Source organism: Chaetodon trifascialis, chromosome 2 (genome assembly GCF_039877785.1).
Source record: "Chaetodon trifascialis isolate fChaTrf1 chromosome 2, fChaTrf1.hap1, whole genome shotgun sequence".
Classification (NCBI taxonomy): domain Eukaryota; kingdom Metazoa; phylum Chordata; class Actinopteri; order Chaetodontiformes; family Chaetodontidae; genus Chaetodon; species Chaetodon trifascialis.
Window position 1 is genome coordinate 20,693,782 of NC_092057.1, and position 72,089 is coordinate 20,765,870.

General features: G+C 41.5%; 2 protein-coding genes across 3 annotated transcripts in view; both read right to left on the minus strand.

The window, feature by feature from the left end:
• Positions 1 to 10,114: 10,114 nt before the first annotated feature.
• Positions 10,115 to 55,782, minus strand: gcgrb (glucagon receptor b). 2 transcript variants are annotated; one of them, XM_070990644.1, is made up of 14 exons: positions 55,466 to 55,782; positions 24,505 to 24,652; positions 24,297 to 24,393; positions 24,075 to 24,182; positions 21,089 to 21,177; positions 20,647 to 20,753; positions 20,073 to 20,229; positions 19,472 to 19,631; positions 18,262 to 18,322; positions 17,965 to 18,034; positions 16,020 to 16,108; positions 15,374 to 15,518; positions 12,601 to 12,642; positions 10,119 to 12,230 (listed from the first exon to the last, which is right to left on the minus strand). In XM_070990644.1, exons 2-14 carry the CDS (start codon positions 24,556 to 24,558, stop codon positions 11,811 to 11,813), a joined length of 1,599 nt encoding a protein of 532 aa, XP_070846745.1. In that variant the 5' UTR covers positions 24,559 to 24,652; positions 55,466 to 55,782; the 3' UTR covers positions 10,119 to 11,810. The 2 variants fall into 2 exon arrangements, with proteins under 2 accessions (XP_070846752.1, XP_070846745.1); XM_070990651.1 differs by lacking the exon at positions 55,466 to 55,782 and having other exon boundaries at positions 10,115 to 12,230; positions 24,505 to 24,754.
• A 9,773-nt stretch (positions 55,783 to 65,555) lies between these two features.
• slc25a10b (solute carrier family 25 member 10b) overlaps positions 65,556 to 72,089 on the minus strand; it is a 14,778-nt gene continuing 8,244 nt past the window's right edge. Inside the window, exons 2-11 of the mRNA XM_070976084.1 lie at positions 71,713 to 71,832; positions 70,425 to 70,539; positions 70,220 to 70,268; positions 70,037 to 70,078; positions 69,906 to 69,949; positions 69,747 to 69,817; positions 68,559 to 68,651; positions 68,383 to 68,460; positions 68,213 to 68,269; positions 65,556 to 67,919 (exon numbers count right to left, since the gene is read on the minus strand). Of these exons, the coding sequence (XP_070832185.1) occupies positions 67,818 to 67,919; positions 68,213 to 68,269; positions 68,383 to 68,460; positions 68,559 to 68,651; positions 69,747 to 69,817; positions 69,906 to 69,949; positions 70,037 to 70,078; positions 70,220 to 70,268; positions 70,425 to 70,539; positions 71,713 to 71,832 (771 nt within the window). The 3' untranslated portion in view covers positions 65,556 to 67,817. The remainder of the gene's footprint in view (positions 67,920 to 68,212; positions 68,270 to 68,382; positions 68,461 to 68,558; positions 68,652 to 69,746; positions 69,818 to 69,905; positions 69,950 to 70,036; positions 70,079 to 70,219; positions 70,269 to 70,424; positions 70,540 to 71,712; positions 71,833 to 72,089) is intronic.

Consider the following 72,089-nt stretch of genomic DNA (forward strand, 5'->3'; position numbering starts at 1 on the left):
AGTTCAAGGGTGTAAGAGAGCTGGCTGTAATGCCACCCTTCAAGTTGTCCCAGTGGCCACTCACCGTATTACATTGAAAAATTCCAAATTGCATTTTCCCCTTCGCCCACTGTTGTAAAGAATCTGTAAAACTTTTGACAGGACACATCAGAATGAAAATCACATCAATTAATACTCCAAACATTGAGAGGATGAGGAAGAAAGACATATTATGATGGATATGCAAATTAGCGTGGTGTAATATGACAACGTTTCCTGACTTTTCAGGCAGGCTTTAGTTATTTTCCATTGAAAATAGTTGGCAACACTGCTGGTCACACCAAATTGCATTTGATTGTATAAATCTATACATATGCCCCTGAGTTCAAGGGGCATTGAAAATATTTTAGCATTTTTACGAGAAAAAAGAGGAAGTTTGATATAAAACACAGGATTAGTCATAACAAACATGTACACCGACAGACAGGCATATATTGTTAATTAGGTGCACAATATGACTGTGGTGTGATCTAAAAAGGTTAAAAGACATTTTTCATTTCATCTTGACTTTAACATTCAGAGCACAATGCCTTAAAACAATTTAGATCCTGTATTGTCGGAGAAAGAAGTTCCTCACTTAAGTTAGTATAGGCGTTTTACAGCAAAGAATAACTGCATCCATCGTAGGTCTTATGCAAATAACTAACAGGAGGTTGTGTACCCTCCCTCTGACACATTTACAGGTCCTCTATTTTCATTTGCTGACCAAACGGGGTAAATGCACTGAGGGCATGTGACCATTGTCAAAGCTCACTGAATGCTGAATTTTCCATCTCCTGCACAGCAAGAAGAAAGATGGAAATAGAGAGAACAAAAGCAGAAATTACGTGATCATTTACGGAGGGAGAGGAGAAAAATTGTGAGCAGGGTATGTATGTAAGCTCAGTGTGGGAAACAGAGGCATGATAAGGAGGTGATGAGAAGATGGATACAGATGGAGTCCAGCTGAACTTGTCCATAGTCTTTGTGATGAGGAGGTGTGACCAGAAACAGCTTCAGGCTCCCTCTGTACCCCTCAGGTATCAATTGCCCTCAGATGCTGAGAAGGTTAAGGAGGATATACACACAAAAATTATAAGAGTGACTGTGGAGTGAGAAAGTAGAGAAGAAGGAGAAAAGCAACAGATGTAAGCATGGGATGGGGGTGGGGGTGTGTGTGGGGGGGGGGGTTTGTCTATACAGCAGCAGCAGCTGTGGATTATAAAACTAATCTATGCAAACTGTTTAGCTCCTTAATTAATTCTTGTTGATTCGTCTCTTTGGCAGTCCCAATTCTCCGCAGACTCTTGTTTGAATCCTTTAACACAGTCGCTGGCCTTGACGCCTCTCTAACACACTGAATGAACATCTAAAGAATAATGGTTGAAAAAAAACCCCTCTCCCTTTTCACAACAAATTTCTGTATGAACTAACAGACTGTACGTACACAGGCGTGAAGTGTTGAAGAGAATATTGATGATTTGAATTAATCAGACATGATGATGAAGAGCTTTCCAACTGGCTGAAAGCAGAGCCAACAGCAGTGCATGAAGCTGCCACACTGGCAGTGAAATGCTGAGGAGAGCCTGAGGGACACGGAAGAGTAACAGGAAGATTATATTAGACACTTTTCTCAGTTTATTACTGTGACCCTGGTTAATTAATGTTTACACATAATGATGAGCCTCTTAATCGTTCCTCCCACATACACATCGAATACATCTCTCACTCCTACATATACAGTATACACACCAAAGACACAATGTTCTTCTTAATATTCAGCAACAATCATGCATTTTCTATTTCTAGTGCATCATAACCATAAAGTCTTTTTAATGAAATCTGTCACTATTATACTTGAGTGCAGGTGTATTTCTGTATTATTATGTGTTATTCATGCTTTCTCATCTATCTGAAATAGACTGAAGCCAGTCTCTCCCTCCTGTAAGCCTTTGTTTGTTTGCCACATTCACTGAACTGCACCTTGCTTGGTCTGCTTGTTTGTTCCATCCCATGTTCCTTCTTGACACATTTATGACACTTCTGTCTGCAAGTCAAAGCTGTCCCTCATTGTGTTTGTCTCAATGAAGCGTTCTGGGTTAAAGAATCATTTGTTGGTATATAAAATCTACATCTGAGTGGCTTGACTCAGCCATGGACTCAAGCCATGATGTTTAAATTATGATGGTCTAGGGCTTAAAGGGTGTCAAAAGCAAAACAGCAATACTACAACCCTGATTCCATAATACTTCAGACACTGTGTAAAACATAAATAAACCTGAATGTGATGGCATATCTATATATTTAATGTTTGAGCTCATAAGCTTCATTGATTTTTGTAAATATCTGCTTATTCTGAATTTGATGCAGCAACATGTTTCAAACAAGTTGGGACATTAGCAACTAAAGACTGGGAAAGTAGTGGAATGCTCCAGAAACACCTGTTTGGAACATTCCACAGGTAAACCGGTTCATTGGTAACAGGTGATAGTTTAATGATTGGGTATGAAAGGGACATCCTGGAAAGACTCGTTCATGAGCAAAGATGGAGAGAGGTTCACCACTTTGTGAACACATGATTGGATAAAGGAGATTACTACATGGACTCAGGAACACTTTGCAAAACTGTTTACAGTAAACACAGTTTGTTGGCAGATGATTGTGTGTGTGTGTGTGTGCGTGTGTGTGTGTGTGTGTGTGTGTGTGTGTGTGTGTGTGTGTGTGTGTGTGTGTGTGTGTGTGTGTGTGTGTGTGTGTGTGTGAAACAGCAGTTGCCTGGCAACTAATGGAGACACTGGGAAGTCAGAAATAATCCAACCCAACACCAAATGATTTTTACACTTTAAAGGTGCTGGTAGGTGGATTTTCTAACCTTTAGATAGCGCTGTTTCCAGTCTTTAAGCTAGGCTAGGACAACCAGCTGTTTCCTGCAGCTTCATGTTCACATGCTTATTTAACAAAGCATCAAACTTTTCCCTCCAGAGACTTCAGAAGTAAAAGAAGGACAATACTTGCTTGCAAATGCAGAAACTCTTCTTTCTGTTGACACCTTGTCTCCTCCAACAGAATCAGATTTTTTTCTTTGGTCCCTGCTCTGTTTCTTCACTGTTCCTAATAAAACTGTGTAAGGTCAGAAGAGCCGGCAGCTCTGATGCCGTCAAAGGGTCCTTGTGGGAATCTGAGCTCAGACTGCTACTCTTTGAAATTCAGATCGCATCCGTACCAAATATGGCTTTGCATGTTAATGAATGGAATTTCCTCTATCCACATATAGAGGGATATGTTGGGATGATAAGATGCAAAAACACTGGAGTGTGAGCCCGAGCCGAACTCCAACCACAACATGTCTCAGCTTCACCCTGACCCTTAACACCCCCCCCCCCACACACACACACACACGACTAAACTGTCATTACCTTGAATAAACTAATGTGTTAAATTTGCCAAAACAGTACATCTAGTTCAATTTGTACATAATCACATAAGATCTGCTCTGAGCTCAGAGGGTTCTGTTTTCACTCTGAATCAGAGGTCTGAATTATCATGGGTGGTTTTTAGATTCGTAGATGTGTTTGTCCTACACACAAGGCATCTCAGCAAACATGGGCACGCTCTTAAAAGAGAAGGCCAGAGACAGAATGAGAGCTAAATGGTCAAAATCATTGTGTGGTTTGAAAAATGAATGGCATATGTGTTGCATAAACTTCAAATTCATCCAAACCTCATCTATATTTGAAATATTTGTGTATTTTTAGACCAAACTAGACTTTCTGTAGTAAAAAAGAGTATTAAGGTGAGTCTGCAGTCAAGTTAGCGACAATAACTAACTGATAAATAACTATTCAAAGTCCTGTTAGCAATGTCCAATTTCAAAATAAAGCTTGTTAAAGCTGTAGCATGTAAGATCGAGAACAGAGCACACTTAGCCTGAATATTTGAACCAACACAAGTTCCACGTCACTCCCACTCCCTCACTGCTGCACTCATGCCCTGCCTCCAAGCCCCTCCTCCCTGCGGCGACTGTTGTGACAACCAGTAACGTTAGCCTTAGCATCGGAAACAAGCTAACTCTGCTTTGTGGGTGGCTGTTGCTCCGCCATAGCTTTCACTAGATGCCACTCACAGAGCTGTTTGACTGAGCAGCAGCATGAGCGGAGGGAGGGGGAGGTTCGCAGCGTGTGTGAGTAATGATTGACAGATGTCAGACACTCCTCCAGATGCTCCTCTGGCTCTGATTGGTTGTTTTGTGTCGGGCGCAGTGGATTCTTGCAAATCGCAGTAGGAGCAGTAGGTGGGACCAATGGAGCCATTTTTTTCCCCCACAGACTACATGTTTCATATACCGTACTGCTGTCTGGGCATAGGGACAGTTTTAGCAAATATGACAAAAAAAAAAAAAAAACTTTTATACAAGTTACCTACTGCAGCTTTAAGGACAATATCATACACCATTTACTGTTAGGTTTGGTTAGGTTTTAGGCACTAAAAATACTTGGCTAGGTTTAGGAAAAGATCATGGTTAGGTTTAAATAAGTATATTAGTTATGTACATTACATACTGTAAGTTAAGTACATTACGGTGCTTCTCTTACAAAAGAAATCAACATTCACTTTTGGTTTCACTTGAGACACAAACCCCAGTCTCCTGTAAAGGTCCTGTGCTTTACCTGTCCAACTTCCTCCAAATGTGGACTTTTATTGTGTTGCGTTAGGTGGTTGTAGCAAAACAAGGAGTGAACCCAAACGTGCAGACTGACAAAAGAAGATGTTGAGCAAAGGCAGTCCAAGAGGTGTATTAAACAATAGTTAAGGCCAACAAAATCCACTCTGGGCAGAATCTCAAAAAACACAAAAGGTAAGGCCCCCCCCCCCCCCCCCAAAAAAAAAAAAAAAAAAAATCCACAAACAAAACCAGTAAAACAAGGATTAGACCAGAATACTCACAGTTGAACGGGAAACAAGATAACCAAACGCAATGGGATGATCCCACAAAGACAAAAGAAACACAGAGACTTAAATAGAAGGGAAACTAAACAGACACAGGTGGACACAATCACACAAGAGGGAAACATACAGGAAGTAAATTAAACAAGACACACAAGGGAAAGCTACCAAAATAAAACAGGAACAAGACTACCAAAATAAAACAAGATCATAACATATTGCTCTTTATACTACATCATTTGACATGTTGAGAGTGGGAATAGGCTATCTATAGAAATCTATCCTGCGCATTAAAAAAGTACATTGAAAGAGTACTGAGTGCCCTAAAAAGTGATGCCAAGGGGTCCTGACCAAGCATCCATATGTGACGAGTTGGGAGTTGTCAGTAATGGGTAGCTAGGCAGTGGTGGACTCAGGTGGTCTGAGGGGCTGGGGTGAATCAAAAATAGAATAGCACCAGCTGTATGCTGTAGGGTACCAGCGCACTGAAAATTTGGATGCATTTCTGGTAAAACTGTTGCTGTATCGGCCAGGCTATATGACACTGAATCGTATTTCACAGGGACAGAAGCTGCAGCAACAGGATGTTTATTATAAGAGCCTAAAGCCTGAAGTGAGCGGATTCTGTTTCATTAACTTGCTCGGCATGCTCATCCCTTCACCACATGCTGTCATTTGGGTAATCAGCAGCCATATCAATCAATGTTCAAAATCAAATCGAATATGTCATGTGGATCTCTTCACTCTTGCTAATTGAAATTCAGTCTCTGTATATGTGGGGAAAAAAGAAGTGCAGTTCATCTAGTCATGCAAGGGTGTTAAAGACACAGAGACTGTTAGTTTGATCGAAGGATGTGGTGCAGCACCAAGGAGAAATCCTTTTAGTGCAGAGAGGTGCAGCAGCGGCACTTTTCTGGCAGATGAGCTGACAAGTCGTCAGTGGTTATGGAAGTCGGAGCCAAGTGTGGAAGAAATCAACATCTATCTCTGTCTGCTGCTATTGTTGTTACATATGGCTTAATGAGCCATCAGTCATCTGCGTTCTATATCAGTCGCTTGGCCTGCAGGACCAGTGTTGTTGAAGTATGATATGGTTGGCTCTTTAGGGATCTCCAGACTCTGGAAAACACAGATGATGGCAAAAGCTTAGCCAGAGCAGCCAAAACACAGCCCAAGTGTTACAAACGAACAAAAAAAACAACTGTAATTTGAGTCCACAGTTCAAACTGCTTCACCTAGCACTCAGATGGCTGAAAAAAGCAGATTTCTTCATCTCTCAGAGGCTTTGTGCTTGTTCAAAACCTGCTGGGGCACAGGAAAAATGTAAAAACACCATATATTTACATATACCTACACACCTACATATATTTTACTATAAATAGGTACGACAAGTTGCAAGAATGTAAAAATACACATTGCTGGCCTTTAAAGAAAGCAATGTGCCAACTGACCAAGCTGGCCTACGACAAAAAGGAGTGAGTTCTGACAAGTTTTTGCTGTGATTCAGTACAATTTTGAGAACATTCTGTTAATTTGTTTCTTTAGCGGTAGCATGCAGGAAAATCAGTGTTAAGAGAACATTCTGTTTAACTTTATACCTGTTGTCTATACTGTAAAATCCTCCATTTTTTGCATTTTTTATTAACATTAACTCAATGTAAATTGATAAATTTAACAGTTTTAAATCAATCTAAGCTTGCAGCACAGCTCAAGGGAGTGTTAATCTACTGGTCCACCACCTTGGTGCAGACTGAAATACCTCAGCAACCATTATGTGGATAGCCAGGGAATGAGATATAAAAATTTCTGGTCCTCAGAGGATGAATCACAAGAACAGCCAACTGTACCACTAAGCAACAGAAACAGCCTGGCAATGAGTCCTCTGCAGTCCACAGTCTTTATGCTGTGCTTGATTGTGATGAGTCCCAGCTGTGTTGGAGCCAGCTCCCACTTGTAGATGGTGACTCCATTGTTAACAGAGGCAGGTGCTAACCACCTTTATGATACCAGCTATTCTAGATCACCAGTGTTTTACTCAAAGAGAGTCAGAGACATCAACAGCTGGCGATGCCTTGAAATTTTTAGAGAGTACAGAGATGTTAAAGCTAAACAAACTTGTCAGTTTGCATCCATGGACACCTTTGCTTCTCGGTTGACGCTCGTTTATTTAAAATGAACTTTGATGACACTGTTGTATACTATAACTCACCCATGCTTCCTCTTTAGCTGTAGCTTTCTTTTCGGTTGTGCTATAAGTAACTATAAATATTGCAATAGAAACATTTGATTCATATTGCAGACCAAAGTTCGCTGTGCTCATGAAGTGATTTCTATGCAACACCCCACCAACACACACACATGCGTGCGCACACACACACACACACACACACACACACACACACACACACACACACACACACACACACACACACACACACACACACACACACACACACACACACACACTGTCAAACACTGTTTACCCAGATGTGTTTTTCCTCTTCCCTCACTTTTGTTGGATGGTAAGCCTCACACAGCCTGTTTTTGGACTCAAGTGTTTTCCACAATAGGCCTGTCACAGCTGATTGATTTCTACACCATGCTGCTCCTGTGTCATTTCTGTCATTGTTCTGATGTGTTTTTGTCTTGATCCAAAAATAACTTGCCTTGGCTTCATGTGGCGCATGTATACGACTTCCTATCCAGGTTTAACTCACAGGCGGTTGGGAATTAGTGACCCAGAGAGAAAGAAACAGGGATTTAGACAGAAACCCTGGAGCAAATGCAACACCCAAACACACGCGCGCGCAGGTGACGATGAAGCCGGTGATTCCAAACCAAATTCCAGCCACCAAAGGACAGGAAACACTCACACTGGATTTTGCTTCTAAATATAAAATGCTGTATATTTAATAATTCATCCAGTATTATAGTGGATTTTGCTGTGAAGATGGCGCCTAGTGATGATGATCTCTTTTTTCTCTTTTCAATTACAGCTTCCCTCTCTGCTTTCATACTCTTCATGAGATTGGAATGAATATTTGCTGGACTCAACATGATCTACACGTAGTCTCAGAAGGGAAACTGAGAGGCCAGAGAGAAACAAGGCCGGAACGTAGATGGACTGAAAGGAGCTCAAACAGACCAGAATTCAAGCTGCATTTTCTTTTCGGTATTGTGTCTCATGACGTAGAGATTTAATGAAGACCTGCATTTTAGATGTTTTCATTCCCTTTGGCATTGGGTTGAAAGTCACATCATTGCTGCAAACAAATTCCCCAGTTAGTTGAATCAGCTACTCACAGATGACTTTTGGCAAAGTAATCCAGAGGGGGACTTTTACAAAGGATGTATGGAAGATTTTCAACCACTGTAATGTGTTTTCAGTGACCTTCTGCATGCATAATGTACTTTCCATAATCCTCCCTGTAGACTTGGAACATCACGAATGCCCATCAGGAGCATTAGCTCGTCCCTGAAGTTAGAATACCATGACAGTCCAAAATAGATGTTTCCTGCACAGTCAGCACAAAATCAGCAATCTGTTTTTGTAATATCTTCTTTTGGTCGTTGTAATTGTGAGTCTTTTTTGTCTCCATGTCAGGGAATTAGCCTTGAGTTGCTTATTAAACAATCGGTTGCTTCATTAAGAATCTAAACACAGCTTCTCTGCCCTTTAAGTTACCAGGACTGCTGAAAGCAAAGAGGAAATTTGAGCACTGATTGTCAAACGATGAAATGAACTAGACACACGGCAAGTCTAAATCTGCATTTTGAAGTCAGCCCTAACAGTTGCTTCTCAGTGCAGCCTGGAGTCTCTCACAGTGCTCATGTCAAGCCCATATTACATAACAATTGCACTGTAAATACAAGATAGTACGACGATTGTAATATAACATTTGTGATGTTGATCGCACGTTGATGTTTTTAAAAAGAGGCTCAAGACCCACCTTTTTAATCAGGCTTTCAATTGATTTGTTTGATTTATCACATTCCTTTAATCAGGCTTCTTATCATATCATGTTTAATCTTTATTTGTATCTTATTTTAGTTGCATGTTTTAACGACATGTTTATTTACTTTTTATTTCATTTACATATTTTTTATCTCATTCAGTGTTTACGTCTTAGTCCCTTGGTTTTTAGCTCCAGTGTTTCCTCATGGGGGCCCCCCACACTGGGAGTTGCTCTTGGTCTACTGATGGGGGCGCTGCCGAGGGGACGGTTCTAGCCTGGATAACTGGGGGCCTCTGACCCTCGGTGTGGGGCCTCCTGTCTGCCTGGGTCGGGGTGGTCTCGGGTAGCGCTCCCTAGTCATGGGCCAGGGGCCCTCTCAGTGTGGATGGACCCCTAAGGTGGCTTATTCCCTGCCTTGTCCATATGGGTGCGCGGGTGTGTGTGCGTATGTGTGTGTCTGTGAGTCTCTATATGTCTATGTATTTATGGGGGCGGGAGGGCTGGGTTTTCTTTTTCTTTTTTGCTGTTTTTAGCCTCTGTGAGGCTAATGTATTATTCTGCAGTTTGAACTTTAGATCCAGTGAGAGTCAAGCTGTTCCCGAGAGACGCCGTGAGCCGCCTTTTACTAATAATCTCTGCTGGCTTTCTCCTGCCATGCAGAGAGCTGCCACCAGTGGTTTCTCTTCTTTGTTATATGTAAATATATTTATAGAGAGGGAGGTGTTTTCAGAGAGATTTCTAGATCAATAACACAAACAAACATGCATACACACACATTATTGTGTGTGTGACCAATGCATAATTCATCCACTGACAACTTATCTTCTGTGGAACAACACACAGATGAGTCACTCTAATTTCTAATTTCAGATTGTAGTCATCTCCAATGGAAACATGCGTGGTGAGTGATACTGATGGGCTTTGCAGTCAAACACTGATGTGAAATAACTGCACGATGATATGCATGCACATACACACACTCAGAGGAATGTATTTGTCACATTGTTTAGATGATATTGAAAGATGTTGTTCTCGTCAGGAACACTTCTGCAGTGAAGGCGACCACGAAATGTCACTTATATTTTTGTTTTAATGTCACAAACGTGTCAAAAGTGCTTGTGTAATTGCAGAGGAATGACAGTTATCTCTAACACTAGCGTCTCATATGTTGAATTGATACAATATATGCTGACACTTGCTTGCTGACAGAATTTAGTTTAATTGCATCCACAGAAACATATGAGACACAATAATTTGGCTTTTCATATAAAACTTTTTGCTCTCTCTCATATCATTGTTTGCTTTGTGACTCTCCTTGGAACATTTTAAATAAAACAACATGTACAGCCTTGTTTAGTGAAACAAGAGTCTTTTCTCAAGGTACTTAGTCATGAACTGCACACTAAAACACAGAACAGAAATACATCCCTCCAACCACCCTCTTTATAGTATTCACTTTATCAGTATTTACAGCTTACAGTGCTCTTTGAGGAAAATGTTCTCGAGGAATCCCTTTGTGAAAAAGCTGTGTTGGCTCCAATCGGACTGAAATTGCTTGAAAATATCAGCAATTAAATCCTGTTTAAAAACACCAGTTGTTGATTTCATTTGCTAAATGTCTCAATGCAAAATGATGAAAGTGATTCTGTGTGGCACATTTTGCTTTCTGCGTCATGAGCCCTGACCCGATGTACAGAGGAAGAATATTAAATAAAAATACTAATAACTAAAACGAGTAAATACTAATCCTCCATTGTTAATGAGGTGCCATATGAAAGGATGTTTCTACTCTGAACATATTGTATATTGTTTTTAGAAAAATGACTTTATCTTCTGTGTTTGCCTCTAATGAATTCTGTAAAACTGAAAAAAACAAAACAAAACATAAAGCTGTGTGGCCAATGACTGGACCAGTAAAATGATTGTGATCTTGAGGTATTTCAGTTTATGTAAAACACCAAAAATCACATTTGCCAAATTGCTTTTGATCCAATTAACATGTAAGAGGTTTTAGTCTGAGTTTGCATGAGCACAAAGAATTTAAGTTAAGTCTCCACACTGTGGACATAGAATGTATTTTTGTTCATATATATATACACTTAAATGTTGTTTCACCCATAGTTCTCCTTGTTCATTTACATTCAGTCAGAAAATCTGGATGGAGTTAGCATGGACAAAAAAGGAGGACAGGAATGTGCATGAAAGAATGGATTGAGGGTCTGATTTTCCCAGTAGATGTAAAATGCATCATGGTATATTATTATTTTCTTGTTTTGCTTTGGTCATTTAAAATCTAGAATAACTTATACATTACAGTCAAAGCATCCATCCTCTGCTTCAGCAGGACAGACGCTGTGTGATCTCCATGACGACATCTCGAGCCATACATGCTGAAGTCCACATTCAGTTTCATAAAGCCACAAAAGAAACAAAAAACAAATTCAACTTTGACACTGAAAGGTTCTTATAGGAGAGTACCACAAATGAGCGACCATCGCTGCAAACAGACACAACACAAGCATGACTCACAGTGGCAACAGCAGCACAGAAGTGAGCAGGGTCGGTGTCAAAATGGCAGTCCTCCATATGCATATGTACACACACACACACACGCACACACACACACACACACACACACACACACACAAACACATACGTACAACCACATATCTACACGCTGGACACCACAAGACTTTCACTTTCATTTATTTAATCATTCCTGATGTCTGAAGTCAAGAGGTGCTTTTTTGCTCAAGGTCCGATAAAACAATAAATATTTGCAGCTGGTCGGTTTAAAACTGTGTCCACGGCATCATTCAGCGGCGGTGACCATCCTGATCTGCGTTGTTGGCGAGCGATCAGTGATCAGTTTTTGCTTGGAGCAGGCTGTCCTCAGACATTGGTCTCCTCTCCTTCCAGAGGGTACGTATGGCATCGCACCTTCTCCCCCATACACATGTCCTCTGTGGCAGTGCTGATATGACTGGTGGCGCCTCTCTGTGGCAGGAACGAGAACTGCAGGGTGTGTCTGCTTTTGGCGGGCTTGCCTTTCCCCGTCCCGTTGCTGTAGGAGACGACCAATCGCCGGTTCTCCTCAGGTGCGGCGGAGCACGAGGGCCCTCTGTCAGCTTTGTTGAGGCGAGGTGAGTCACCGCTGGGGTCGCTGGCATTGTTGTCATGGAGATAGGGCAGATTGCCAGTGGCTATGCTGCCTTTGATGTGTGGCGTTTGGCTGTGGGTGTGGCGGTACTCCTCATCAATATCCTTACCCAGCTTCCACCTCTTCCACTTTTTCAGCATCTCTGACTGCACCTGAAGGATGATGGGATGCCAGAGAGCGAGCAGCAGGAGGAGAGAGACATGAAGGTTTGAGATGAAGATTAGATAAGACACCGAGCACTTCATCAGATGGATGTCTCTTGCCAAAGACTACATTTAAAAGTTTAGAGATTAGCAGATGGACGATGTTATGTCCGTCCCACTCTGTAGACAAAAGAATCAAGCGGAACGAGAACAAAGATGGAGCTTTTAGAGATATAATGGACTGATAAAGGCTGGCGATAGAAACACTGATGATGAGAAATGTCTCATTTATCTTCTCTATAAAGAGAGAGGAAGGAACTGCAGTATCGGCAGAGATTAAATTAAGGTGGTGCTCCACATGAAAGCACATCTGTCTCACCTCTTTGTTGACAAAGCAGTACAGGATGGCAACCAGCAGGCCCTGAAACAGAAGGTTCAACATTGCAGTCATGTCGGATACTTGAAAAGAAACTTACGTTGGTCAATTCTTACTGTGCATTAAAGGATGCAGCTTTAATGTTTCAATCATTATCAACAAGTATCTCACCACTCATGTCTCTGTGCAGTGCTGGAGAACTCCATTGTTGTCCAAAAGGCAAACAATTACAAAAACATGAAAGAGCCATACAATTGCATTGGGTGTCATATTCCCATAATGCAATGGACGACTCAACTGTGAAGCTGCTCTAGAATAAATTACATGGACCATTTTGATGACAATAAATACACTCCTGATCAGTCGAAAAATTGCAAGAATTTACATTTTGCACTGTTGGATCTTAAGAAGGTCCTAAGTAGAGCTTCAAAATGCAAAAAGAAGAAATGGGAGTGAGACAAAAAAAAAAATTTTGAGTAAGCAATTTATTACAAAAAAACTGAAATAGGCTGTTCATCAGCTGATCAAAAGTTTAAGACCATATCTCAGAACAAAAACCCCAAACCCCCTCAAATAGAAATAAAATTTTCAAAAAGGACCCAGTAATGAGTAGCTGCGCCATTGTTGTTAATCACCTCAAAAATTTGTTTTGGCATGCTTGATGCTAGTGTTTCCAGGAGTCTAGCAGGAATGTTCCTCCAAGTGGTGAAGATGGCTTCACGGAGGGCGTCCACTGTCTGGAACTGGTGTCCATTTTTGTAAACTTCCCTTGCCATCCAACCCCAAATGTTCTCACTTGGATTTAGATCGGGGGAACACACAGGATGGTCCAAAAGAGTGATGTTATTTCTCTGGAAGAAGTCCTTTGTCAGGCGGGCATTGTGAACTGCAGCGCTGTCCTGTTGAAAAAACCAGTCATTACCACACAGACGATGGTCTTCAGTCATGAGGGATGCCCCCGCAACATCTCCACATAGCCAACTGCCTTTCAATGTCCCATATTTGGTGCTCTCGTGCAAACTCCAAACGATCAATTTTGTGCCGTTGAAGGAGACGAGGACCTTGAAGACGTTTTTTGTTCTTAAAACCCTTCTCTCATAGATGCTGTCTGATGGTTATGGGACTGCAGTTGGCACCAGTGACAAGCTTAATTTGGGCCAAGGATTGTCCTGTGTCTTGACGGACAGCCAATCGGATCCTCCGGCTCAGGGCCGGTGAAATTTTTTTGGGTCTACCACTTGACTTTTTTGTTCCATAATCCTCAGGATCTTTTAAGAAGTTTAAAATGACTGTCTTACTGCATCCAACCTCAGCAGCAATGGCACGCTGCGAGAGGCCTTGCTTATGCAGCTCAACAATCCAACCGTGTTCAAGGAGAAAAAGCTTTTTTTCCTTTGCCATCAGGAGGTCATGACAGTGTGGATACCTGACAGAAAATGACACTGAATCCACATTTTTGTGAAGATTTGGGCTTTTAAATGCTGTCGTCTTAAACTTTTGATCAGCTGATGAACAGTCTATTTCAGTTTAATACTTGTTTGCAATAAATTGCTTACTTAATTTTTTTTGTCTCACTCCCATTTCTTCTTTTTGCATTTTGAAGCTCTACTTAGAACCTTCTTAAGATCCAACAGTGCAAAATGCAAATTCTTGCAATTTTTCGACTGGTCTTAAAATTTTGATCAGGAGTGTATGTCAGCCAATGCATCAGTATGGGTACTTTATCCTGCATGTTTGTAATGGAGTTCTTTGGCACACACACATAGGCTATATCAGCCTACACAGTTGATAGCAGTACTTGGTTGGGTACATCCAATGCAAGTGTGGGTCTTTTCGAGTATAGTTTAGAGGTGCCACATGGAGTTCTTGAGCACTCGTAGTGCTGTTTAGTACGTTATCATGCACAGGCATGAAAACAGTGGTGAGAGTCATATTCCTGCCAATGATAATGCACCAAGATATGTGGCAATGCACCAACAATGGCAGAAGAAGACTGCTGGCAGGGAAACATGGATGTATACAATGCATGATTGAATGTGGAAATGTGGAACAAATCATCTTTGCAAATCTTTTATATGGAAGGATCAACACCCAGCATGTTTGTAAGATCTCATAGATACACACTGCAGTAACAATGAATATAAGAAAAACCCAACAATACAACTTTAAATGCTAACACAATTCATCCATTACTCCTCCATTTGTGCAGAGGTTGAACATATGAGCACATCGAGCCACATATCCTTATTATGATCAGATGATTCTGAGAGTGGGCTGCACGGTGGCGCAGCAGGTAGTGCGCGTGCCTCACAGCAAGAAGGTTGCCGGTTCGATCCCCGGGCCAGGCGGGGCCTTTCTGTGTGAAGTTTGCATGTTCTTCCCGTGCATGCGTGGGTTCTCTCCGGGTACTCCGGCTTCCTCCGGGTCTCCTCCCACAGACCAAAAACATGCTCATTAGGTTAATTGATGACTCTAAATTGTCCGTAGGTGTGAGTGTGAGTGTGAATGTTTGTTTGTCCTTGAATGTGGCCCTGCAATCGGCTGGCGACCGGTTCAGGGTGTACCCCGCCTCTCGTCCATTGTAGCTGGGATAGGCTCCAGCCCCCCGCAACCCCGAAAGGGATAGGCGGTATAGATAATGGATGGATGGATGGATTCTGAGAGTAAAAATGCATTCACAGAACAGAGAAAAAGACATGTGGGAGAAAACACAGAGAAACACAATGATGTTCAAAGGGTGGAAGTGTACTAAGAGAGAGTTTCATGGGAAATAGACCTGGAAAGAGTTGAACAGCAGGTCACAGAAGAGGCGGATGAGGCGCAGCATGGAGCCTTTAGGGACGGACTCATCGATGACGAAGGTGAAGAGGATGGCGTGAATCCCCAGCAGGGGGATGAGAGTCAGAGTGGACTTTGCTAATCTGGACCAAAGGAGGAAAATGGAAACAAGAAATAGTTGTAAATATTAGATATTAAATAAACCAGAAAGGACAGCCATTAGTTCTCATCACAAAACAGTAACATTATGTGCAGACATATACAAGAGAAATATATAACGCCTGATTATGGTCTTCAGCACAAGAACTATTTCTGAAATGAAATACAAGGTTGGCACCATTCAAATGTTCATTTCTAAGAGAGTGGCTTCCATAGAATCAGTGCCTCTGTATTAACAATGGATCACATGACTACTTGTATGTGAAAGGGGGTGTTCATAGTGATGAATTTACAGAAAATTATCACCAAGGTCAGCTGTTCCTCTCGGCTCTGTGGAGCCTCATAGCATCTTTCAGCTCATTGTTGCCAGTCCACATGTCGTTGTTTTCAACCTCTAAAGATAAAAACTGCCCTCCACCAGGCCGGCAAACGTCCCCATACACCTTTTTCCTTTTGTATTTCAGAACAAGAAACACTTCTCTCACCTGAACTTGTAGTCAGTGTATCTCATCTGATGAGCTCTGAGTTTCGACATCAGGATTTTGATAATTCGGATGAATATGAAGAAGTTGATCTGAAATAAGAGGAGAAGTTAAATGGACACAAACAAATATGCAAAACATGTTCTGTAGATTTTTAGATGACATTGTGTGGAAGGGAGAGACAGACACCCTAAAATATCTCGAATCTTTCTGTGTGCTGTGGGATTTGAGCTGGACACACACACACACACACACACACACACACACACACACACACACACACACACACACATTGTGATCCAGTGCAGAACCTCTGTGATGACAGAGAACATTAATTATTACGACACTCAAGTTATTAGCAGTCCAAGTTTGGTAAAGTGCATGTTGTCTTGAAAAATGTTTGTGTGAATGTGCGCGCGTGAGTGAGTGCACACACAAACACAGTTTATTTAGGTGTGCGTGTGTGTGTTTGTGAATAATAGCTGAACTGCAGGGTTGTGTTTGGGATTGTTGGAGGGTGACATATGATGTAACATCTGTTACACAACTGTACAGCAACTATTTCAGAGATTGCAATAAAGAGAATTTTTCCACAGAGGGCACCGACTGTGTGACTTACACAGTCCAGGAAATGTATGGGTTTATCAGCATTTTCTGTGTGCATGTGAGCACATGCACGCTTTAGCATGAGGTCACAAAGGCTGCTACTGTTAAAGTGCACTTGTGCTCATAAGTGTGTTCATCCATAATTTTGTTTGCCTTTATGGGAACAAGGGGCAGAAGACACACATGAGGAGCTGCACAACTTATTTCTCTGTGCCTGTGTGTGTGTGTGTGTGTGTGTGTGTGTGTGTGTGTGATCCAGTCCAGCTACATACGTTAATCTTGTAGTTTTTTAGGAATAAATTTGACATAAATGTTGATGTCAGAATCAGATTGTCACTATAATGAAGCTGTTACCAGTTTTATCTCAGGATTTTTATTGATTTCTTATTTATAAAAATCAACTCCAGGCACTGTTATTGACTCAAATGAAAAACATACAAATTAATATGTTTCACAAAAGCAGAGAGCAGACTGTTCACACCCACACACCTTTTGCTCACTCCACTGTTTTCTTCCTGACCTCCAGCCAATCAGTGATGAAGACATGTGGAGTTAGTTTTTTCACTGACTTGAGGTAACAGAACAGCATTTTAGGGTGCATGGATAACAACTTCAAATAGACTAAACGCTCAAAAGCAGTCTCAAGTAACTTTGAACATGAAAAGAAATGAAAATTCCCCAAAGGAATAAAAATATCACATGACAAACAAGATGGTACAGTATATAGGATAAGGCGGGATGATTAGGTTGTGTTTGCACACATGATGCCAGAGAAAGACTTTTCAAACTTGATGCAACTGCAAGCTAACTATCAGCTCGCTAATCAGCCCGCTGGGCTCTCGCTCGTCAGTCATAGTACTGTAGCTCCAGAGGCTTCCCTCCATTTTCTCTCTTTTGGTTGGTTTACTTCCCCCTGGCACTTTGTTCACCGTTGCAGTTTGTTCCATAAAAGAAAGTTATTGAAGAGGGAAAATAAAACTCATGGAATTAACAAGCTAGGTATCAGTGAGTTAGCAAACTTGTTAGCTTAGCTAGGTGGCTAACTGGACAGTGAGTGCACACATACACAAGCATAACAGCAAGCATCTGCCAAGACACAGCTTGTGAATGTCTGCTAGTGTGTGTGTGTGTGTGTGTGTGTGTGTGTGTGTGTGTGTGTGTGTGTGTGTGTGTGTGTGTGTGTGTGCGTGCGTGTGTGTGTGTGTGTGTGTGTGTGTGTGTGCGTGTGTAGCTCGATTACATGCCAGCACACTCTGGACTTGAATTTCCTTCACCTCATTGTTCAACTGTAAACTGCCGGACAGAGAACATGAAGGTCTGAGACAAACGGATACTGTCTTACCAGATAAGCAAACAGTATAGGAGAGCGGATGATCCACCAATATCCCATGTTAATATTCCTCTCCCAGCACCTACACACACACACACACACACACACACACACACACACACACACACACACACACACACACTACATTGTAACTCATCACTGCTGTCATCATTTTGATTTTGACCTTTTCATTAGATCCAAAGGGTGATCACATTCACACACCACAATATGAATTCTTACAGGCAACAGATAAAAGCTGTTACATCTGAATTGCCTTTCATTTGATGCAACAATAAAAAAGACACTTACTCCTCATCTTCATACAGATATTTCACCGTGATCCACGGCAATACGAATATGAGTGGTGCACCTGAGAATGACAGGGGGTCAAAGGTGAAAGTGAGGAGTGTAAAGGTTTGTCACACCTAAAGGTGTCATTTCACCAGTTTAGTGATCACAGATGCCTTCCATGTGCCAGATCGTTCTCCCCAAGGCTTCATTTATAGCATACGCAAATAATGTGCATAACAAATTACAGTTTGCGCTATATTTATTCTTTAACCCAGTTATCACAGTGACATGATTTTATTACCCATGATACAGCATCAAACATTGCGATCATTGTTTATGATCATGAGTTTAAAACCTCATCATCTACTGACAAATATTTCTCTTTTACCCAGTGAAGACTTGAAAGTTTCTGAATATGAAAATGTCTGCCCGTGTCTGTGCTTTATGGAGGAAAAATCTAATCTGTTCATAAACCTGCTCTTCTCTTTATACTTAATCTGTCCTGTCAGGCTCATGACTCACAAGCATCAATTGGAGAAACCAGTTAATATCGTGGCGACACCATGATTTGTTATTTCCACTCAGTGAAGATATGCATCATGGTAAACGTTTGAAATCTCAAGATAACAATATCATTAGGGTGTTATCTCAGAATAGCAAGCTGAAAAGATAATTACAAAGTCATCATTTATTTAAATCAGTTGTGACCTCAAGAAAACAGGCCAACAGAAGCTGCTTGGGGCTTCTGAACGCATGTGGCCTAATGATTCATACGTTTTGAAACAATGCATTATTAATATAATAATTTTATCGTGTTACAGATAAATCTGCCACAGCAGTGCCTGCTCCATCTCTCACTGTCACTGTGTCGCCCCCTGTTCACGACAGTCTCTCTGTGTTTGCTTGCATACTCACGTTGTGTGGTCAGAGCCTGTCAAACCACACCTGTCCACTAGATGCTCGCAGAGATTTTTAGCACTGAATTTCCTGACTCCTCCTGGGAACAGTCACTTGTCAACACACCTGCTCTGTATTTGCGCATCAGTCTATTTACATACCTGTTAACCATTCCTGTACCTGACTGACTTCCTGTTGGTAATGACTGCGTTCCTATTCATGACTCTGCCGGGATCCTGTTTGCTCTCCTCATCACACTCAGATCACAACAGAAATACAACTTTCTGTAATTATCAGAGCATCATTACTGTGTGGCGGCTGTGGCTCTTACCCCAGCCAATGGCCAGGTAAATGTAGAAATATTTCCTCTCGCTGAACACGGTGATGACCAGCAGGCTGTGCAGGTAGATGCCCTCCACTAGCAGCCAATAGTTGTTGGCCATCACACTGTACTGCATCATCACCATGGCACCACGGCACCACGTCACAGCCTAGCACATGACACAGGATGGGGGTGGGTGGGGATGCAAACAATAAACCAAGGTGACTCTCTCTCTCTCCGATTGTACAAAAGTCTAAAAATGATGCTTTAATTCAGAGCTCAGAGCTACTCTGCTTCAGCTCAGTTGATTTAACTCTGAGTCAGACTGCAGCACATGTGACACACAATAGCAGGCTCAAATCTTGGCTTACAATAGCGGTTTAGATGTCATTTGGTTCTGGCATCAGCAACGTTTTTTTGTCTTTGCTCACTGTCCTTCACAGCAATTAAAGTTGCAACATAACCATAAATATATTTCAATGTCTTTTGCACCTGGGCACATAAGCAACACACCACAGTCACCGTACATTTTCAACTGGTTATTGCTTATACTTAATACATGAACAGAATTCTCAGCAGATGATGGTTGACGTGTTGTGTTTGCTCTGACCGGTATGTTGACCCAGGCTTGTGTCTGGGTGTCACTGCTGCTCCTGGGGTCCAATGTGAGGGTCAGCAGGGCGTCTTTAACCAGGATGGACACAGCTCTCAGGATGAAGGAGGCAAACAGGTTCATGTGGATGTTGTTCCTCATGCAGTGGAGCCTCCTGGTGCAGAGGTGAGACAGCTTGTGACTTTCACATGTATTCATTGCTGTGCATGAAATTACTTTGCCAATCCTTCTTTGCATCCTGTATTTCTTGCTTTTGACATTTGTTCTTTACATTTTTCCTTCTTCATACGCTCCTTCTTTGTGTTTTATCCCATCCCTCTATCCTTCTACCCTTTATTTCCTTGTTTCTTCCTTCCCACCTTTCTCACACCCTATTTTTTCCCCCGACTTGGTTTCTTTCCTGGGTTTCTCTCTCCCTCATCCCCTTTTTTATTTTCTCCTTCCTTCCTTTCTATCTTCAATTCCCTTTGTTCTATCTTATTCATTCCTTTCCTGTACTTTCTTCCTTTCATTCCTCTACCTATTTCTTCCTCCTCCCTCCTCCCCTCTTCACTCCTCATACATGCTGTACCTGAAGGTGATGAGGATGCCTAGGGCCAGCAGCAGAGCTCCGAGAGACAGCGAGTAGCCCACTGTATACATGATCCGTAACTGACTGAGGATGCGACCATACTGCTGCTGCAGATCCACGAGCAGAGACAGAGTCAGTTACCTTCATGCACTGCCTTCATACATACACACTCACACAGTAAATTAAATCTGTCATTAAAGATGTAAAAAGGCTCCTAAAGATTATTTGAACAGCTGGGAGGGTTTTCACACGCTGATCATTTCAGATCATGTCTGGTTTAAGTGTCAAGTCAGTCACTGTCACAAAATCATCTCGCCAGCTGCCCCATAAGCAGCTTCAAATGTGGCAACAGTTACTTCACGTGGCAGGTCTGACCCACACATGCACGCACAGTTCTATAGGTCAGACGTGCACACACAAACACACTGTACTGTTTACCCACCTCACCAGGGTCGTCCTCACATTCGCTGGTATTCTTTTTTGCCCACTGACCATCTTCCTTGCAGACTCTATAGACCAGACCATGTTGAACTGTTCACACAGAGACAAACATTTATATTATATTTATATCACAAATTTCATATTATGATAGCATGTGAACCTCCAACTGTTCAGAAGTCTCTAAATACCCACACACAGAAATTGTTGAGTTTATTCTTGATCTTGAAAACCTTAGTTCAAAAACGTTTCACTCAACTTCATCTTACAAGCTTTTTCCAAAGCTTGTATCTGAAGACTGTAGCCTCATATGTACAGTCCAGAAATGAAAATAGTATCAATCCTCTCAAATTTTCTGCATTAAATCAAATAAAGTTATTTCCTATTTCAGCCAAACTAATAGCCTGAATAGAGCAATTAAGTCACCATCTTTGGAGTGCATGGTGCTTGTGCTGCAACTAACTTATCTTTATTATTGCTCAATCTGCAGATTATTTTCTTAACTTGCTAGTCATTTTGTCTTTAAAGTGTCAGGAAATACTAAAAAAAATGTTCATCACAGCTTCACACCTATTCAGAGCCTCCTAACCACCTGGAGGGCCCTGGAGAAAGGTCCACAGGATAGAGTGCTTCTCCTGGAGACACAGTGTGAAGTCTTGATATTAAAAAGCTGACTAACATTAGCCCTTCACACCCAACGAAGGCTTCATCCACTTGTTGAAACCACTGTCTGCTCGATCCAGTACAGCATTCATCCAAAAGATAGCTACAGTAGTTTCTTTCATTCAAATGAATGACAAGGACACATGATGAGCTGTGTCACCATCACAAAGCATTTTCCATTCACTCCACAGGACGACTTGAAATAAAAGCAGTTTGAAGAGCTCTTTCTACTCTCCCTTCTTGTCACTGTATGAATGCTACATCATTGTGGTTCTCAGAAAGGAGTGACGTCAATATCATAATTAGCACAATGACTGTCAATGTAATATTCAATACATCATTTTAAATGTTTCTGAATGTAGTGCACATTCACAAAAGCAGCATTGAGTACCAGGTCTCGGGTTTCAAGGTGTGCTGCTTATGCCTGGATCAGATTACATGAATCTAGCCGTACTTGAGATGATTTTGTCGCCGCTTACCAGCGTTGTGACCAATCATGAACGACAATTGGGTGTCTATACATGTGTCATGTGACATGCTAAACTACTCAGTGAGAATTAGATGTTCTCTCCAGAGAGCAGTCAGGACTAACATGGTGAAGAGGAGGAGGAGGGGGGATGTCGAGGTTGCTGCTGTCAGGTGAAAGTTCTTTGAGCTGTGACGTACTGGGGTACTGAGGGGTACTGTTGCTATTTGACGCTTCCTCGAGGGAGGAAGACCGAGCCAAAAAAGACAAATGTTGGTGAAAAACAGTGGAAGCTCTTCATCTGCCCGGGGAGTAGCTGCTGCAATGTCGTTATCCCCTGTTCAAACTGTGGGAATATACTTACTGTATCATTACTAACTCCATGTTCATGATCTGATGTTAAAGTAACCTGTTTGATGCAGCCAACACAGCCAAACCTGTTCCTAGTAGAATAAATAACTGTGGAAATAAAATGACTCTATGTGAAACTCGTTGTAACCTGTCCTAATTGTTATCTGGATGCTACCGAATGGGCCAAAGTTTACTCCGCCTCTTGCATTTGCTTTTAATGTTATAGCACATCCACATCTGTTTCTTCTTTCTTTTCTCTTTTTACAGTCCACAAGACCACCAGCATCACACATGAAATTTCTGTAAGTTTGATTGAGAGCTGCTTCCTCCCCAGTGACATCTAACCATGTGCATGATCGTGAAATAAGACTGTGAGTAGTCGGGGTCATACGTGCATACTTGCCATTCACCCGACCAAGACACAGCAAGAGTTCATGGCACTGTGATCGTTACATGACAGGTGACCATTGTCAAAGATAAACACATCTAAAGTTTCTACCTGTCTGTCTACAGTGCATATGGTCCAGCCAGTCATCTCCAAGAGTGATGACACCCAAGAGTGTCCACTAAGCACAGTTAAGCCTGCAGGAGTTTTCTGCTGGTCAGTGTTGTGTGTTTTGCTGCCACAGAGATATTGAATTCCTAAGTGAAAAGAATTTGCCATCTGTAAAGTGATCAAGGATTTCATGTTTGTTAGAAGATGACAACACCGTTTATCATTGCTCATTGTGTTTGTTGCATTCAAAATGCCTTTCGTTGTTGCAAAATCCACTTAAAATATAGTTTTGGCAGTTTTGAGCATGGAGGGTCATGTCCTTAGGATTTACCATGTGTGATAAATAAACCCCACTGAAAAGTAAAAAAACATACAGCCTTATGTTTCTTTTGTCTTACATTCTAATTGTCTTTGAACGCTTCATAGATTTTTGGGCCATTTGGCGGCAGCGAGCTGTAAACACAACACTGACATCTTACAGAGCTGACATGGCAAACGTGTCGGCATGTAAACACTCGCATATTTACACATCCTGCAGGCACAGAGTAACATTAGCATTTATTTGGAGTTGTGTTTCTGTCCGCTGGATAAATGATAGTCCATTACTCTCTCTCCTTTAGCCTGTTTCAGTCTTGACCAACTCCTGAGGGAAATATTTAGCTCTTTAGCTGCTGAGTACTCCATTATGTTCACCAGCTATTCACTAATTCAGGCGGTGCAGAATCGGTTTATCCACTGCAGCTGGTGATGAGAGAGAGGAAAACCAAAAGAATAAAGTCGCTCAAAGGTAAGACAACCTGCTGAAAGATGTTGCTCTGCTGGGTTGAGGGCAAGTAAGGAACAGGGTAATCATTTTCACTAGCAACCCATTCCACATTACAAATACTGAATATTGAATTTTATCGTGAAATATTGATTAATTCAGTGTTAAATGTTCTTATGTTTTCTGTCACTGAAGCATATGTGTAAATCACAAGCCCAACATATATTGTGCATACACTCACACACACAGACCTTTACGATACCATGGCAGGAACCATGGGCAAGACACATTGACAGTAGTTCCTGGGAGTCCATCAGGCCAGCAGGCGTACAGGTCGAAGGTCCTGTTACACACCAGCCCTGCAGTGGAGATCAGATCTTTCAAACCTTGGCTTACTGTAGGTCAGGCTTTCTTCATTCCGCTACATGCATCTTGTTAATGCATGAGCTCATGCTGGGAGGAAAGGGGCTAACCTGTGATGGGGGGTGTGGTGTTGAGGTAGTCCAGGCACTGGTTTTTGTAGCTGCTCCACTGCTCCTTCACAAGCTCCAGAGAGTTTGTAGAGGAGACCTGCAGGAGGAGCTTCATGTCAAGTTTTAGCAACGCTGAACTCTAACTCTTAGTGACACACACATCTCAGTCTGTGTGTTAGTGTGTGAAAAGAGAGGCTGTGAGTCATACCTTTGTGCAGCTGCAGAGCATAAGCAAGGCCAAGAGGAGACACACCTGGGACATGCCACTGATGCTGCGAGGATGGGGATCAGTGGGGACCAGAACACAGAGGAGGCCTGACACATGAGGCGGTCTCTGCCTTATCTCAGCGCGTGGCCTACAGATATGATACGGAGAAACTTGTTAGCAGGACGAGTGTGTGTTGTACAAGTGTGTGTGTGCATATGTGGACGTGTATCACTCATGTTGTGGGTTCATAACTCTGTTTACACAGTCACATTGTGAGGACTCGCCTTCCTTATGGAGACAAAGACAAGTCGCCATAGGGAAGAAGTCTCCAAGAAATCAATGAGAGTCATTGCAACAATTTAAGTTCCACCACTTCAGAGGACATTAAGTGATGGACACACTACTGTGTGTGTGTGTGTGTGTGTGTGCGTGCGTGTGTGCGTGCGTGCATGCGTGCGTGCGTGCATGTGTTGATTTTCCCTGCAGATGCATTTCTTGCTGCATCAGTTGACCATCTTCGCCCACGAAGTTGGAGAACAAAACGAAATCTGAAACGTTTCTGCAAAAAACACCTTAACGATGGAAACATTTTTGGCTAAAACGTTTCAAATTCCATTCTGTTCCAGTCTGTGTGTGTCTCATGATGAAGGCCATGTGCTTTTCCGTGTGTGTGTACGTGTGTTTGTTTCCATGGCACCTGACTGCTGTACCTGACAGAGATTCAAACCATACATCTACAGCCTGTCATGTCACCACAGCACAGAGATTAGCACCTCCATTTTTAACAGGATGACAGAGTAAACAACGACCAGGCGAGCTGCTGGTATGTCGTACAGACCTTTTATCTTGTGGTTTTACTCTTCCTCTTTACAACTACATGCAGCTCTTACCAACTGAGCAGCAAAGCGGAGGAGACAGTTCACAAGCTCCTGCATGTCATCCACATGTTTGATGATTTCTGATGAAACACACTGAGGATTCTCTCTGAACGATACAGTTTTGAATATGATATATAGGGTGGAGCCTTATCAAGGCAGCTATGGGCTCAAGCAAGCCTCAAATGCATAAGATGGGTCAAACGGTAGGTACCTTTAATCCAACCCCCATCCCCTGGCACCCAAATGTCCCACTTTTTTTTAATGACATGTGACATGTTCTTTCATTATGATGAAACTGGGTAATGTAGTTTATTTAGGGTCAGTCCCACATGCAGCGTCCTGCTACTGTAAATACTCATAGAGCACCAAATGTATATTAATCCATAACTGAAAAGAGTCCCTCAGTAATGCCCTATTTGCTTCTGTTTAAGTAAATTTAGCTAAAATCTACAGTGCCCAGGTCTTTTACAAAATGAGGAAATTAGTCTTTTTAAACTTGACACTAAAAATATTTTGTATATATTTCACTCTGTTGAGTGTGAGATGTTTTTCTACTTGTTCTGAAAGAAAAATGTTTGGTATCGTCCATGTCATTAGTGATGTACAGTATGTATTCAACCACTGGTGAGTGAAAAGCAGCCGCTTAAAGACTAAATAGAATATAACCTCTGCATCTTTATGCATGAAATAATCAATTTTAAGATGGGTCATTTTCACCTAACATGTATTTTCGGATTGAATAGGATCTCTGTGAGCTGCAGTTTATGTAATTTCATCTCCTAACCTCCCTCACTGGCACATAAACAGAGATTTGATTTTCATGGGTGGCTGGGCATACGAGAGCATGTGAGCATTTGTGTGTGTGTGCGTGTGTGTGTGTGTGTGTGTGCGCGCATGCACACATGTGAGCCACTGCTGCTAGCGTCTGTGTGTCTGTTTTTAGTTAACCACAAGACTGAGCAGGGGACAGCACATAATCACCGGATTGTCTCAAACTGATAGCCTTATTGACCTCACAGGCAGGTGTTACATTACATGCACACACATGCGCACACACACACACACATGCGCACACACACACACACACACACACACACACACACACACACACACACACACGCACAACACACACACACACACACACACACACACACACACACACACACACACACACACACACACACACACATGCACAACACACACACACACACACACACACACACACAGCATGAGCAATGAGGATATGCCTTTTTAAGCCTGTGTAAAACTCCATTGTAGTAGTACCTCAGGTTTTTAAGGCCAGTAATTAAATCCTCTTCCAATTGTTTCGCAGTGGCTGCTTGTCACTGCTTTTGGGTGAAATTTATCAGTGTTTTGATGTAATCTTTGTATCTCCAAAATGTCATCTTGTCTGGTGTGAAAGCTATCTGCCTTGTTTGATGACGGTGCAGTTTTTCCAGAGTGGTTTGTGGTCGACCAAAACAGTCTGAAAGTTTGTCAAAACACTAATAATATTTTGGTGGAAGTGAAAATGCCTTTTAAATAAATAAATAAATATGCCTTTTAGACTGTAGTTAGAATAATGAATTACTTTCAAATGCCCTCATAATAATTGTGCTATTCATATAATCTTATGACATCTATATAAAGTCATCGGTTACCAGTTCTTGTTCTGTTTGATTTGATTTTATGTCCATTCAAGGAATTCTTTGAACTTCTTCTGTTCCTCTACTGAGCCAATGTGTCTCTCTTCTAAATAGCCATTCTGGACTTATTTTACATGACAATTCAGTGGAAAAGGTTCAGCATCCCAGATGACACATACAAAGCTGTACGTGTTCGTGCGTGTTATTAAGGAGCAAGACAAAGTGAGAGGTGGAAAGCGAGGACAGCACAACTGTGCTCGATGATTTGCACGAGCACAATCAGCCTGTGTGAGTCACGACTTTTCCTTTGGACTATTCCTGAATAATGCACCGTCCATGTAATCAAAATACACACTATTCTCTCTTTCTATGTGTGTGTGTGTGTGTGTGTGTGTGTGTGTGTGTGTGTGTCTGTGTGTGTGTGATCATAATAACAGTCATATCTCCCAAGGGATATTTGCGTTAACAGACTGAGTTCAACCCATTATTTGCATTGTTTATTTGCCCCTTTCTCTCTCGCACACAAAGACACACATTCGCATACTTTTTCCTTTCTGTCCCTCAGCAAGAAAGAGGTGGAAGTGAAAAAGATCATTACTGACTGTTTTGCACTTTTAGCTTACAACACAAACTATTCACAGATGGGGCCACGGCAGCCTCAGCCCTCCTCCATCTACTGCTGAATTAAGCACTCCTGAAAACAACATTTTGCTTTATCCTTTTCTTTGATTCATCAACACCCTGCAGAACACACGAAAACTACCAGACAGTCTCTTTCATTCATATTTGTCATTCTCTTCCTGAGCTCAAAGTGTAGCTCCTTTCATTTTTTGTTCTCAGCCTTATCCGTTATCCGTTGGTAAGAAATATGACTTAGCCTCTCTCCTCCCACATATTTTCATTTAAGTGCACAATATGTATGCTTGAAAAACACAGAGACAGCACAGCAAATCTAAGAAAAAGTATGCTGGAAAAAGGACATTGTCCTCAAACGATCGAACGACTGATGATGAAATCCTTCAGAAAAACACACCATTTCCCATTATCATTAAGGTTATGCTGTTCATACTACCCATCATGAGCACTTCCCAATTATGTTGTTTAAATCAATAAGCCTTCCCTATGTGATAAGGAGTGGGCAATTAGGCAGAGCACAGAGAGTATGTAGGTGGCAGCAGAGAGAGGAGTGCTGTGGCTGTAATGGAGCTAAACAGAGCTGTAATTATGTTGTTTCTGCCTTGCTGAGCCGCTCTGCCCCACATGGAGTCTTACAGCAAACTGCTCTCAAACTCCAATATCATTTCTCTGACTTTTCCCCTCTTTCCTTATGTCTTTATGTTTTTCAATACTGCTTACTTTCTGTCTGCCCCGTTCAAAAATACGTGTTCTATTTTGTGTAGGCTTCGTCCTGTGAGCGCTGTTGCTGTTGGGTTTATCCCACTGCTGAGCACCTCGAGCTAGTGCTATCTCTGGCGGGTGCCTGTCAATACTGTGCATGCCTGCCTGCAGCAGAGCTCCAGTGGCAAACAGACACCTTCATGGCGCGCTGAGTGGAGGGTGGCAGTGAACACAGAAGCTGGACTGAACACAGCGGTGTCCCTCCAGAGGACGAGACAGACAAGCAAATCTTCCATGGCAACTTCCTAGACATCCCAGAAAGGGACCCAGACAGTTGGCAGGTGTCAGTCAGCTCCACTCCCTCTATTCTGGGCTCTCCTCAAGGTTCTGCCATCTCCCCATCTGTTTGATTAAGAAGATGGGGATCTGCATCTGTGGCTTTCCCCGTCTCCACTGTGGCTAGGACTTACCAGGCATCATCAGGAAGGGACATCTGAGTGGCATCGCGATGCTGGCAGATCAACCTGCACCTGCTCGTGGCCTCTTAGACGGGGACATTTACAATCAGGAGTTGCTGGCCAAACGTCTCCTGCTGTGGCCCCGCTTCAAGGTGCTCCAGCCCTTCAGGGAGGCCATTTCTTCCGGGCCCTGAAAACTGAAAGCAAGGTTTCAAAGTAGGTATGAACCTGGAGTCCACAAAGACATGGAGGTTTCCCCTCTGTCCCCTGCTAAAGCAGGGCCTTGCTATCATTTTTCTTCCTGAGGCAACCTTTTTTGCCAAGCACAAGCGATCACGGCCAACTCCCCTGGATCAAGTTTACACTCACTTCTCTGTGGCTCAGAACAACATGTTGCTGCTGTCCTCAGCTGTCTCCACTATTGTTTGATTGTCATCGGGAAAGTTATGATGGCTTTCCTGTGGTGACGGTGGCTGCGAATCCACCTTCCGCTGCGGTGTCTTCCTCTGGTGGTGGCACCAGCTCTGAAGACTCCATGCCACCCCAGCTCAGGTTCCTCAGGCCAGAACCTCACTCAGCCCACTCACCAAGCCATCTCAGAAACAAGGCTGACATCAGTGGCAGTGCCGGGATGCAGGGAACATGTGTCTCGATCCAGCTTGACCTGTTTCAGATTCTAGGCTTGTCTGTGTCAAGCACCACAGCAAGCCTTGTCCTTTTCCTGATGGTCTTCCCATGAGTGGTGATGAAAGAACAACTGTGTCACACAGCAATAAAGACGGCTATGAGATGGCTGCAAATTATATCAACGGATGCTCCACAGATTTGCATCCACCTGCTTACAGAGCATTGCTCAGCATGGCAAAGCCGGCTATCCATGATTGAATGGATGGCTAATTTCATTTCGCCAGTCAACCCCTAGTCCCATCTCTCCATGCCCTCACGCTGTGTTTCAATGTGGCAAAAATTGTCATGTCATCTTGGGGAGCCTTGATGGCAGAGGTGGCAGAGCTACTGAAGAAGAAAGACATTTTCTGCATTCCTCCAGGAGAAGAGAATAGGGGGGTTTATTGATTTTATTTTCTTAAAACAAAGAAAAACAGAGTAAGACCACCATTCAGCTACAGATGCTACATCATCTGCTATGCAGGAGAAGAGAATAGGGGGGTTTATTGATTTTATTTTCTTAAAACAAAGAAAAACAGAGTAAGACCACCATTCAGCTACAGATGCTACATCATCTGCTATGCAGATACCCTAGTTTTTGTTTTATTTGTCCAGGTTTTGAGACACCTGTCTTTGAGACTTCTGCCTGCATCCCAAACCAGTAAAGTTAAATGGAATTTAGTTTGAGCTGCTCAAAACACTGAAATATTACAAGAAATTAATCAACAGCTGTGTGTCTTTCAGGAGAACAGGTTTCTGGTTACTCTGGAAAATCCGTAGACCTCACTGTCAACAGTTTTCATCAGCTCTACTGCAGAAATACTCCTCATGGAAACTTTTGAGAGTTCTGATTAGCATATTACTGAGGACACTGTTTCTGGAAAGACGTGAAAAATAAAAACAATTTTTCACCAAATTTCCCTCAGAAATGTAAAAAATTGATTTTTCAAAATCTGAACAAATAAAAGTGAACTGCATGTGTAGATACCACAATGAGTAAACAAGAAATATGTTCTTTCAAAAATTGGGTGAACTGACCCTTCATCCACAGTCGTCAAGCCATGTACACACGTCTGATTTATGTCCTTTAAGCACTCTCACTCAGCATTCCTTTCTTCTTTTCTTTCCTCTTCAGTGGCAGCAGTTTTGGCAGATCAGGTGCACTTGGCTAGTGACAATAACAAGTGTGTGCGTGCAGGTGTGTTTGTGTGTCTGTGCATGGAGGCGTGTGAAAGCTGCGTGTTATGATTAACTGAGGTGGGTGATGGAGGTGACCCAGAATCTGCTCCTTCAGCAGATGTTATGCTTCACAAACAGAGCAAGAGCCATCTTTTTTTCCCCTCATCTCTCTGTGTCTCGTCCTCTCATCTTACGTTCTCCTTGTACTTCCCTCACTTTTTGATTGTATTTTTTTCCAACAACATGGAACAAAAAAACAGCCTGAGCCTTCAGAAATTCCTGCATCATTTCCTTCGTTATTATTTATTTTGCCTTCCCGAGGGAGACTTGTCTGACCATCTTGTTTCCTGCCTGATTAGGCTCATATGGGGGGTCAGCGCAGTGGGAAACAGACAGAAATAGCAGATGAGGATTTGACTGCGACAAGCTTCAGTCGTATGTGTTCTGTAGGCACCTCAGATTGGACAGTAGCTGATCAAAACACTTTCTTATCATTCACACATGCTTCTCCTCTGTCCCTCACATACAACATCAGTGCCTTGCCAAACAACTCAGTGACCTGCACTGTTTTTCATGTCAGCCAATAATGCCCCATAGCATCTGTCCAGCTGGACGACAAAGTGTTTTCACCCTTCGTGTAGAATACACAACAGCTCTCTCCTTCTTGGTTCTCATATTAAAATAGTTTGGCTCCCAGTGCTGATGAAAATATCATGCTCGAATCATCACCACTTCAACTTAGGAGACATCTGTGCTGGAAAGAAGCTTGGGTGCCGCAGAGCCACTGGCAGATGCTCCGAGCGGCTTTGAGCTGATCGCTACTTCTTTCAATAATGAGTCTGTCTAATAAAATGAAATTATGAATCCAACGGCAAATGTCCAGTGGTGGGAGTGGACGAACAAAGAGGAGTCCAGATGAGCATTGTAAAAAGTTGTGTGTGAAAATGAGGAGTGTGTGAACGAAGAAGAGAGGGAGGTTGAGAGAGGGCGTGCACGTGGGATAAAGGCTTGGGCAGTACATACCATTCTCAGTGTCCCGTGGAGAATGCCAAGAGCCAGACCCTAAATCCTCAGCCATGCGCCCCCTGGACTCCTCCATAAAAATGCTTCACTTATACCACACATATCCTGCTCGCTATATATTCTCCTTCAGCCTCGCATTGCTGCCATAAACACGCTCTCTGCTATGGAAACCTCATTCACCTGCCAACATACGCACATGCACACAAACACTACTTACACAACCAAATGAGTTAATAAGTAGAAAACATATGTAGGTTTACGCAGCTGGCTGAGGGGAGGAAAAGACACCAACATGGCAAACAGACAAAAGCTCGATGGTGCGCCTCCATTCGACCAATCAGTTCTCGTTTGAATAGCCAGAATAAAGCAATGAGGCAGATATTACTAATTTATAGGAATAGTGTGACATTTTGGGGAACACACTTACACACTTTCTTGAGAGTTGGATGAAAAGATTGATACCACTCTCATGTAGCCGGAGACACTACCAATTTTCCTCTGTCCAAAGGTAATAAAATCCATCTGAGCACCAACCCACATGGTTTTGTTTGTTTAATTCCTACAACACACAAAGTGTAAAAAAGAAAATCTGTGGTGTGACAGGGGTCAGCCTTAGTGTTGACCTACTCCCAAGAAAGCGAATGGGGGTATTATCTGAACTACGCATCACCAAGTAAGATATTGTGCTGTGCAAGTTCCTCGAGAAATGTAATCAATTACAATTATTTCACAACGACAACAGCTTCCTTGTTCTTAACATGAGACTGCCATCAAAGCAATTGAGTGTTAATGGCATTAGCAACTGTAATTACTGAATGTTACATTGTAATCCCTGACACTGTAATCACAGCACTGTTGCTTGTTACTGAGTATGCGTTACTGCTCAACACTGGTGGTTGATACATCAGCACAGAAGGACAACAGGACAGATGGACCAGGGCTGTTTCCCTCGTCTCTGTGAGGTGAAACGTCATAAGCGAATGCATTTGTTCTCGTATGTATCATATCCAAACTAACCACCCAACCTGCCTGTCATGCATCTGCCAGAGGCGCATCTGCTAAACACTTCCCGACACACACCATCACACCTGTGACAGCCACAAACATGAGGGTCACAAACTGGTCTCAGAGATGAAAACACACACTAATGGTGCTCAAAACCACACATGAACGGCTCTTTGTGTGGGTTTGATAATGCACAGAAGCTAATAAAAAAACAAGCAGCTGCTGCATTTAAGGACGAACATATGAAACACTAACAATCCTGTATCTTTAAATACTGTTACATTGCTGATCAGTTTCCACAAGTCGCATGTACGCGCCTGCATGCAAACATGCATGTGTACTGTTTCAAAGAATGGAAAAAGACAATCATGGCACCCGCATTGTGACTACGAATACATGTGGGTATAAACACACAATTGACAGGTTCTTCTGACCAACAGATACAAACAGGAATGCTGAATAAACATTTGTTTAGTTTTTCTTCAGTCTGTTTTATATGAATGTTTGACATGATTTGGATAAATCTGTCATTTGGAAGATATTGAGATCTCAATCTCAATTCTGTGCAATTTCTTTTGGGTTTTGAGAAAATGCACCTAATCAACCTGCATCCTCCAATTAACCTGCTAAAATGTAGAAAGTCCAAAGGCTGGAAGAGTGTTTTGTACAACATAGAGCACTGCCATGGCTTCAGGGGAAAAGCAATCGGATAATGTCTTTCAGAGCTCCACACCACTGCCAGCTTGAGCAATCTTGGCTGTTGTTACCAGAATTTAACTAAATGCATTAAAACTCCAGGAAACAAAAAATTTGACTGAAAAATGCAGACCGGCAGACAAAGTAACACTTTATTGACAAAAATACTGAAACTTAGGGCAAACTCTGGATAACTGAGGCTGGGCATGGCTGACAGGCAAGGGGGATACGCTTGACACGGGAGGAAGCAGGTCGAACTGGCAGCCAGAGGTGAAGAAAGCCAGGCTTATATACTGCTGGGCTGATGAGCCTGATGTGCAGCAGGTGTGCAGATGAACAAGCAGGAGAGAGGGGAGGAAGCCACGCCTGGCCTCAGAGAGACAAGGGGACACACAGACAGACAAATAACATGAAGGGAAAGCAGAAAAGGAAAACACGAGGGACAGATAGGTGAGCAGATCTGAGCAGAACAGAAATGAAAAACAAAACAGAAACAAACAAGCTCAGCCTTGGCAGTCAATCAAACCCCCTCACATAACCTGACATCCTTTTATGTGAGCATGTTAATATTCAGAAACCTTTGGAGATATTCCATTATGTTATTCTGACCTCTTACTGTCATATCCTGTTTCATCCAGGTGTATCTCTCGACACCTTTTGTATGATGATGATGATGATGATGATGATGATGATGATGATGATGATGATGATTTGTTGTGGTTTACAATAAACAAGCTAATATTCCACATTTAGAAGTTCATATAGCTGTGGTGCTGAAACAGCGTATCTCAGTCACTTTTATTTGAAGCCTTGATGTAATTTCCCTACTATTTAGAGTTTGTTAATTCATAAGGACTGTTGATCAGAAATATGAGAGCAGATGGTTTATGCTGGAATATGAGCTTGTATCTAGATATAATATATGCAAATTCACTCTGAGCATTTTAATGAGATGGAAAGTTGTAGTTATGTGGCTTTGAATAAGACACCAAGGAGAGCTCACACTGAACCACAAGCATGACAAAAGATGTCACTGGTGATTTTGTCTTTCACTTATAAAGTATCCTGCTGACTGTTGAAACACCCGTGACGTCAGACCCTCTAATCTTGTTGGAATCCATATGATCCATCACGGAATAACCATATACACAAATTAAATAAGATAAATCATTTGTCCATGCCATCCAGAGCGATGCATAAAAGAATTCTGATATGCTGCCGCTGTGGACAGGAAAACACTGTTTGTCTGCGCCTTCCATAACTGTAACAAACGCTTGTTAAACAAACAAATCTCTTTACTTTTTAGGTGATGCAGGGGTTAAGGTTTGGTTAGGATTAGGCACAAAAACTACTTGGTTAGGGAATCGTCAGATTGGAGGATCTTCATCGTCATGGTTACAATAATAACCAAGTGCTTATGATTAGGGGACGACTGCTTTTGTGGTTTAAAGAAACCAACAGTGACTCGTGGTAGGAAACAGGTCAAAGTATTAAAGTTCCATGTTTTTGTGTTTTGTTGGAGTTGCACGTCCTCCTTTGTTTCAGAACCTGAGGGTTCGTCACTTCAATATCAACAGATTTCAGTTTGGGTATATCTGCTGGGATGAGTGATGCTGACATTTGAGTGCTGCAGCACAAAAGCATTTCATAAACAAACAATAGTTACAGCATCATGTCCTAAGCGTCCCAGTCATTCTGAGCTGCACACATCTGATGGACAGGAGGTCCAAACTATCATCAGTGCATCCTAAACTATGATAATAGTTCATGCACTCCACTGCACTTCACTCTGCGGGCAGTCAGTGGTCTTTACACTTATACTTGATATAATCACAACAGCTCAGACTGGCCTCTGACTGAAGCTCGACCGAATCTTTAAATCATTCACACCTCAAGAAATCTGTGCTGAACTTTGACTGATCCTGGCACACAGGCATCTTGACCGTCAGGATCAGTTACGATGTTATCTGCACCAAATGTGTGTTTCCTGTCTGATAATCAGACTATTATTGATGGATGTGGAACAAAAAATGTGAATTTCAGTCCTCCAATTTGATCGTTCTGAGACAGACAGCAATCCGGCTTGTGATGGGCATTCAGACTTAGTCCTGGTATCAAACACTGTTGTATGGCTGCATCAGTGACCTCTTGTGAACATGTGATAATAGTTGATTTACATGCTGTTTACAAATGTTGCACTTGTGTACAGATATATTCAATGTTGATTTCTGTTCACAGTAAACAACATTTTCCCTTCAAAACCAAATAAAAGACAAAGTTACTGATCTGTTCAATTCTACTTCACCTTGATTAAATAATATAATAATTAAATAATAAATATTTCTCTTTTCCCCCTCTGACAAAACCTTTGTATGAAATTGTGCTGTATGAAATTCATGTAACAGGGAATCTGTGCAAGTATGAAAAGTGAATGAAGAGAGAGAATTTGAGTTTATTTTTCTCTGTCACATGAGATACATCTCAGATTTAGTGAAGAAACATAATAAGATAATTCTGTTAAAGCTAAATAGACCCATATGTGCCAAAGGCATGGATGCACAAAGCTTGATCTCTCTCTCTCTCTCTCTCTCTCTCTCTCTCTCTCTCTGTGTGTGTGTGTGTGTGTGTGTGTGTGTGTGTGTGTGTGTGTGTGTGTGTGGGTGTGTGTGTGTGTGTGTGTGTGTGTGTGTGTGTGTGTGTGTGTGTGTGCAAAAGAGAAACAAAGTGTGTGCATTTGCATCCTGAAGGGCCTGGCTCATAACTCAGCTGAGGTTGTTTGGTTGCAGTCTTACAGTACTGCCTTGAAATCACATTACAGATAATATCAGATTTATTGTGTGGTCTTCAAAGAAGCTCAAAGGGGAAAAGTACGTCAAACTATGTGTCTTGTTAAACTCAAGACATTAATTTAAAGACTAAAGGACTCTGCTGCCAAAGAAATGCTCTTTGTCTTTTGCTCTGTGTATGTTTACGCATCCAAATTCTCCCTAAATGGTCAAAACACGCCTCCAGTTTTCATGTACATGCTTCTGACATGGATTTTTTGCAGGGTCAGAGATGAAACAAGATCAGTGCTGTAATGGAGATAACTGCGCTGGATGAGAGGATCAGGGCAGTTCATGTAAAAACAGTTTAATTAGTATCCACCTATCCATCCATCTAATGCGCTCAAATAGGCTTTTTAAGGCAAACTCTGAAATAGCAAGAAAATGTTGCCTTGTCTTATTTGCAGGCTCGCTGAAGCCTGCAGGGAAGCTGCAGGAATCCAAAGCAGTGTTTGTAACAGCCAGGTGGCTCTGGGGCCAGTGTAGACACAGGCCTTCCCAGAGTGGAAAGGAATCAAATCTTAAAACAATTAAAGGCCCTGTTCTTACTCTTAATTACTCTTTCTGATTAAAGCTGAGGACAGGTTGAAGGTGGGCAAAGTATGCAGTTCCTGTATCGGTGCTGTTCTCTGGCCACCTCTGTCAGACTCACAGGAAGAGTTCATTTTTATTCAACTTGCCATGTGACTTTATCCAAAATGGTGATGTGCTGTGTTTGGAAGTGGAAAAGTAATTATTCAAGCGCTATGTTATCAGCTTGTTTTGTCCAATATTACACTACCAGACAACCAACTACAGCATCATTTCCACAGTCTGCTTTCAGCCTGTGATTCCAAATTGTGTTTAATAAATCTCCAAACCACGTTCAGTGTTCATTCATTCAAGCATTCATTTATGTTTTTCCTATCAACTATGAAGTGCTAGCAATTGGTCCAAGGTGAAGGACACGTCCTATTACACATCTCTGATTGTGAGCCTGCAAAGCAGCTCTGCAGTGCATTCAGTTCTGCATCATGTAGCATGCAACTAGGCTGTACCTGTGGCCCAGATGCCACAGGATGTATGCCACATGCAACTAACAGCACACACAACGCACAGCAGGCAAAAATGAACCTGTTTAGCAGGTCATAGAGATGAAGGAACATCTGATGTGGAAACTCAGTGATAGCAAGATTTGGGACCTCTCAGAACTGAACCTCGAGCTCCAGCAGCTTCTCTGCTCTCTGCTTTCAAATGATAAATCAGTTGAAGTGAAATTAAAGCTGTGTTAAGTGCAACTGGAGAGAGGTAACACTGTGCATTTTCCTACTCTGCAACGACAGAAGTCTGCTATGACATCTGAATATGCGAAAACTACTTCAGGAGTGGTTTGAGCGGTTTCAGAAAAAGGAAACAAAGGGAATGTACTTGCTGTTTACATTGGAACCAGCTGATGTGTCTAACAGCCTGCAACATGAAATCATTGAGCTGCAAAGCAACAACCTTCTACTGAGAGCTGATCTCTTCAAAATTGTACAGACTCAAGACTCAAACCTGGAAAACAAGCTGTGAGTGGCATCATCGTCATTATCACTACTACCTGACACCGGAGGCTTCACCAAAGAGAAGCAGCTCCAGCCATCACAGAAGTTAGTGTTCAATAACTTAGTATAGCCAGGGGTGCCGCCAAGGGGGAAGGGACATGGTGGCCAAGGCCACACTGACACACTCACTGCTCCACCAAAATGAGCACCCTCCTCCTCCCATCGCTATGCATAATAAGCTTCTCAGATGCTGTGAAAAATGTCTGGGGTGCCACTCAGCGTGTTGTTTGAGAGAGCAAGACCACACCATTTCTACAACTTCTGGTTCTAATATGCTCCTTTTCTTTTACATTTGTGACATTAGGTGAATACATTTTGGCAAAAACTTCAGAAATAAATATACAGGTACAGGTTTTTAACACAGAATAGCAACAGACTTTTTGTGAATGTGAACCAGTTTCTACCACAGGTAAAACTAACCATATGGCTCACATCTCCTGCTTTAGATTACCAATGCTTATTTCTTATGACCAACTGTTACTTATTATCTCACGCCAGTGGCTGTGTACTGGCCTTGATTCTAAAAATGGAAAGAAAAGAGTAAATTCAAAAATTAAAGCAGTGTCTTTGTACTCACTGGCCAGATCAGCTGATGTACAGTACATTAAAGCTGCCTGAGCTGCTTACATGAGGTGTTTGATGATAGGATGTCACCAAAGAAAGTCAAGGGGTTCATCTGGCGTTTGCCAACTGTTCTCAGTTCTTCATGTGGTGTTTAATTTTCACCCTAATCAACATCAGTAATGCATAAGCCCACAGACTGAGGCACAAATTGCATAATTTCTAGCAAGACCCTGTAGACATGTTCTGTAAATAGACATGTAGCCATGCATGTAATAAATACATTAGTGACCGTGCACACACACAAATACAAAACTCCACTTATCAGGCATGTCATATCTGTGCACTGACTTATGCAGCACTGTAATTCAATGTGTGACAGCACACATACTGCAATATATATGCTGGGATGAGACTGAGGGTGGGGAGCTGGGTGACAAGGAGCTGAGGGTATAACAGAGGTGGAAAAGCCCCACAGGAAGCTGGAGGAGAGGACCACATGTTCTCTGTCATCTGAAGGACAGCCATGCTGCACAAGGGAGCACTGTAGCAAAGTCAGTCATGTGATGTTGGCCCTTTAGTAAACCAGTGTTCAAACAGCATGTTTTCATCTGAAAAGAGGTAATTGACCATTGATTGACCGTTCCCTAAACCCCTCCCTCTGCCAGTCATCATCCAATCGTAGTATAGCGACGTAACTGGACATGAAAGGCCAATCAGGTTTACAGGCTTTACTAAGACTAATATGCTGCATACAAGGAGTTGCCTAAGGCTTAGATTAGTTATTGTCCTCTAAATACCACAAAATGAAGCTCAAATCTAACTTCTGTGTTGCTGTCTGTAGAAAACATTTACATTGATGAGGACGCTGTACTTTTTACCTCTAACTTGTAGCTTTAGCCCCAATCTTACCCCATGTATGTGACACACAAGTGAATGTTTTCCAGGGATTTTGTTTCAAAACAAGTCAGAGGGAGACAGTGTTTTCAACCAACTCGCAGGGTTAACGCTAAGTCCAGCTGATACATTCTGCTCCCAACAGTTCTTATTTGAGGCAAAATTGATGGTCAAAGGAATTTTTAGAGGTAAATGTGCCAAAGTTTACAGCACATTTACAGTGCTAGAAGGTGAAATTTCACACCTGCAATAACAGTAACTGGGAGGGGGCTGGCCGAAAGGTCGATGGTCAGTTAACAGATCTTTTTCTGTGCCTCTGCATCAGTGGATAAGAGAATCCATGTGCATACATGATCACTGAATTCTCATCCCTTTGGAGTCTCAGTCAGCTGTAACCTGAGTGTCAGAGCTGGTATGTTCAATCCTACCGTTCTTTCCATAATCCCCTTCTGCTGCTCGCACTCTCCTGTGCAAGCTTCATCCCACTGTCCATTATTAATGGAGCCGAGCCTGCAGCTATGACAAACCTGCTGCTACACACAAATATTTACACTCAATACACTTAGTGTGAGTCTCAGTGTGTGTTCTGAGAAGTAAAAGTTGTGTAAATTGCCAATATAGAGCTGCCTCAAAAAGCTTGTGTGCCCGCAGTGCAGAGCATTGATACGTGACGACAAATTCAGCAGGAGGACTGCTTTGTCAACAACACCGATCAGGGTGTATCACAAAGGTTTACTGCTTTGTAGAGAGAGAGAGAGAGAGAGAGAGAGAGAGAGAGAGAGAGAGAGAGGAGATGCAATAGAGAGAGAGAGAGAGAGAGAGAGGAGATGCAATGGAGAGAGAGGGGGACAGAGAGAGAGAGAGAAGATGCAATGGGGGGGTGCAATAGAGAGAGAGAGAGAGAGAAGTGTTTCAGATAGACAGTCAGATCTGGCAGGTGAATGAAAGCATGAATAAGAAAAGAGCTAGGCCGGAGAGCTCCTGTGGGAGCTGCTGGCTCGCTGTAATAGATGGCATTCATTGCAGTGTCAGTGTCAGAGCAGAAGAGCTGAGATGAGCAGCTTCATTAAGATATCAACATGACGCCTCAGCTATATATCCATGCAGCCTCAGGCTCTTTCTGTCGCAAGATTAAGAAGCAAGAGGATATGATGGAAAATCAATTACAGAGAGGAAGAGAGAGAGAGGATACACACACAGAGGTGAACAAGTAAGTGTGCCGAATACACAAATAAGATGAAGAGAGCGGAGCAGCTGATCCTCAGTCAGCAGAGCAGGTCTTCACCCACTGAGACTTTAATGTCACTGAAGCACTTTTCATACACGGTGAAGTTGTCAGTTTACTTTGTTCATTTTGCATATAAAAACCGTCTAAATCAGTAAACAGACAATGCTCTTAAAATTATACTGTGAGTCTGTGAGCATGTCTGTGGAAACGCTGGAGTATTTAAACATGTGCTTTCCAAATGTATTTGAAATATACATCAGGACATCTGATACAGGGTCCTGGTCAACACTTTAGCCACATCACTGACTCTCTCTCATTGACTTTGTAAAAATTACAGGAGAATCTTATGCACACTGGACAACATTCAGTTTTTCATCCTCATTATTCTTTCATACATATCCAATTGTGGATCTATAAAACAAGAAATAGGCATACAAAATGATGCAATTCTAACATCAAGGGAACAAAATCCAGAGATAAAAATACTCTTTTTCAAAAAAACGGGGCTGACTGAAAGTGTGCGTGCGTGCGTGCGTGCGTGCGTGCGTGCGTGCGTGCGTGCGTGCGTGTCAGATGTACCTTCATGAGTCAACGTCACACTCATGGCTGTGTGACTACTAATGATCATATTTTTCCATTGTGCCAAAAAGAACGGCTTGCTAGAGAGTGATTTTCTTCTGTGTAGTTATGCAGCATCCAGCTGTGAGATAACGCTCTGTTACCTCATCCAAACTAATTTATGTTCAGATACTGCATAGAAAACACAGCCTCCTCAGTCATTTCAGTGAGGCCATTGTGATGCAGAGGGCTGGGACAGAAACACAGGCAACGCTGCAGCACAAGGTGATGTCATCAGGCAAGGAGCTGCAATAGCTTACAAATGTAACGTGAACTGCCTCAAATTTATATTGTGGACCTTGTGATTGATGTAGCACACGATAAAATAATCTATTAGGAAATATTAATAGTATCATAAACCAATATGCAGTAAGTCTGATGAGCCTTCAAACTCATGAATCTAGCGTTCAAACCAGCCTATCCAGAAGCAACAAGAACCTCTTTAGCCTTTTGTTCACACATGGAAGCTACGGTACTCCTCCAGTTTAACATATCCAATTATGGTTAGCTTGCTGTGCCTAGATGAAGGGTTTCAGATGTATCTTGGAATTGGATAATTGTTTATTTTCACAGCTTGATGCTGACCATGTGGTCTATGGTAAGGGGAAGCTCGCCCCTGCACCAAAGGCAGACTGTGAAAACAGTCTGAGCTGGTCTCAGAGCTGGATTTTGCAGACTTGAAAACCAACAATAACAACGATAAATACTGTCCAGTTCTGCTAGAAGTTGGTGTGATAATAGATGTACGAGTATTGTCAGATGGGTATGGAGTATTGAAGGTGTCGGGTGAGAAAAAAAAAAAAAACCTTGAAAATTGTGCATGATTTAGCGTAACAGTCACTATGGACAGCTTCAGTGTAACCTGGTGTATTTCAGCAGGACATGTTTGTTTGATGTTTGTCTTGTAGTGACAGTAGAGGTAATCGTGTGGTGGCGTTGGGCTTCTGCAACATTAAACACAAAGGTGGTCCCTGCAGAAGTCAATAAGCCTCTTAACTGCTCTTAAGGTCCACAGCATATTGATCTGCGCTGGGCAGGCTCTACAGAGCGGTCAGCTGGGCAGGCTGACTGTAGACCTGATCTGGTGAAATTGTTCTTTTGGACATGACTAAGTGAGTAAAACCAACATGAGTGGTTCACAATAGACTTCAAATGTGATTTGGGTTTGTAATTAGATGACTTGTTGTTATTCAAGAATCAATATCCTTGCTGCGCTATGTGTTGCTGAGTGTGAGTACTCACAATGGAATGGAGTGTAATGAAAAGCAAACCTGAACACACGGCAGCAGCTACAGAGGGAAAGAGTATAATCTGTTCAATTCTGTCAAGCTTTTGGCAGCACAGACATTAAAACTACATTTCAGTTATTCAGTTATTCAGTTATTCATCAGGCATCTAAAAACTCTGATAAACAAGTTGTATGGAATGTGTGGAAGCCCCTTGTGTTTAAAACAGAAAGATTTCCATAAATATTTTGAACTAGTATCTCAAAATATTCCACTCTGTCATCCACGCCCCATTCATCTTTACACTTGATCCAAATACAGCAGACACCAAATGTATTACACTTCCTCTAACTGAAACTGTTTCTTCCTGTTTCCAATTCCCTGTTCTTGCCTGGGAACACTTTACTAATCCTGGAAACCAGAAGGATCGGGAAATAAGCACAGATCCTCTTAGGATAATTTGACTTATAACTGATGATCAACTGCAATTCAAATGGATGTACCATTACTATTCGGATGTGTAATGCCAGTAGAGGCTAACATTACCTCAGGTAGGTAGCATTGGCTACAGATGTCTGGAAAAATTACCAATTCTTTCAAACTCACACCACCAGATTTCTCACATAGACTTCAAATTAATGAATCCCCTAATGAAAGTAATCATTTCTGATTGCTGCATATGTATTTGTATGAATGAATGAATGACTGAATGCATGTAATTAAATTAAATGAAAGGTCTTCTTCTATGTTCCTCAGGGCAATAGAAGAAAAAGAAATTATAGAAATTGTTGATAAATGTAAAAACAAGTTGTCATCTGACTGTCATGATATAGATATGAAAACAGTAAAAAGGGTTATTGCTGGGATTTCTAAACCACTCACTCATATCTTCAATTTATCATTCCAAACTGGGCAATTTCCTCATAAAATGAAACTAGCAAAAGTAACACCGCTGTACAAAACCGGGGATCGTCACCACTTTACAGATTACAGGCCTGTTTCTCTTCTTCCTCAATTCTCAAAAATACTAGAAAAACTTTTTAACAATAGATTGGACAGTTTTATAGAAAAACATAACTTACTCAGCAACAGTCAGTATGGATTCAGATCAAACCATTCAACAGCGCTTGCTTTAACAGAACTCATAGAAACTATCACAGATTCCATAGATAAAAAACAATATGCAGCAGGAGTATTCGTTGGGGGATTTGACACAATTGACCACGATAGATTGATTAACAAATTGGAGCAATATGGGATTAGGGGGGTTCCCTTGAATTGGGTGAGAAGTTATTTGAGAAACAGGCAGCAATATGTAAAGATGGGAGACTGCTCGTCAGAATGTCTGGATATTGTATGTGGTGTCCCCCAGGGGTCAGCGTTGGGACCGAAACTCTTTGTCCTATATATTAATGACATCTGTAATGTGTCTAGTTTAGCTAAATGTATTTTATTTGCAGATGACACAAATATTTTTTGTTCTGGTGAGAGTTTGCAGCAACTTTTGGATGTCATCACTTCAGAGTTAAAGAAAATCAAAAAATGGTTTGATAAGAATAAACTTTCACTAAATCTGAACAAAACAAAAATCATGTTATTTGGAAATTGTAAAATACATGATCGAATACAGGTACAAATAGATGGTGTAAACATTGAAAGAGTACATCAAAATAAATTCCTGGGAGTGATAATAGATGACAAAATTTGCTGGAAACCTCACATCAAACATTAAATCTAAACTGTCTCGCAGCATTTCAGTTCTGGTTAAAGCAAAGCATGTCCTAGATCATAAATCACTCTATATGCTGTACAATTCACTGATTCTTCCTTATTTAGAGTACTGTATAGAGACATGGGGAAATACATACAAAACTGCACTTCAGCCACTTTTCATACTACAAAAAAGAGCAATGAGAATTATTCACAGGGTTGATTATGGGGTACACACCAATGACTTATTCTGGAAGTCTAAAACTCTAAAACTGTTTGATTTGGTGGAGCATAAAACAGCCCAAGTTTTATATAAAGCAAGGAACTATCTGCTACCAAGAAATATTCAGAGAATGTTTCATGAAAGAGAGCAAGGTTATGATTTAAGAGAGAAATCAAATCTAAAGGTTGGCAGAGCTCGCACAACAAAGAAAAGTTTCTGTATCACCATTTGTGGAGTAAAACTGTGGAATAATTTGAGCACTGAAATCAAAAGCATTTCAAGTATAATTCTGTTTAAAAAGAGACATAAAGAAATTCTTCTCCAGAGGTACATTGAATAATTTACACAAGGTGTTTGCTTGCTGTTTGAATTAAAATGTGGCAGGAAATGATACATAGTGTAATGAAGGAATGAAATAAACATTCCTTTTGTTTTTATGCTATGAAATTAATTAGAACATATTAATAGTTAAGATTATAGGGGTAGGATTAGATAAGTTTATACTTCTTCCTACTCCCTTTCGCTCATGTAAACTATGTTGCTTATGAGACATTTTTTAGTGTGCACTTATTTCCTTATGATTATTATTATTTATATAGGTACTGTGTATGTATGTATGTATGTATGTATGTATGTATACGTGTGCTTTATTATTTTATTTTTATTTTTTGTACATTGTTGTTTACGTGATCGAAATAAACAAATAAACAAACAAAGGTTTAAATGGTGATTGTCTGAATTCCCTGTTGTACTGTACAACAGCTGACTGCGCTGAGAGTTGTTGGTGTTAAACTTTGTAACTCTATTTTAATACGCCATTCATTTGTCACTGCTAACATCAACTCATTCTTAATGCGACTGATGGGAAGTTTGCACCGGAGCGGACATCAGGAAAACTTCAGTCGTCCTGTAGAGAGCTGGGATAACGGTTGTCCCAACAACAGGAGTCATAGCAACAGACAGGCGACATGACTAAAACATTAGCTGGGAGTCCATGAAAGACACAGAGGGGTAAGTGATATCCGAAAGGGTAAACGTTCACCTGCCTAATTATAAATACTGTGTCCACAAGCATTACTGTTGTCCACATAACAGCGCGCGCACACACACACACACACACACACACACACACACACACACACACACACACACACACACACACACATACATGCACGCACTACAAAGAATGCATGGATGTACACGCGGGGCAGACTAAGCACTGACCAGCCGGGACACATCCACAGTCCTTAAATCGTGGGCATGTGTGTGTGTGTGTGTGTGTGGGTATGTGTGTGTGTGTGTCTGTGTGTGTGTGTGTGTGTGTGTGTGTGTGTGGGCATGTGTGTGTGTGTGTGTGTGTGTGTGTGTGTGTGTGTGTGTGTGTGTGTGTGTGTGTGTGTGTGTGTGCGGGTGTGGGTGTGTTGAGAGATGCCAACACAGGTTTGAAGAAGCATCCTGCGGTGAGTTCACTCATCGGGCAGTTTTTATTGTCTGTCTATGCACAGTAATTAATGAGTCACTGGTGTGGCGAGTTTGTCAGGTGGGATTTCTGGGTGTCAGGAAACAGCAGCGATAGCATATCTGTGCTGACGCTGTCAAAATGTCTTGTTTGTCTCATCCAAATGTCAGACAAACATCACAGACACATCCCATCTATCTTTCTTCCCCATTTGTCCTCTTTCTCTTTCCTCTCGGCTGTGTACAGCGATCACATTATATCTTGGTTCTTCATGTATAATGGATCAGCTCAGAGGCAGTGGATCGCTCGCCAGCTTCACATCACTTTGCTCTCAGCATGTCTTTAATTTGCTGCACTTAGTAAAAACCTACACAGGGCAACTGCAGCGCTGTGGGGAAAGCTGTCTGCACATTTGGAGCAGGAAGACACTTTCTCCTCTGTAAATACAAAATTTTAAACAAGTTTTACAGGTTAAAATATCAGAATGTTTAACATTTTGTACTGAGTCACATTCATTGCACACTATAGGCTTAAGCTAAAACAATGCCATTTCCAATATTATTTCTTAAATGTATTTATTTGGTCAATTTCTTTACAGGTTATTCAGTTCATGGTTCAAATGTAAAACTACAAGTGAGGTGAACTAATTCTATTGTATATGTATGTGGTCTGTCTGTATGTGGTCTTTTGTTTACGTCACTGGGGTGACACTGATTTCCATTTCCTGACTCCCTCTACCTTTTCCTTACATTGTGATTTGCTAAACATGACACTGCTTCCTAGTGAACACACATTATATCCCCAGTCTCTTACAGTATAAAAGAAATATATATACAAGTGTCTTGAACGTCACCCCTGTATGTTTATTTATGTGCAACAAAATCATGCAGGAGAAGCACGTTTGCTGTGCTTTTAGATTATTTATTGCATGCCTTTTACTTAAAGTTTGTGGAATATGCTGGACCCGGTGAGGTGCAGCAGGCAATGACAATGCTTACAAGCTAATGTTAAGAAAGTTTAATGATAACTATTGAAGAAGAAAAAAAAATCCTGGGAACAAGACTGTCTGCACTAGGTTTCCTGGCAATCCATCAAATCATTATCTAGATTTTTCCCTAATAAACAAATAGGTCAATCTGCTGGTGGCACCAGAGGAAACGTCAGGGGATCATCGAAGACATTCAGCTTCATCCTCTGGGAACCATCAGTTTCTTCATGGCAAACCATGTTGTGATATTTCCGTCTAAAGCAGTGGACTGACACTACAATCGACCAACATCTTTACAACCTGCTAGCGTGGCTAAAAAGTAAACTGGCTGCCTTCAAATATTAAGTTGATTCCACGAGAACGTTAGCTGGAGTAACTTGAGTGTTTTAAAAGTACCGTGGACTTAAAGCAAAAACCACTCAAGATCTCTGGAAAACTGACAGCCGGTGTCCAATTAAGTCAACTTCTTCCTGGTAGAAAGCCTTCCTGTCAAGCGCTCGTCTGTCTGTTCTTCTCTTTTCATGTTGCGTTTTCTCATCAGACATCTTTTGTCTTTATGTGTAGAGAGAATACTAATTTGTTCAAACACACTTAAACGGCGCACTGTGAAACACTGTGAAAGTGTGGGGTCGAATGAAAGTCAAGGGTGAGGATTCGGGGAGGATGGATGAGCTTATGCACACACAAACACACACACATACAATGTACTGAGCGAGAAGGACAGAGGTGGGACAGGTTCAATTTTCTGCTTTAAGACAGAGAGAATATATCAACCAGCAAATTAGGAATGGGACGGCTTGAGAGTGAGCACTGCAGGAGGAATGAGACAGCGTAATGGGAGGAGATGTAGTGGAGGATACAGATATGGTTAATCTAGAGTGTGAGGAAGAGGAGGAACAAAGACTTTGAGCAGAATAGCAAAGGGAGAGTGTTTAAAGGACTCCCTAATTAGACAGGGTGTAAAAAGGAAAGATTATTACCATTAATGGGGGAAATAGGTGAGATAAGAGATTTAGATGCAGGCTAGGAGCACTTAATGTCAGAGAGAGAAAGAGGGAGTGGTGGAGTGAGGGGTGACGCAGGTGCTTTTTGAATGTGATGGACTGGTTCAGGGTTTTCAATTTCACCGTCACACTCAAAGAGCAGCATGAAGATTAGATTCATTCAGATAGTCCTCACTGAACATCAGCTAATAGTGAGATCATATTGCAAATGACTGTCTGTTTAAGTGAAATTAATGGCTTTGCGTTAACAAGCTGCTTGCCATACGTTTAATGAGAGTGTCTGTACCATAGAGTTCAGATAACAGGCAGGAAAGAGTGACGCTCTTTGCCTCATTCTGTTACGTCTTAATGCCGTGCTGCGTACTTAGTTTCAAACGATCAGATCAGTCTTCCAAAGAAAGACGTCTATATTGGACAATTCCAGCACACTGAAACCTTGGATTTACATACAGGAGTGTTGGATAAGTGTGTAAGAGACTAGAATTTGTGATCATGATTGCTATTACATTAACCATAATTTATTTGCCATAAGCACATGCTTTCTTTAACCTTAAAGCTACTGTAGTCAAGATTCTTCTAACAACAATGTATCAAATAATAATAAACATAAATAACACAATAAACCTACAGAACTATGGCTTGTTCTGCAGCTCTCCTCAGCCTTATGAAGCTTAAAGCTGGCCCACAACTTCAGTCACGGCTGGCACCTATTCAACAAAAAAGATGAGCAGCACCAAAATGCAGACAGGCACAGTAAGTGACTAGACAGGATGGAGAATTTAGCCCTAATGAGCCTGATATTTCCTTCAGGGGTGGGAAGAGACCAAAGAAGTGCTAGAAGAGAGCGAATGTTGGACTTGTCAGAAACATGGCTCCAAATGAAAAACTCAACTTTAAAGGCAATGATTTGCCAGTAGTGCATTCACAACTTGTTTCTTTGTTCTTGGACATAAGAAAACACTGAACCTAATCCAGGGTTTTGCAAAATTGTTTGGCAGCAGGGCTATATTTTAAATGGGTTTTGGGCAAAAAGTGCAAACCAATCCAAAAGCCCGCCCGTGGGTCATATGAACATTTCTTGTTGTTTATTTTCCTTCCCGTCCACTGACACAAATGCTGCTTTCACAGTTACACTATGCACCGTGGGAGAGCTTAGATTCTCATGAATTAATTGATGCAAACCACTTCAAGGTGCAATCACAACAGGAGGTACAATAAATGCAGAGAAAACCTTTTTTAAAATTGCCGCATCATTGAGACAACTCACTGATTATGTCTCTCAGTGATCCACAGATGGATAATACTCAAACATGGTCTGGTTACATCGACAAAGGTCCAGACGATCCACTGCTATGAAAATATCTAATCCAAAACATGATATTAATCCAAAGAAAGATGTTTTTGCCTTTCGTATCAGCATGCGATGTGCTCGTCTTCTGTTTGTCTTCTGTGTTTTTTCTGTTACAGCTTCTGGAAATGTATTCAGAAGGGCAGCATCTTGCATCCACTTACTCTCTGGAGTCTCAGGTTACAAATGAGACCTCGACCAATCATGATCTGCCACAAAAAACCTATCAACCAGAAAAGCCAAGAACAGTCTGAGTTGAACAAAGGTCCACCTTCTCTTATTCTGTCAGAATCGAGCCCATTACAGACAATTTTGAAGATGATTCCAAACATGCCAATAAGCCACTTCAGTGGGTTAGTTACAGCTCCAGACACCTCAATCAAGGATTTCAGTTATAATAGCAATATTACACACCATTTCAAGTGATAAATATGTGACCTGTCACGAGAAAACCAGCAACAAGTCAGCCCGGTGCAAGTTGTGTAAGCAAAGAAAAATTGATTTTTTTTTTTTTTTTAAATTAGTGATTCCTTTTTTTTGCAGAATATGTAAGTTGAAATCATGAAGAAGCCACTCCATGTTTCAAATAACAGTACTGGGGTCCTTAAAACATGAACTTTGTATTTGAATTTGGCTTGTTTTAGAGGAAATTCTCGGTCCTAGTTGGGGGTGTGGCGATTCAACAGTAAATTAGCATACTGGCTTTCTTCGGCTATTCACGTGCTTCTGTTCTTTTTTCGGCTAATCAGCTGCACGTTAAAAGGGAACCACAGAGCTACTTATGCAGCTTCTGGTTATGTCAACAATGATCTCACTTCTGATTCTGAACCCGAACTAGAAGATGAAACTGAAGAAATCCACAAGAGCGACTGCGTCACACTGGAGAACATACATCATCAAGTGCCAGCCCATATATAGCAGCACTGACAATAAAGTTGACTTGACTTGACTTGACTTGACTTGACTTGAGAATCCCTCGGCCTCGCAGCGGAGGAGCTGGAGCGTAAGATATCAGTGTGCCGATCAGCAACAGGAGCTCATTCAGCAACAGACTGATCCATCCCACTGCACCACAGAGTGACAGAATCTATTTTATTTTATTTTATTTAATATTAGATAACCATTGTTCAAACTACTACAATAGTTTGAGCAACGGTTAGGGGGATGGACTTATGTAAAGGAGATGCAATGAGCAGCACTGCGTTACCTTGCTCCCCTGGCAGGTGAGAATCTTTCAGGCTGGATTTCTCACTAAACTAGTTTGAGGAGTGTCTACATTCAAATGGCCACATCTTCCTCAAATATTTTCAGATTTCCATGTGTTGGACATTGTTGGAAAGCTTAGAAACTACACTACACACAGAATCTGTAAATAACTCAAAATGCCCCCCGGGAGACTTCTGGCTGGTTTTCTCGTGGCTGGTCACATATAGGTAAAGGCCTCAAAGATACATTAAGTATGAATATAGATAGCCAACATTTGGATTTCATGAATATAAATATATTTATGAAGTAAAGTGTCTTGTTTTACAACACCTGGATATATAATTGAAGGAAACATGAAAATACAGTATTCTGTTTCTGTGGTATTGTTATCAGGTTTTTTTTTTTTTAGCTTGGGTTTGGGTAAAACTTCATGCTGTGGTCCCATTGTTTTTTCCAGTAGGCACGTCCCAGATACAGTCATCTGCAGACATCTATATGCAAAAAAAATATTCAGGTAGAAAAAAAAACTTCATCACTGTGTTCAAAACCGGCTAACAGCTGGAAAACATTAAAGAGACACCTTCAACAAGATTTCACACATAAGAAAGCATTCAATCTTTGGAAATGCATTTTAGCTTGATCCCAACACCATATAATTCAGCATTTTTCAGTGTGAACATACTATTTACTCCAAACCTCAGCGTGTAGAACAGAACTAGGACAGTTTTGTGTTGTCTTTGTTGAGTTGAAGTAACCATAACGTTCCAAATTTGCAATATGGGCTTTTGTCTGCTTGGGCTTCCTGCCTAACGATTAAAAACAATAGTATATTCAGTACGATGTCAGTGTGTAGTGTAGCACTGACACACAGTCTGTTTCTCCCTCCTCATCTTTTCTTCTCAGAACCCAAACACAGATTTAAAACCACACATTAGTATGAAAACAGGGTATATAATCCTGTTATCAGATGTGTGTGTGTGTGAGAGAGAGACCACGATGCCGCCACTTTTCTATTTCACTTGTGTAAAAGCATGAGAGTGGAACTTAACCTTAAACTCCTCTATGTGTGTAGAGCAAGCTCAGCAATTTAAGGCGCACAGCCTTGTGTCCCACCGCCCTGCGGTCATTTCCTGCATTAATTGGCCACAGGGGTGTCTCACACTGATGACATCAACATCAGACTGGGAAGATTAACAAATGTGATTTTCGCTGACAGATAAAATGTCTCTGTTTCACCAGGCAGGGGCAATCTGCTCCTAATATGCTCTGAATATGTGTGTGTGTGTGACCACAACATGCGTCAGAAACCAGTCTGGGTCAGTGTTGATTAAATAAACAATTGTGTTTATAGAGCAGACCTTCTCTTAACAGGCATGCATGAAAAACATACACACACAGACACGATACACCCGTTAACATCCCACGCTGTCACACCATTTTGTTCACGTCACTCGTAATGAAGAACCAGAAACCTGTGGCTTCTTCATCAGCTGAGTGTGATTTTTCACAACATGAAAAATGTACAATACAATCACATCACACACACACACACACACACACACACACACACACACACACACACACACACACACAAAATCATTTCTAAGAAAGGACGGCAGTGTCAAGTCTAGAATTTCCTTCCAGCACCCAAAATCCCCCCAAATTTCTTCCGAGATGGAGGTTTTGAAGCTCTTCATACTTCATGTTGAGTTTTCCAACATCAGCAGAGAGCAGGGAGGAAATTTAAAGATTTGGGTGACAGACCCAGCAATTTGGATGTCATAACAAAATCAGAGAGGGAATCTTTAAATAACATTTGCAGCTGCCACTGAATGTGTGTGCGTGCACACTTACAATACGTGGGTGTGTGCAGGAGACAGTGACTAATATGAGGCTTCTTGCATAATCACTCAAACCATATATCTCAGCCCGACCCTAATGAATAAATAACAGACACATCAAATAGAGGAGTCTTCAAAAGAAAATATACATGAAATATGCAAGACTGGCTTTCACATACACCTCCTTCTCTCTCTGAACGTGTCCGAAATGTTGAAGCTCCCACAGGAAATGAAAACTATCGTATCAGCATTATGTATGACCTCTGTTTAATACGTGTCATTCCCTCTCATTCACAAAGCCGACTGATTCCACACAGAAAACCTGAGCTTCTGCGCCGCTCACGGCCATGGATTTGTGTTGCGCAGCAGAAATGTTTTCCACTGCTGGTGCTGCTACTCATTTGATTATTGATTTGCGTCTAGATGTGAAGCAATTTAAGATTTAATTAAATTGCTGTTACACAACATTTCTGTTATGAGCTATTTCCTGGATGAAATCAGCATTAATACATTTATTAAAGTGTTGATTAAATGTGGATTCAGTTGTCCCTGGGACTAAATGATGCTGTCGTTCATTCCAAAAGCAAATATTACATTACATTTCTATTTCCAATTCTTATGGCACATTTCATCCTACTGCATTACAGTATGATAAGGGTGGTGCTTATCTGGTCTCCTCAATACATCAGGCTCCAATAAGCTTTCACATACTCCTCAAGCCTCACTTTACACTAAACCCTGAAAATGTGTCTCACTGACTTTCATTGAGCAGGAAGTATCCCCTTGAAGTAACTGCTCCAATACACTAATGGACAAAAGGTCATATGTGAAAGCAACTCCTTTCTGCCAACAATGGCCCCCACAGGCTCCTTCCACAGTCCTGCAGAGACAACAACCTTCTGTCTTTGTCTGTATCAATTGTAAAAGGTTTAGCCATCGAAACCTCAAGCTTTAGACAGTGGTGATCGTGTCAGGAAGAAGAAGTTAATGGAAAAAATACATTAGCTTAGTTTGACAACGTCTGTGAATCAATATCCATCCTTTGTCAATGTTCTCTGTGTGTGTGCTGGCCCTTCCTGACTAGGCAAATCAAATTTCTGGCCATCATACCATTACGAAAGAGTGGTCTGATATCTGGAGAAACTACCTGAGCCCTCAGGCACAACAACTTAGGATATTACTTCTTGGAGAGGGGACAAAAACACGGGGGTGGGGGGTGGGGTTGGCAGAAGGACACGGACGGGGAGAAAAGGCTCTGGTTTCCAGAAATTGTGTGCTCACAACAAACACCAACTTGGGAACAGACTTTCAAGCAGAAGACAACTTTCAAATGGCCCAGTATGAAAGAGCAGGTCAGCTTCTCCGAGGAGGAATCTGTCAGTGTACATATACAACGAGAATTACCACCTCATGTCGGCTGCCTCTGCCAGCCAGTCAAGTTGCATTTACATCCACGTCTGATATATGTGTGAAGACTTTGAAGGAATTTAATTAAAGGTATTAAGTGTTTTTTGGTGAAATGGAAGTTTTCACTATAATGATTTGGATGTATGTATGTATTATATATATATTCCAGTGAGAAACATGCTGTCTATCGTTCCAGAGCAGCACAATGCTCTGAAGCTCAATATCAGCAGAACCAATGAGCTGGTGGTGACCACAGTGCTTCAAATATGGATGGTGCTGCAAAGAAGCTACAGATTGTAAAACGTGGAGGCTTCACACACATCTTAGACCCGACAGCACAGAAGACCTAAACAATCAGCACAGTTTGAAGGCGGTCAAAGGCCAAAGATTCATCAATCCAGTGTCTGACCAAATGTGAAGTATGGTCACAATCTCTTCTGTGTTCTGGTGTTGAATTATGGCCAGAAAAGTGTTTTTACAGAATATTATGACGTGACAGTGTGTGTGTAAGTATGTATGGCATCATGTAATGTCATCACTTCATCATTTTATCTTATGAGACATTTGAGACAAATCTTGTCATAATTAGTGTATGAATTCTTGAGTTGTGGTTAAAAAATGTGTTTTGTAAGGTCACATTGACCTACGTACCGGCCATGGCATGTCACCAGTGCAGAAGTATAGAAATATAAATACCCTGAATACATCAGGTGCAGCTGCGAATGCAAACTGTGTGGAACAGTTTTTTTTCTTTTGTTCATTGTGATCACACAGGGGTGCAATTAACGGTTTTCATTCTCCATAAATCCACAGATTATTTCCTCCATTAAGTGTTTTGCTTGTATCATGTCAGAAAAAAAAACACACAGTTTCCCACAGCTGAAGGTGATGAGTTCAGATTCATCATCCGTCCAAAACAATGATATTCACTTTACTATCATGTATTACAAAGAAAAGGAGCAAACCAGCACATTTATGAACACTTCACATTTTAAAATGACCTCTATGATTTAACTGATGGTCAAAAAAAAAAAAGGTTGCGAATTAATGTTCTGCCAGTCGATTAGTGGTTGCAGCTCTATGATCACAGAACCGTTTTACGAGCTTGATGTAATAAGATTTGTCTTGACGAGAACTCATCAAAACAGGGTTGCAGCTGGACTTGGAGAGAGTAATTCTTCTCTGCAGATGTCAAATGTAAGCAGCAGAATAACCGTCAAAGATTGCCCAATGTCTGCTGATTGAACACACCCGCACCCAAGAGACAGAGAGGCGGAGAGAGGGGCCAAACAGCCAGAGATATTTATCAGCCTCCAATTTTTCAGAATTCAGTTTCAAGTGATGACATGCCTCATTCATCACAAGCAAAAAAAAAAAAAAAAAAACTGTGACACTCAATTCAAGACCCACGGATTCCCACTCTGAGCTCTGCCTTTAGTCTTTCATATCACCTCATCCACTGAATCATGCAACCTGCAACTAGTTACCTGTCCTAGACATAAACATGCGACACCATCATAGTGAATTAAGACCAGCTGTGAACTTGTTGATATTGCAGATTACAATACTGAGAGGAAGCGGTTTGTATCTGAACTAAGTTCTCTAACACATGCATGCACACATGTCATAAAAGACAAGAGCGTGAGTGACAGCACTTTTTATGAACAGGAGCACGTTCAAGCTTTGGACTACTGATGATGATGATGATGATGATGATGATGATGATGGTGAGGTAATATATCACGTTATGAACGGAAACTTCAACCTAAAGCTCCTGACACACCTCGGAAAGTTCAGGCGTCTCCTCCAGAGTGAAACAGTGTTTAGACACAGCGAGAAGAAGACAGAATCAGCTGCTCGCACTGTTACAAAGTGGACCTGCTGCTCCTCTAGAGGAGCTGACAGCGAACCGATGAACAGAGCAAACATGGACAAAACGTGCTCTTACCTGAGCGTGCAGACCCCCTCGTGCGCCCCTGTCACCCCCACACCGCCCGCCGCTCATCTCCCGGCCCGGCTCATCACCGGAGGTACAGTCCAGAGAGCGCAGCTGGCACCATGACCGTGACACGAGGGAAAGAGAGAAATAAAGAAAGAAAGTAGTAAAGAAAGAGAGACTGGACTCAGGAGTTCTCTAATGTGCCCAAGCTCTGTCCAGGTTCACTCTTGTTTTTTTGTTTTGTTTTTTTCTCTCTGTAAATTTCTATAAATCACTTTTCACATTAATTCTCGCTCCTGTTGTAGTGGGCTGGAGTTCGTCGGACTGAAGCAGTCTGCGCGCTCCGCTGTTGGTGCTCTGCGCTCCTGACTTCTGTCAAACCGATCACAGTATAGAGAGCGACTTCCGGTGGAAAGTTTCAAAATATAACCCAAGAGGGTGAAAGAGTTGCAGCATCTGTAGACGAGTCAAAGTCAAACTCAGTCTAAGTATGTGTGTTAAAGCCTATTAAGCCTTCCCTGCCATACAAATAGCCTATATAAATATATAGAAATACATAAACATAAACAAAATTAAAACTGAAACTTTCAGTATTCCTTTAGGGAAGCCAGGCAGTGGCATTGACAAAAACCAGCCAACACAAACTAGAGTATACTGTGCATGATTATTTTGTGATTTTGGGCCACGTAAATAGAACTGAAATCACGTTGAACGTACCAAAGAGACTGTATGTGAATAACTGTTTGAAAAAGTAGCAGAAGGACTGTAAACAAGTAGCTGTAGTACTTTAGTAGTAATGAATGAAAACACCTTCATCTATATAATGAGAATATGTCATTAGTGTGAATGTTCGCTTAGTTTAGTTGAACTGAAAAAGCCTACAACATAAACACTGAAGTGTTACAGCATTCTTATTGTTGTTGTAGCTCATGTATAATGAAGGGAACAGTAACAGTAAAGATATATTACAACCCTCACTACTGAGCACAAAGCAGAACAGAGCCAACAGATGCTGAACAGATTAGTCAAGAACACAGGGATGTGTAAACGCTGCAGCTGAGCGCGTGCCTGCTGTTGAGACCTGTGGAGACCAGGAAGAGATTAATTTGTCCCAAAGCAGTATCAATTCTCTTTGAAGGGGTAGGTTTTCCTTCTTTTCTGTAAATATCATAGCATGATGTCATCCTAGAAAACCTAAAACCAGATGGAGGTAGAAAAACTGATGCTTGTCTATGAAATTGGTCTTTAATTAAAGAAGCTAATCACAAATCAATCATCATACTGTCATGATCATGTACACCTGTGTCTTTTGTACCATTGTGCTTTTGTGCCTTTATTTTTAATTGTAATTGTTTCAACTTCCGGTGAGGTTATTCCTGAATGTGATTAGCTTTACACAGGTTGGTGCCTGGCCAGTGGTCCTGATTGAATGTGAATATTTTTCCTGTCTGACTCATGGCAGCCAGTGCTGGACTCCACACAGTCTAAAGGAATTTTATGGGAAATGATAATACTGTAGGCTTCTATTCTGAATATTTCTTGAAGTATTTAATATGAAACGCTCCTTAACACACAAGGAGGGGAAAAATGCAGAGGTGGAACAAGGAGGAGGATCAGGGGTCATTGAAAGGTTACTCTCAGGTAGGTGAGGGCTGCAGTGAGAAACAGGTAGGCGGAATCAGGAAAACAGTAACAGGCAGAGTAACACGAGCAGCGTGAACGGTTCCAATGTTATGACAGCTTAGAAGATTTGGTGAGTGCCATAATGTCATGTGAAGATACATGCTGACATTAAGGCTGCAGCTATTTGTCCTGTTAATTGAACAGCTGTCCCCTGTATGGAGGTCCAGGAACGCAAATGTAAAAATAAATTATTCATTAAAATATAACTGTGATTTATCCTTTGTTTATGTTCGATGTATAACACAAATCATCTTACTGCTGTAAAATTTATTTCCAAGTATAAAACTGGTATAATTAAATAAAAAAGTAGAAATTGTGCGATTTATTTTGATTTTCATTCAAATTAGTTGACAGTGCTCTACATTAACTTCAAAGAATAAAAGCAAACCAGACGTTTTAATTTAGATTGGAAGATTTTTGCTCATATATGATGAAAATAAAATGGCAGTTTGTGTTTTCATTTGAATAAAGGTGTGACTGAAATGCACCAATCAGAGGACATGATTCCCCTGACTGGGTTTCTCGCCAAAGTTCATATCAGCCAAGTGTAAGAAATCATTTTTGTTTGACTTTCATTAAACATAACGAATGCACAAGATTCAATGTCAAGTTCATATTTAATAACACTGAATGAGGCTGCATTTTATATACATGTGTCGGTGTTAGGGCCTGCTCGTGTGCATGCTGCCTCACTGGCACAGCGTTCTCCATTTAGAATACTCAACACAGCCAGAGTTAATGATACACCAGGGCTTTTCCTGCGAAGGCCAGGAAAAATATCCATTAAGCAGCTTTACTTTGATAGTTAGTGTAGAAGAAATGTTTCATTGTACTAACAGTGAATTACACAGTATGTGTTGTTGGACATCAATCTAGCTCATTAATCTGAAGCTGCAGCTAATTTAAAAAAAAAAAAAAACTCACAGTCAACCTTTAATGATTAATGATTTAATCTAATTTCCAAAACAATTTCCTCGTGTAGCATCAGTTTCAAATGAAATATTAGGCTGATGACAGCGCTGAAGCCTGAAAGTCAAGTGAGGCCTGTGTCACAAAGCCAACAGGCTGATAAAGCCATGAGACTCATGAGGGAAACAATACTGGAGACTCTGTTTGTTATTTATTCTCTGACTATGATCCCATGACTTTCAGCTCTTCACACTGGCTGTATGCCTCAGTATCATAGGATGCTCAGCCAACAGAAAAGGGAAAATAAGGTTACATACAGGGATGTCAAGATTAAAAGGAAATCATTCAGTCAAATAGATCATGAGCTTTTTATTTTTTCTGTTTTTGTGCTGTAAAGTAATAAGGCAAAATGAAAACGACAGTTCAGCTTCTATCTTATCACATTTGAAAATGTTAATGTCATTGTTTTCTCACACATGATGTACATAAGAATGAAAAATAGAAAATTTGACAGAATTATTTCATTTTGTACTTGCAGTCTTTGACTTTCATACAGACAGAAATGAACTGTCATCGTACAGGCACACAGATGACATTCACTCCTTACTCCCCAGATATTAGACCTGTTCATCGCATAAAACTGGCATCAGTCTTCACCTTGCATCTTGCATTTATTTACATGCTACATATTTTCTCTTTATTTTAAAAATAACAATGCCATAAGTCATTTTCTCATCTGTTGTTATTCTGACAGAGGAGCTGTGTTCATTTCGTATTTTGTTTATCCCCTATGAATTTCCATTTGTATGGCACTCCGTATTAACAACAAGACACACAGTGATGCATCATTGCACAGACATATTTAACTCGAGCTGTGCGCTTCATAATTAGCAGCATAACCTCACTGATCAGCAGTAATCTGATTCTAGTTAAAGTCTTAATGGTGGCAGAGGGGAAGGTGGTGGCAGTATGTTGCCATCAGTGATGGTGACCGGGGGGGAATTTCCTCCTTGTGGATTTGTGGATTAACACATAGGGCAGTAGAAGGATGCAGGAAAAAATGAATGCATTAGAACCACAAGGCAAAGCATGACAGGAATAATGAATGAAGCAATGGAGGAGAGCGAGTGAAGCCGTGTTCCTGAGTGAACCCTTTGGAAAAGAATATTGGAAATCGAAAATATCTGGAAATTGATCTGACCTGTGAGGAGTCTGAAGCAGGAGGCTTGACTCCAACTTGTCAGTTTCCATAGTTTCCATGTCTTTCCTTTGCCACTTACAGCAGCTTTGACTGAGAAACATGAGCAGGGAGACATACTGAAGCTGCACTGAACAATTATTATGCAAACTGTGCTCAAGTCATCTTTTACACTTTGCAGATTTCACATTTTGGTCATGTTCACCTTAGAAACTAGTGTTTATCAAGGTGATTCATTTAAAGCCTGTCTGAGGGTCTGACAGCTCAGGTACGTCGTGTGAAAACCCACAATTTTCTTTTTCAGACTTTGTTTATGTATGGAGAGGCGTGATCAACCCGGATCAGGCTTAAACACCTTGGGCAGAACAACATCTATAAAAAACATGTTGCTAATATAGCACCATAATCACCATTCAAAAAAGGTGTGACTAACGAGGCATCTTTGCATTAAGCAGGACCTTATGCTGACAAGGCCATCATGGCCGCCACGGCCTTTGACTAGGAATCGCAAAAAGCTTCTGGATTCTGTCAGATAGCTGTGGGTCTTTTTTTTTTTTTTTTTTTTTTTTTGCCGCGACCTGGAGATGTATATGAGCATCCATTAATCTGACGTCTGGTTCAGCATTCTCAGATGAAATTGGATCTCAGTTTAGATGCCGAATGCTCTCAGTGCAGGGCATTATTGGTTTTCTGCCTTTGCCTCACTCACTGTCATGTTGCAGGTGGTCTTTATGAAAAATACAATTCAATATCAGAGTGGCCTCTGAGTTTGAGCCGCTGCAGCCATTCAGCATTTTCACATTTTAAAGGTTAAAAAGGACGTCATGTGAAACATTGCTATGTAACCAATATTTTAAATCTACAGCCTGGATGATAATTAATATATAGCTGTATGTGTATTATAATTAATATATTTCAGTATAGAATAATTAATAAGGTTCTGAGTTGAGTTTTGAATGCAGAACTTCTATTTGTGTTCTCTGTGGATTTGTCTCAGAGCGGCTTTCAAATATTGATATATTTCATGCTGGCTCCATCACATTTTAACAAAGTTCAGCAATTATGGACACAAAGAAAATATGCAGTAAGTTACATATTTACATATGACAAGTTACATATGACATTCCTAAAACCCTTAATGAAACAAGGACACACTCATAAATAGGAATTAGGTTTAGAAAAAGATCATGGTTACTGTTGCATACGTGATGTAACTTAAGTGCGTTACATAACTTTACACAGCAATTAGAATATGATGAGAAAAGAGGGTGACGTGCAGATACTGTGCAGGCTTTTTTACATCCATTACGATCACTGCATTACTCATTACCCTAATAACCACAACAGATGCATGTGTTTACTTGTTGATTCAGTTATTTGTGCATGCATGACAATGGATGGTGTTAAAGGGGTGGGGGGGGCTGCATATGTACAGAGCCCAAATCTATGTGCTAATCCACTTGTTTCATAGTTTCATGATGTTGCCAAGCAGGTCCAATTAAGTGTGAATCATTGCGTGTGTGTATGCAAATGATCTGTGCTTGTCTTTTCAGCTGGTGTATTTTTTCCTCATCTCCTTGCATTTCTAAGACCCATGTTTTAATAACAATCTGCAACTCCACATTTCCCCAAACACACCACAACTTTCTGTCACACAGACAATAAGAAAATTGGAGGAAAGGAATGCAGAGAAACAACATCATGAAGTTACTGATTGAAGCTTCACAGACACGCATCATGTCAGCTACACTCAAGACAGAAACCTTAGTGGAGACAGATGACATTCATAGATCAGGCCTCAATAGCCTCTCACACACAGCTACAGACATGCCTGTCCATATATAAAAAACACCCACAAAGCTTTAAATTCATCAGTTCTCCCAGTGCCCAATCCTCTCTGATGCTGTCACTCGCCCACACCTATAGCACACTAATTCACCACCAACACCATCACACGCACGCACTGAATTAAATGTGTCTCACAAGAGAAGACAGGTAATTACACCACACAGAGCCAATTCGTCTCTGAGCCCTTGACAGTTGTTTTTGATTTGGTGACAGGAGAGCCATCAGTGTGTGAGGTTGGGTCAAGAGGGATTATCTCCCACGTCACCCAGCACAAAGCTTGATTTTTATCTTAACCCCACTGAATGGAGGGGAACTCATTCTGATGCACGCTAACATCGCAGTCCTGTTTGTGCCTGTTATTTTGTTTTCTTCCTTTCCATGTGTCATTTTCTGGACCACCTACTTCCTAAACACTGTAACAAGGGTCACACATGGCAGCAATGTGTGATTGTTTCCTTGTGAATGGTGTATGTCAGGCCTGTATCTTAAAAAGATGTCGAGGGCAACAATGTGTTACACAAAAGGCTTTATACACCTTTTTCACTGTGCACTAGTTCTCTCAAAGACCCGTAAGCAGAGCCTGATGTGTAAAATGAGTGCAGTCTGTGCAGTTATTTTTTATCGACCTGCCTTTTTCAAGTGCAGCAAAAAAAAAAATGCATCAAGGTGTGTGTGTGTGTGTGTGTGTGTGTGTGTGTGTGTGTGTGTGTGTGTGTGTGTGTGTGTGTGTGTGTGTGTGTGTGTGTGTGTGAGACTTTTGCTCTTTTAAAGCCTTTGTTGAACTCAGTCATTCTACAAAGTCCATTTTATCTCCAGCTAAACACACAAGATTGGCTGTGTATTAATGCTGACCTGTTTCACTCAGACCGGTATTGACTGTGACAGATGAGCGGCAGCTGACCAGTTAGACAGAAATCAGGTTCATCATACTTTAAGTATTAAAAACAATCCAGTGCAAGAATTTCTTTTTAAGTAGATGTGTTGGGAAATAAAGTCATGACAAGGTAACCATGGGTGGCTGGTAGCGAAAGAAGAGGAAATGTCTGATCAACAGTTCTGAACATGAATGGTGTCGGGAAACATATCTCCACTGGCATTTGTTTAGCATCGATCTTTTTATCCTGCTTCAGCTGTTCTCTTTATTTGTCTTCAGTCGTGACATTTTTTCCACATTGTGTCTCATTATCAAAGCTCCTTTCCTCTAATCCTCAGCACACACCTGCTTTAAGTGTGTGCGCTAATCTGACCAATCATAACAGAGGAAACTATTTCACCTTATTTTTAAGTAATAATTCAAGTTCTCATATTACACATTTGTTATCAAATGTGTTAACTTTACTGTTAGCCCACCTTCACCCTGCCCCCAGGGTTTCATCGTGACCTCAGTTCCTGCTTTTTCTCCATGAACCGCTCCACTTGAACTGTAGATGTGACTGCTGCAGCTGCAGGGAAACACAGTTAGTATGAGCAGCTGTAAAATGTCAGCTAAAAGATCATTTTAAGCTTCTTATTTTACATAAAATCAGCACAATTCATTCATTCATTTATTCATTGGAGTTTGTATTTTAATCAAAGATACTCAGAGATATTGAGGTCAAGGAACTGACCATTCATAGCAAAGGGTTATCCAGTTGGATTTAACCAAAAGCTCTCAGCTCCTTAAAGGAGCTCTAATCCGAGCAGCTATGAGCATTCTGCAGCTGAACTGATCCCCTTCATGCTCATGGCTCTGAGAGGCTGTTCTTCAGTCCAGCAGTGCTCTGAGCTGAATGCTTAAGTCAGCTTGTTGATGTTAACAGGTATGTTTTCTTATGTTTATTAGCTCCAAACACAAAGTATAGCTGTATAGTGTTTGGTCATTACTTTTTTCAGTACAATTTTTACCTGTTGATGACGTTAGATGAAAGGTTGGAGATTATAATATTATACAGTTCATTCTTAGGTGATCACGAATGTGTGATCCAAATTTTATGACAATCCATGCAATAGCTATTTCAATCAATAGTTGTTGGGATATTTTAGTCTGGTCCAAAGCAAACCAACAGACTGCCACTGCCACCCCTACAGCTATGCATGGCTGAAAATACCCTGAAGAGGAGGTTGGGCAACAACAACAAACAATGTTGGAAAAGTGAATCAGCTGAATAATTAGGCAACAAGTTAGAATATCTGCACTGTACACCTGCATGAACATGATGTTACCAGCCACACAGCCATGAAGAAGCCAGTGATCGAGAAGCATACTGGAAACAGCTGTTGCCAGTCAGCCAATACAAGCCTGAACTAACACTCAGCTTCATTTCTGCGGCACATATTTAGTCAAAGTTTGCTTTGAGAAAGTTTGTGTTATTTTATGCTGCAGGTAGGAGGTATAGTTGTCTTGAGAATTAACTTTAAAGACACCTTGCACCAGATTTTTTTTATACCCACTGACAATACACAACTTGTTTTAACAACATGGATGGAAATGTTCCACTGGTAAGGTGATTCAGTGTTGTGGACACTGACACATTATAAAAGGGATTTTTTCTCTCTTGCTTTCTTAAAAGAGAATTATCAGCAGAGAATATAAATGGACAAGCTTATTCTGAACTGAAGTATTTTGCTATGCATTGAGAACCTGTCCCATTTCTTTGCTGTTGCATGATTTGCTTTGGTATTTTCTTATCCCACAGGGGAATGTTTCTGTCATCTACTTACTTACAAGGAAAAACAGCAATACTGCACATTGTACGCAAATCTCAAGTCAGAAAGCACAGTGTCAGGACATCATATATGTCCCTCGGCTGTGCACACATCGCACTCCTGACGACTGCATATAAGCAGAATCCATCCATGCAAAAGGCTCGCAAATTCCCACATACATATGATGGTAGAGGTGACTGGTCACAGTCATTAATGCTTTGCATGTGATGGATAGTAATAATAAAGGAATGGACAGCAATGTTCATCTAGGCAGAAGAAGAGTCATGCATTCATCATTACAGCTGAAAATTAACACTGAACTGTGGACGTCCTGCTACGTGGTGCAGGCTGGGAGGCCATAATTCTGTAGAGATCTTAGCCCTGTGGACTGTGAAAGACAGGTGGAGCAAATATTTAAATATGTCCTTGTTCTGATGAGGGTAAATCTCCTTGAGCTTAAATCAGAGGTCTCAACACCATCCTCAAGGCACAAAGCCTTTCTAAACCATCAACAAAAAATGAGGGTCATGAAACTCTTGACGGCAGGCATGTCGGCAGAAAACAATACAACCCAGCCAACAGTCAGCAGCAGTCATACAGTCCAAACAATCAAAAATGACAGCAAAGCTCAGTCAACGCATCGAAAAATGAATACTGTTGATTTGAGGTGTGAATGAGTAGAATATTAATATACAACTACAACTACACAGATGTCATTTCTCCAATTAGATGATTTACCAAGTGCCTTAAGTGCACAAACAAAATGTTTTTTAGTGCACAGAAAAGAGGTTTCCAAGGTCCTTAAAGGTCCAGTGTGTAGAATTTAGTGACATCTAGTGGTGAGGTTGCAGATTTCAACCAACTGAGTAAATGTTTTTGTTTGTTTGTTTTTGTAGGTTTTTTGTTAGATGCCTTTAATAAGGTCTGTGAATAACATGATCTTTCATGTTTAGTTCCATGACATAATGCCAGTAAATACCCCACTCATGCATTCAATGCTTTTATGTTATTTACTTCTTCATTTCAGAAATCATAAAAGTGGTGTTCATTTGTGGAGATTATCCTACTGAACAAAACTTGGAGGCTTCCTAAATCTATTTCCACAATAATCCAAAATCTAGTGGAAACATCCCATTGGCTTTTTTGTCACAGTAACCAGGGTGACACCAGCGTCTGCAATGACCTACAAAACTATGTCATCAATGCAGCCATTTATGCCCCTCGCCTCACCATCCTTTATATTGACCACTAAAAACATGAAAGGCTCTCTCTGGAGCCAATGTTTGGTTTGTCCGCTCTAGAAACGTGGCAGAGCAACATGGTGGACTCTGTGGAAGAGAATCCGCTCGCTCTGTAGATATAAAGGGCTCATTCAAAGGTATCAAAGACAGGATTCTTATTTTCAGGTGATGATACATCAATGAATTTATGAATATTCATTTCAGTGAATGTTTCCATGACACACACTTGAACCCTGATTTCTGCTCAGTGTCTGTGGAGGTGCCACCATGTGGTTCTTTTTCCCCCCCTCATATCGCACAGAAGCAGCATAACGATTGAGTCTACACTCGCTGCAGCACCTGTGCCAATCAATCCATCCACTGACCTGGTCTATCCATTGACGTGGGGGCATCCTGGGTCAGAGAGATGTTGATTGGCTTGGACTGAACTATCCATCACCCTACGCAATTGTGCATTCAGCGCACAGGGCGGGCTGGTGCTGGCCGCACTGCATTACCAAAGCAGACGGTCAAAGAGCACAAAACTCATGTTTTTACATTAGTATTTTAATTCAAAATTCATTAGTTAGTGATCTACAAAATACCAAATTCACACACCCAGAACTGTGAGTCCCTCCAGTTTCATTTCTGTGCATATGAATAAAGTTTAGGGTTAACATTACTTACTATGGCTGATCTATAGTATCTCACATTATTGAGGAACACTTGAACATAAGAACATGCAGTTGTACACAGTCATTGTCTGAGGTTGCTCTGAGTTTGTGGCTCTCTCTTTCTATAAATGGACCCTTTGATGAAGGCGTAGGGCTTAACAGGATGCTAAAGAGAGGCTCATTCAGGCTCACACACTACTATACTGCCCCCTGGGGGACACACGCTGTAAGGCAACATGAGTTGACAAAGTCTCTGTCAATCGAGCAGGCACAGGACAGAATATGTATTCACTTAAACATCAAACTTATCATTAGACTGACAAGAGTCACAAAACATTACAAATCTCCCTCAACTGGAACCATTGACATTGTTAATTCTGACCATGTGAAAACAAAAATGTTTTAGAACATGTTTTTGTATGCAGCATGAGTTTCTACGCAGCAGGTTAGTCTGTCAGTAAAGTGCCTTAAGAAACAAAGTAGCATCCTGAGTCATAAAGTCTGACACGCACTCAGCTCAATGAGACAGTAAGAACTTCAATAGATCAAGTGGTCATACAGAGTTTCACTGGGACTGGAAACCTAAAAGAGCCACTGCTAAAACGTACCTTCAACATTTGACAACGTCAGCTCTCTGTGCTTCACAGTTTCCCCCCAAACTTCCTCCCTGTGCTAAAAGCACGGGACAAAAAAAGCTTGGTCCTGTTCTCTGAACGCCTCGAGAGTGAAATGATGGCAGAGGATTGGAATGAAGTAAAGGAGAATCAGGTAAAAGTTAAAGACTTGCTAGAAATTCTTTCCAATTCTAAAACATTAATTCAGCGACGAAAGGGCAAAAACAAATCAGCAGATAAATTTGGGGTGCACCACATTTGGTCCCCACTGATGGGAATGATAACGGTTTAATTGCATAAGTATATAAGATGAGAGCAGCCGCGCTTGCCATTGTGTTTTTAATGCCGTTACCTCGAGATCACAAGTAAACTATTGTGTTTTCTGAGCACACAACATCCTGTTCAGTTAGCTACGCCATAAATTTGTTGCTAAACGTCAGGGGGTCACCGTCCACAGGTGTCTGTCGGCTGTGTGGAGATGCTGTGGAAGTCATGATGTATAGTGGGACAGGGATAGTCTCACTGCCAGCCACATGGCCTTAATAATGAGTTAATAGTCTCTGCCATTATAATAGGCTTTATCTGAGCAGCTGCTGGCTGACAGAGAGACAAGAAATTTATCTCATTATCGGGAGAGATCTGCCTTTTGTTTTCTGGAGATAACAAGATAAATGAAGGTGTTACCATGAGAAAATGAGCTCTGTTATCTCACAACAATTAACTTGTGATCCCGAGATAATGGCAATAAAAACAGTAACTGCCACCACAGCCCTTCTTGTCTTACGCACGTTAACAGTTTGTTCAGTCATGTTTAAGTAATGTCTTCTGGGAAAGAATGGCACTGATGACAAGGCTACACTGTGTTCGTTAATGTTTTCTACTTCTGCCAAATCATGAACTCTGTCCTGGCTAACAGGACGCAAGTGTTGTGGAGGACTAATAAGGAAACACATTCCTGGCACAAACTTTGTACACCACAATCAACAGTAGTTCTACATTGGTGGGGGGTCCGAAGGCGCTACGCAGCACTGCTTAATCAGGCTTAAGTAATGCCGAGATTAAAAAAGAAATCACAAAATCTGATCTGGAATTAGTTGCAGTCACCATTTAATCTGTCGTCGACATGACAGATTCATTGCTCCTTAACTCAAAATTAATACTTAATCTCAATACGTGTCATCCTGTCACGTAACTCACCCATGGCCTACCTGATTGGACAACCACATTAAACATCTGCCAGAGCAAACTGTGACCTCCTCTCTAAACCTGGCGGGTCATTCTAGTGAGCCCACCGCAGCACCTTTATTTTCACCGCTCCTTCCAGAAGTTGCTGTTCATAATAATCAGAATAATTTTGCTTCTAGTCGTGAGATAGAGGTAGAGCAAAAGGGGAGGGATAACATGTACAAGCACATGATAAATGCACAGGAGTCCCTTTCTTCCCTTATGGTCTAGAAAATGCCGAGGGCAGAGCGATGGCGGGGTGTTGTGTTGGTGGGTGGCTGAAGAGCGGCCGGTCACAGAGCGTGTTCAGGAGATGATGAGAATGCCGAAGTATTTCTTGAGCTGCTCGAGGAAGATGAAGGTGAGCACTGTGTGAGGGATCAAGCGGATCCCTGCGGGGACGAGACCCTGCAATAAAAGATTTGGCATTAGATTAGCATGTGGAGGTTTCTCCCTTTACATCGTTCGCTGCAACGCTTCTACGCTTAATAAGTGTAAACCGTAAAACCGCCATAGTAAATGTAGGTAATTGATTGTATTTGACAGAGCACCTGCATGTCTTTTACATCAAGTACAACTTTCGGTGGCACAAGTCATGTGATTTACACAAGTTTTTAAGCTGGGCTACAGCTAACCAGCAGTTTCTTCCAGTGGACGCTTCTTTGGTAGCCTCTTATTAAATGTGGTACAAAATGTTTCACCTTATAAAACGCCAGTGGACCCAGCTTAGCAGTTTCTCTCAAGCAATGTGACACCCCCTGAGAAGAGAGACACACTGGGTGAGAGCGAACACTGGAAAACAAAGATGACGGATAAGCAGGAACAGAGGAGTTAAAGGCTCAGAGGAAACAATGAAGAGGGATCCACTCACGGTGTACTCTCCCTTTGAGTTCATCAGCCTCGTCTTTAGTACGTCCAGAGGTTGACACAAGAATGTGGCACAGCCTCCCTGCAGAGGAACAGTTCATCACTTCACAAAGGAGCCCTGTAAACTTCACACCCACTCAATCAGGCTTCCAGGGCACACAAATAAAACCTGATACTTACAGCAATGAAGCTGGACAGAAAGTGTGTGAGTATGTTATCTCCCATCATGCCTGTTCCCAAGACCAGCTGCTTTGCCTGGTCATAACACGCCAACTACAGGTGGGGAAAAATGAGTGCAGATGGAAAACATCAGTGACATCTGAGAGGCAACAAAACGAAGAACCTGTTTTCTTCTTTTCACTAATGAAGCTGGTCGATCTGGGTTCTATCCAGCAAAATGTGGCCTCAATGTGAAGCTTATTAAAAAGTTTACTGCATGAAAGAATGAGTGCAGTTGGGAGTTAAAAGCTGGAGTGATATTTGTCATGTACAACTCATGTTTATTTGTTTGGCAGAAGGCAGAAGGAACATCAACTTTCAAAGCGTCATATTTTTTACTGTCAGTATTTTTCTCCTCCTGGAGGTCATTACAGAGAACACACTGGCAGAAGTGCATGACTGATATTGTCACATTTTCTTGTTTTTATAAACAATAAAAGAGATAAAGAGATGAACGGACTTTGGGATATCATGCATGCTGCGGCTGCATGTTGATGTACAGAAGCAAAAACACTTACTACTTTCTAACACGTGGACCAATCAGGGGACATTTGACCACAACTGTTTCCTCGTACTTAAACTGTAGTGTGTAAAGTTTGTCACCATAAAATCTGAGTATAAATATGCACAATATGTTAAGACTGACTGGACGCGAACAGTCGTGTCAGTGCTATAGTCTGAAGTCGGTTTCCTGTGGATATGCTCGCCAACATAGACTTTAGAAAAGGGAAGTGAGGCTGTGGTCGTATGGCTATTAATGCATAATGCAGTATGCTTTGTGGTCATCTAGGATATTGATTTAGCACTGATGAATAAATGTACATAATTTAATTTAACTCAATCGAATTCCAAGGACTTATTAAAAGACTTACAGATGGATTCTGAATTTGATATGACTAATAATGTTTGAATGTATTTAAGAGGAAAAATTGATCTGAATTGTGAATGTGTTAGCTCAGGTAGAATAAAGTACATCACAGAAATAAAGAAACGGACGTTGCTCTTCAGTGATCTGAGAATCCCTCAGGTCTATTTGACATTTGCAGGCATTTAAAAGCACGTTTTCAGTTACAAATGTTGTACCTGTGATGGCAAAAACAAAGGTTCCTGATGATAAATATCAGCCTATCACGTCGCAGTGTGACTTACCTGTCCCACAGTGACCATCGCTCCCCTGCTGGAGGCCATGGTGGCTCCTGAGAACAGTCTCCTCACGCCCTCTGTGGGACAGGACACAGGTAAGAGGTCAGACATGAAGCCACCCTGCGTGTTACATGAAGTTAAAAACATTACCCTGCTTGGATTTACCTTCTCTGAAGACTCTGAAGAGCCCGTCAATGGCATGTTTGTAGCTGAAAGACAAAAAAAAGAACATTCAGGGTTAAATTACAACGAGATTTCGAACATCTAAGCGGATAATTTTAAGTTACAACACTCACTTTCTCCTCAGTTCCGGTGGTAGTTTCATGTCATTCTGCATCCTAGAAGCAACAACAGTTCAGATCCTTTGAAACCACAACTTGCTATGCTCACACCTGAAAAAAACCTAACCACAGCCTATTCAGAATTATTGGAGCAGTGAATACGTTCATGAGAATTTGAGTATTGTCAGAGCACGTTACCTGACATTCACCAAGTCTGCCGGCGTGCCAACAAACCCACCAGTGAAACCTGATGGCAGAGAAATCTTGTTGGGACACGATCCAGTATGGGTGACACAGCAAGTGTGTGTGAGAAAGAGAGGGGGACAGGCAGAATGTTGCGTGCGTGCGTGCGTGCGTGCGTGCGTGCGTGCGTGCGTGCGTGCGTGCGTGCGTGTTTTCCTACCTCCGAAGGCTCCCAGCATGACCTTCTGGTAAAAGGGCATGGGGCCCTGGCTTGTGCTGCCCATCATGTCCCTCACTGTCTCATAGATGGCAAATCTGGTGAGGGAATAGGACATCTGAGAGGAGAGGAGAGGAGAGGAGAGGAGAGGAGAGGAGAGGAGAGGAGAGGAGAAGAGAAGAGAGGAGAGGAGAGGAGAGGAGAGGAGAGGAGAAGAGAGGAGAGGAGAGGAGAGGAGAGGAGAGGAGAGGAGAGGAGAGGAGAGGAGAGGAGAGGAGAGGAGTTAGAAACAGAATGAGTCAAGCAGAGGGCCAGGAGGAGCCTCTGGCAACACAACCACTCATCTAAAAAATATCAGTTTTGATGATTTAAAGTCCCTGAGCAGAGAGTAAACAGGATGCAGTGTTTACAGGATAAAATGGATCCTGCTTTTCATCATCATCCAGTGTTTCAAACTTTTCTTTTGCCCTCTAATCTTATTATCTGCAGATCTGCCGCAGACTGCCACCCTCCTCTGCTTTATATAACTATTCATAGCAGGCACAAACGTGAAGTCAGTATTACCACATGACGTGTTTGAAGAGCACACCTGCTGTTACAGAAAATGAACCCAAGAAGCTGTTCTAATGTGGTCAGTCTCCTCCTCTGACCGGAACAATGCTGGTGCCATCAATGCATTATGTTTGACTCAGACTTCATTTCAGTGAGAGCAACAACTGAGACACAAAGAAAAGTGGAGACTTTTTTTTCCTGTCACTTCTCAAAACTTCTCTTTTTCAAAAAAAAAAACTTTTATCACTGCTGCTTTTATTACTGCTGGCACACTGTTTTATTACCAACATATCTTATCTTTTTCGATTTCTTGTATGCTATGCAAATAATACTAAACCATAAATGATGTCTACAGTACCTAGTTAATGATCTAGAGGCAGGCTGCTGGCTGCAGGGAGCTTGCATTAATGTTAATGTGGTCAAACTAAGAAGAGGGATAAACCGTTTGATGTTGTGCTGATGAAACCGTTCTGTCTACACGGAGTCTGATACTGAATCCAAGACTACTGTAAACTTTATGGTTATTGGCTCCATTCTTAATCGTGTGTGTTCTCAGCCAGTCTTTAGCTCTGCATCAGTATTATCATCTGTTTCAGTAGGGTTTTATCTGCATCTCAGTTTTATTGCTACTGTCTTGGCCACCTTACAGCAGACGTTTCCTCCCTCAGTGGTTTATCTGGTTAAAAAGAAAATATACATGACAAGCTAATGAACACAACAACACACAAAAGCTCAATACCTGTCTGCAAAGAGAGGCAGAGAGGCCATTGTAGAGAGCCAGCACCCCATCGTTCTTCACCACATGAATGGCCATACCAACCATCCTCTTCTTCACCTCCTGCTGTGTCTGCAGGTGCACCTGGAAAGACAGTCATGTGTTAGCTTTGGCGTCAGGACAGAACACAGACACAACTAATCGACACACACAGACACACACAGACACACATGATCCTGTTGGGGCTGACGCAGCAATGTTTTCTTTTGGTTCCCTCTTGCTGGATAACTTAGACACCAGCTCACATGCAACTAAATGTGTCACCTCTTAAAGAGATACTTTAAGAGAAGAGCATTACACTTCCAGAAAATTGAGGAGCTTGTGAAAGACGAATGAAAGAC

Excerpts from the sequence above, each read along its gene's own strand:
- gcgrb (XM_070990651.1), bottom strand. The coding sequence starts at position 24,558 with ATGTCCCAGGTGTGTCTCCTCTTGGCCTTGCTTATGCTCTGCAGCTGC. Across the intron at positions 24,394-24,504 it reads TGCTCTGCAGCTGCACAAAG|GTCTCCTCTACAAACTCTCT; the intron begins GTATGACTCACA and ends CTCCTCCTGCAG. Across the intron at positions 12,231-12,600 it reads ACTGCTTTGTCAACAAAGAG|GTGCAGTCAGAGATGCTGAA; the intron begins GTGAGACAGATG and ends ATCATCCTTCAG.